At 38.9% G+C, this 72089-nt stretch overlaps 2 protein-coding genes and 2 long non-coding RNA genes across 4 annotated transcripts; 2 read left to right on the top strand and 2 right to left on the bottom strand.

Moving 5' to 3' along the window:
• Window positions 1-33440: 33440 nt before the first annotated feature.
• LOC148845361 (uncharacterized) lies at window positions 33441-36293 on the bottom strand. The gene has a single exon (XM_088955391.1). It carries the CDS (start codon window positions 35793-35795, stop codon window positions 33885-33887), a length of 1911 nt encoding a protein of 636 aa, XP_088811517.1. The 5' UTR covers window positions 35796-36293; the 3' UTR covers window positions 33441-33884.
• Window positions 36294-39066: 2773 nt separating this feature from the next.
• LOC148845360 (uncharacterized) lies at window positions 39067-40377 on the top strand. The gene is made up of 3 exons (XR_016102218.1): window positions 39067-39747; window positions 39870-39909; window positions 40060-40377. It is a non-coding gene; the product is annotated as an uncharacterized LOC148845360 (long non-coding RNA).
• Window positions 40378-58172: 17795 nt separating this feature from the next.
• LOC148845359 (uncharacterized) lies at window positions 58173-60386 on the bottom strand. Its single transcript, XM_088953457.1, has one exon. It carries the CDS (start codon window positions 60223-60225, stop codon window positions 58315-58317), a length of 1911 nt encoding a protein of 636 aa, XP_088809583.1. The 5' UTR covers window positions 60226-60386; the 3' UTR covers window positions 58173-58314.
• Window positions 60387-68064: 7678 nt separating this feature from the next.
• Window positions 68065-69917, top strand: LOC148845358 (uncharacterized). Its single transcript, XR_016101680.1, has 4 exons — window positions 68065-68190; window positions 68371-68736; window positions 68806-69189; window positions 69263-69917. It is a non-coding gene; the product is annotated as an uncharacterized LOC148845358 (long non-coding RNA).
• The last annotated feature ends 2172 nt before the right edge of the window (window positions 69918-72089 follow it).

The raw sequence follows: 72089 nt of genomic DNA, 5'->3' as shown, positions 1-72089 counted from the left end.
TTGGAATATATAATGGTTGGAACGATTAATATGAAGGAAAATCCCCCAAACTCCTCTCCATATGCTTTTTTCCAAGAACCCCGACTCTCTACTGTCATCTTCTGCTCAGTTGGTGGTGGCTTCAAATTCATTTTCTGCTTTTTCTGATCACGCTTCTACTACTCCTCCCACAAATTTCAAGCATAATAATCATGCCCTTTCCATTTTCCATCTGGTAAGGAAACAAAATAATGGATTTGACTTGCTTTTGTCTTTTGGTAGATCTTCAAATAATTTACCACAACAAGCAACCAAAATCGCAAATCCGTCAGTAAAAATTTTCACATTATTGTCCCTGGAGAAGGAATAGAGAAGGAAGAGTTTCAGCAAATATGTTTTCTACTTAAAGTGGTGAAGCAAATTTATGATGAGGCTTAAAATCATTTGGGATAACTGGAGGATCGGATATAGAGAATAGTTTTTGCAATTTAATCATAAGAAGAGTACCTTAAGCAAATGAGTTAACCAACTCTAGAGTTTCAAAGACAAATGAGTACTCACCGGTGGTCGCCGGTGATGGCCGGTGGCGCGTACCTTCCATGTCTATTTTTGTATTAAAAAAGGAATAAGAACAATGGAAATGAAGCAAAGATGAGAAGGATGGAGTTCATTACTTGTTGAATGTCGCCAGACAATGTAACCGCTGGAACGAATGTCGGCACCAGAGAAGAAATGTGGAGTCTAAACTCATTCTGTGGGAGCAAGGATGGATATGGAAGGAACAGAGGTTGAAGTCGAAGGAGGGTCAAACGGGAATAAGACTTTGCCATTTTGGGTGAGTTTCGAAGTTAATGGGACAGGACGAGCTCAAATCCATCATGTTAGCTCTACATGCGCTAAGGGAGTGGCATCTCTATTGTGATGACGATTTGATAGAAAACATCTTTTCCTTTTCATTTTATCACCCCTCTTCAGCACTTAGTCTTTCTTTGCCTACTCCCCTTTTTTCTCTAACCTTTTTGTTCTCCCGTCATCTTCTCCTTTCGGTTTCCTCATGCTCTCCATGGATAATCTTGATAATCTTCAAGCTTCAACTATTGGGAAATGATGTCATTATGGTTTGGAGGAGAAGCTCTCAGGCGCGTTTGAAGAGTCTCCAAAGAAACCTTCTGTGAGACAGTAGCAGACCGGACTGAGAGAGAAAAAGTGCTTTTTGAAATTGTGTGTTTAAACGCTTGATTCATGCTCCTTAAATAAATTATGAAGAGTCATGGAGCAGAGGAAGGTGTTGACAGTTAATGACTATTAATTTTGAATGATGCCTCTTGATCACACCTAATCGAATCGTAACCGCTGAGCACATTAACGGTCAACCTCGCACCAAAAGCCAAAGCTGCCCTTCACGCCTCATTGCACCGCACACACGTGCACATTGCACGGTAGCATGACTCCATACTGTCCTCTTTTATATGTAAAGAGTGTAAACCAACTCCTATTAAAAAACCCAAATCAATTCTTGTAATTTTCTAATGTGGGACAAGTTAAAACTGGTTTTAGTAAGAGAAAAGTTATTTTTCAAAACATGCGTGCAGGTGTATTTTTTCATGTAATTGAGAAATCATACCCCACTGGTTTTAATCTCTAATGAGATTAAAATCCAACATCAAGAGGCTTTCTAGAATCTCCTCCATGAAGGATAGAACGCTAGGGTAGGATTAGTTAATATCCAGAGATATATCCCCTAAAACCTTTGTATATGGCAATATTCGAGCTTGTTTGTTTGCTATGAAGTCTAACATCTAAAAGTGCAATAATTGAATTAAGAATTATATTGGTATTGATGAACGTTTCTCTCCTCTGAACTATGCATGCAGAGAATGTTCTAAATTTTGAATTCTGAAAAAGAGTTTTTAATATTTGTCTTTTTGGGGGTATCATTGGAAAACAAAAGGTTGTATGATTGTACTTTAAGAGATAAAAAATAAGAGGAAAAAAAACAACCATAGAGATAAGGGCTAAAAGGAAACAAACAAGCCCAAACATTTATTGCACGCCTCTTCCATCGTAATATGGATTAGTTTAAGGAGATGGAAAATGGTTTATATCATTTATTGTAGACTCAATGATGATTAGCTTCTTGTTTTTTGATTATAGCGGGGTACTTTCGATTACAATCCAGTTTAAACAAGATTTCACATGTATCAGAGATCATGAACCCTAGTTAATGAATGGTTAGTACTTAGTAGGTGATATTAGGAGTTTGGGAGCCCAACCACCCACAATATCTTTGGAACCTTGAAGAAATAGAAGTCTAGATTCAAATCCATGATTTAATTACCTTTTGAGATACTATCAATATCAATAGATCGATGTAGGAAGGTCCATTCAAATATGAAGACCTACCATGGGTCTATTACAATTGTGGCAAGGTTGGTTATCTATTTTGTTGTTGTTTCGTTCCCCTTCCACCTATTGGGGCCAAAGGTAAGGCGTTTGATAATTTCTTCCATGATCGATCATACCATGAATTGAACCACTTGAGACCTTGGCTTCAAGTAGAACTTCCTATGTGTCATTATAGAACTTGAATTTCATGATTTCACTTCCCACTTAAACATCAACGTTGTCAACTGCCAATTGCATCACCCTCTCCATCTGCTCCTAATTTTGTGGGCATTACTCATGCAGTTTTCACTTTCCACGACTAATAGTACTATAAGTTTTGATCTCTTGTGGGTGGCATTGGCATGATGTTGGTGTCTCCAAAAACTTGTCATTTAGCAAAGCATACACAGTTCACTTAGAATATTCTCTTCCTCAACGAATAGCTCAATTCTTCCAGGGACAGTCGTGGTAAATGACTATGAATTGATCTTCCTTCAACTTTGAAAATTGAAGATGACAGGCTTGCCCTCCCTACCTACAATCAACCTTCTATTACTTTGGAATTGTCGGTTATTAATTGTGAAGTTCATTTAGACTTTATTATGACTCAACCAACATTTTGGCCCTAGTTAGTAGCATTCTAGTATTGAAGAAATGTCTAAGGATTCAATTGCATAGTTGGATAACACCAACCCATGAAGATTCTAAGCTAGAATTGCCCGGGGGCTTCCCACCCCAAGGCATTTCTAGGATTAAGAGATCTGATTTCCAAATATAATCCTAATTTCATTTTTTATGTGAAACAAAGATCCCAATTGAAAAATGGACCATTTGGCTTCTAAATTAAAACATACTAATACTTATCTCATTCCTCCTGAAGGTTGAGCAGGAGGATTAGCCATTTTTTGGAAACAAGGGACTCAAGTCTCTCTCTCTCTCTTTGTGGACCCATGTAAGTTTTTTTGAAGATTCTTTCCTATTCTATTTAATGTTTCATGGCTTTTAGCTAGGTTTTATGTATGCCCCCTTAGTTAGATCACAATGTAACTTCTTTTGGGCCAACCTAAAAGCTTGGCTTTTGAAAATAGATTTACCTTTCATCATATTGGGAGATTTTAGTGAATTTGTTTGTATTGACACATAAGATCATGGGCCCTCCCATTCTAGACTAAGGCCTTGTTTGCTTTTCGGTAAGTTATTTATACAGGCGAATGTAGTTACCTGTCTAAGTTTTTCCTGGGAAACACTTACCTGGGTAAGTGCATTTACCCATGTTCTTTTATTTCTCATGTAAATAAGGCAATGACAATTTTAGCCATAAAAATCTATTATTAAAAAGGGTATTTTTGTCCCATTCAAGTGTTACAAACTTTCCCCCTAGGTGGAAAAGTTATTTACCCACCTAGGAGATGGGTATCACTTACTCTGATACGTGATACCCAAGAAAATAAACATTCCTTAGTCCCTACATAAATTTGAAAAAGGAATGCCCCCTAAGAATTATTGGATACTCATGTTAGTATAAAAAGATGGTGTTGGAGCTGAATCTTATTAAAATTGGAGTTAGGAGAGGCATAGTTTTACTTAGTTAAATAAAAGGCAAGCATTTAGATGCATTAATCAAACTTTAGATAGATCTTTAGTTTCGCCATATTGGATTACTATATTTCCAAAAGCTTGTTTGCAAATGTTTCCTCGTTGGGGGTCTGAACATCACCTCTTGGCTCTAGATCTAAACCTCACTTCTAAGAATTATCCTAAACCCTTCCAATTCTTTGAGGTGTAGTTACAATATGTAGCATATTTTCTCACACTTAAACAAAATTAAAAGCTCTCTTTATTAGATGGAACAAATAGAATTTTGGGGACATTAAAGATCGTATAAAATCCTTGGAGGATCAAATTTATTTAGTGGAACAACATCATTCTTATGATCGATCTCTCTCTATTACACTCCCTCTATAACCATTATGAGGTTCTAGCTCAATTTGAAAGTTTTTGGAAAAATAAGTTGAAACAATTGTGGCTTTCCCAAAGAGACAATAGATAAAAGAAAAGTTCAATTGATTGGATTAAGAATAATCAAGGAAAATTGGTGTTAGAACACAAAAAGCATACCTATGTATTTGTTGTGTCCTATTTTGAACATCTTTTCTTTGCCAATGATACTCGATCCATATGTTACCACTGTTAGTAGTTTATTCAATTTTGTCATCACTCTCGAGGATAAGTACTCCATGTTAATTGTTGTTTCTTCTAAGAAAGAAGTTAAACATGCCCTATATAGTATTGGCAATTTAAAATCTCTAGGACCAGATGGCATGCCCACTTTAGTTTATCAAGAGTTTTGGGATCTAATGGGTATAGAAATCGTACAGTTTGCTTAGAGGTTTTTTTTTTTTTTTTTTTTTTTTTTTATAAATTCTCAAAAAAGTAGACCATGCCAAAGTTTAGGATTTTAGACCAATTAGCCTCTACAATGTACTTTATAAATTCTTGTTAGAAAGTGTATTGCTTCCACACAATTTGCTTTTGTGCCATAGTATCATCATCACTCGAAAATGTGCCATTTTTTGAAATCAAGGAAGAAAGGGACATGGTACTTAGCTATGAAGTTATATATGGCAAAAGCCTATAATCACTTTGATTGGAACTACTTATTGGCAATCCTTGCTGCATTAAGGTTCTCATTAAAGGGAGCATTTTCATTGTTTCCTTCTTAATTCTCATAAATGGCACTCCAGAAGGTCATTTCCAAGTTCCAACCCTCTCGGGGACTTCAACAAGTAGATTAATCTGAAAGGCCATTTCTAGGATGTTTCTAAAAGCTGAGAATGAAGGCCTCATCCAATAAGGTATTAAAATATCCAGGAATGTTCCTTCAATTTCTCATTTATTCTTTGCTGATGATATCATTATTTTTATGAGAGCTCATATGGATGAAATTGATAATCTTAACATCCTTCTCTAGAATTTTCAAGATGTTTCTGATCAAATGATAAATTTTGAGAAATTTGGTCTCTTTTTAGTGAAAATATCCATCCTAGATGTCAAAAGATGATAAAAAGACAAATTCACATGGGCTTAGTTCCTTCAAATGCTAAATATTTAAGTCCCTTCACATTGGAATTGTAGTAAGCATGCTTCATTGGAATTTCTCCTAGGCAACCTTAAAAGAAAATCTAAGTCATTGCAAGTCCTTAGCCTTATCTCAAGCTAGAAAACAAGTGCTTATCCAAGCTAACCCCAATTCATTGCATGAATGTCATGCAATTCCCCTTTAAGACTACTATTCAAATTGACAAAATCATGAGAGATTTTTTTTTTTTTTTTTTTTTTTATGGAATACTTCCAATAATAGTCACAAAAAATCGTTGGTGTGCTTGGATAGACTTTGTTGACCCAATATGAACCAAGGTTTTAAATTTTGATTGGCATTGGAACTGTTTGCCACTGATTTTTGGGTTGATGGTTCAATCATCCGGTTTGAACGGATGACATGTTCCAATGAAAAAAAATTAAAAAAATAATTAAAATAAAAATGACCAAAATCGTTAAATAGGTTAAATGGGTCAACAGTTCGATCACTTGGATCGACGAATTACTGACCAATTCAATGGTTTTTGGCCAAGGATTGGGTTTGAGGTATAACATAACCAATTGCTTAAACAGTTCTTGGTTTGAATGGTCCGACCGTCCAAGTCAATGATGATTCAAAAACATTGATATGAACAAGGGATTAAATAAGTGACTAGAATTGTTAATAAGGCCCTATTACAAAAGCTAGCTTACCGATTTTTTACCAGATAACATAAGCTTTGGGCCTGAATTTGGAGATCTAAATAGCTGAAGCACCATGAATTCTTTTCTAATTATAGAATCAAAACTTTAGCCTCTCCATTTTGGAAGACATTTGTCCCAATTCTTTATGATTTCCAACAGGAAACGGGTTATTTGGTAACTCCATTCCCTAAGGAGGTTATTATAGTTCCTTGGATTTTGCACCCAAGATTCTTTTATTATGCTTCCCACATCCTTCCCTCGATCCTTTACCAATTAGAGGTTTTCAAAGTTGTTGAATCAGGATGATCAGTGGAACTTTCTTTTTGTTTTCCTATTTGTTTCCACTAACATAGTTCACTTAATTGAGCATACACCAATTATTCCAAATGAATCTTCTATCCAGTGGATATGGCTTTACAACAAATCTAGGCAATTTTCCTCCAAACAGGCGGGTCTCCACAACCAAAACTCCTCAATTTATTCTCCAAATAATCTATAGAAAACTTGTTTCAAATATATTTGGAAATTTCCCATTCCACCCAGGTACATACTTCTTTGGAGAGTCATTAATAGCTTTATTCCTGTTGCTGCCTAGGATGGGATAAGGGCAACAAGGTAAATTTGCTTTCGAGCCGAGAGCTGGCTGATGAGTTCAAGGTCCACTGTGGCCGAGGCTTGGTAGGTCGGACCTGTGGAGAGAGAGAATGTCAGAGACCCCGGGTGCTAACTCGAGGAGGAGGCTCCAACGATTAAGTTAGAATAGGGGTGATGAGAGGTGGATGAGGCCTGAGGTTGTGATGTTCAGACAAGGCCACAAGGGAGGCAAATAAGTTCTTAATAGTCAAGTGTCTAGATGTTTACCTTGGGAGGTCACTCCCTATTTATACTTGAGGCCGCTTGGAGGTAGATGAACGCAGACAGCCAGAATGCTGTCCGGCCTTGAGGGCATGAACATCCGAGGCTGCTGCGTGCTGCCATGCTATCAGCCCTGCGTCGTGCGCCGACCTCTGCTTTGCGTTCGCTCTCATTGAGTCCGCTTTGCGCACCGCCTCTCACCACGCACATGCACGCCATTGGCACGGGCTATAAGTGCCCACATCAATCCCCATTAAAGATAAATTGAATCTAGATTGGTTTGATACTCCTTCATGTGCTTTGTAAACGGGAAGTCGAGTCTTATGAACATGTTTTTTGTTATCATCCTTTTACTATTGTTGTGCTATTTGCTTGTTGGAATTTAAATTTGGTTAATACTTTTAAGAATTCATGGTACCAATGTTCATCCCAATTAATTTCGTCTTTGTCCAGTAGCACTAATATTAACGAGGTATTAGGTTGGATTGCCATTGCTTTGCTCGAAATGATAAAATTGTTTAGGCTCAGTTTGGAAGGAGTACAAATGCAAATATATACAAAATAATACAAAATTTAAGGTTTTACATTCTACATATTTGCATTTGTACTCCTTCCAAACTGAGCCTTAATAACCATATAATGTCAATTCAAGAAATTATTTCCATCACCAAATCTCTCTTTTCTTCTATTTTTATCCCTCTCCCTCAGTTTCTTCTAGAACCTTAGCGCAACCTCAACAAACCTCTAAAAGGGCTCTCATTCAAATTCCTTGTAATGTTTGTATTATATTATTATTTGATGGGGGCACTTGTAACAATTCACAATATACTTATGAAGGTAATTGGCTCTCCAATACCTTTTCTATTTTAAGGGCTTTTGCTGGAATGTTTCAAACCTCACTTTTACCCAAGGAAGTGAAGATTATGGCAATGTATAAAGGTGTTTTTTTACTGCAAGTCAGAGATGGCATGGAAAAAGTCTTAGACCTCGTTCATTTTTTAGGAAGTAAGAGTGGTAATTTCATAGGTTCCACAGGAAAGAAAAAAAAATCCACGTTCATTTTCTAGTACTAATGGGTCTCGTAAAAAAAAGATTCCTGATTCGTTCATTTAATACTCCCCTTAGACTTGGGTAAATTATTCATCCATACGTGTTGAAAATGGTTAATATGTGATGGAACAATATTGCCCATTTAATAATCACATTTTTGGATAAATGGTCATTATACACCTTTACCTACCTAGGGAATAAAAGAGCACGAATAAGTATGATAAGTATTTCCCAAATAATACTTGCACAGATAAGTCATCTACCAGAATGTGAACAATGCCTTAAAAGCTCTTCAAGGATTCCTTACCGTGGCAATCACTCCATCTCCTTTTTGAGACTCGTGTGCTTCTTGAGCTAGTTCAGTCAGTTCACTTTTGTTATATAAATAGAACTACTAATTACTAATGGTATAGCCCACTGATTGGCTCAAGCACATGTAAAGGAATTTTTAGATATTTCTTCAAGCTAATATAGTTATTTTAACCACCAAAAAAAGTCTAATCCCTTTTTATTATTGTTAAATATGTATATTATATAGGAAAAAATAACTCAATTTGTTACCTTTAATGATGTTTTACATTTAGTAAGATGGCTAAGCCTTAGATTTGGTTAATTAGATAACAAAAATGGTTGAAATAATTAACTTATTTAATAGACTAGACGGAACTACGGAAGCTTAGAACAATTAAACGAGACCTAAAATAACTTCTTTTTCTAAAATAATTATTTTTACTATTTTGCTTTCAAATGATGTCAATATATTTATCAATCTAGCTCATCCTACCACTGTTAGATTTTAATCAATAATGCCTTGTTACATTCTGCAATATTAAATTCATAGTTCAAAAGTAACAACCGCACCAACATCCTAAACTAGTGTTGTGAGATTAAACCTAACGTAAAATTGTCTTGGTCCGTTGGTTATAGGTCAAATGTTTCAACCGTCCAATTCAATTACTTCATCCATTTAAATGAATAGGTGAAAATTAAAAAAAAAATAGTAAATTAAAATAAACTAAAAAATGACTATCCGAGACAACTCCAATTATCAGCATTTTCAATAACGACCATTTTGACCGTTCTTGGCCCAAAAGGTCTGATCATCTGCTTCCACCAATGGTAGCAAGCCAAAATCATCCCAATGTTCACTTAGAGGGTATTCTATAGTGTGGATGAGAAATTGAGTAATGTGTTCTCGTCCACACAAGTGTGAGTCCACACCACCCCAAAGAACAGTTATTCTGCATTGTGGACAAAATGGGTGGACTAAACAGCTGAACTACACCACGCTCCAAAGGCATTCTACCAAGTATGGTGTAGTTCAATCCATACTATGTTTTGATACTATATCTTATATACAACATGTGAGATGATCTACACTTTTGATCATGAATAAAAATATTTTGTGCTTTTAAGCAATATAAATAATTCCAACAAATTACAATTTAACCATGGCCAATACAAAATAATATCAATTATCTATAGTATAAATAATTAATAAAAAATTAGTGGAGGAACTCATAAAAATTAATAATAATTATAAAAAAACTAAAAGCCTTGTTTTTAAAGCTAATTAATAAAAATTAAAATAATAGAAAATTATATAATTTTAATACAAATTATAATAATAAGATAACTCATATTAATTATTTATAGGATAAATAACTAATCAATTTAAAGTAATAGAAAATTATATAAAATTAATTAACTGTAACTAAAAATGATTAAAAACTATCTTCCACTTTTAATCAATTATTAATACTTGATTAGAACATGGTAAAAAATTAATCAAAGCCTATAGGACTAACATTGATAAAGTAAGATACATGCGAATTCATAAGTCTAATATCGATAATTTAACAGTTTTTCCTAAACATCTTAACTTTGATTCCCTATCAATAATTCATATTGAGTATGTAAAAAATGCAACTAAAAATAGAATTACAACTATGATTTCAACATAAATATTAAAGCTACTAAAGCAAAACATATCAAAAGAGTAATGCAAAATATATTGTAGCAACAAGTCCACAACATGTTGGTAAGGCCATGCCCGATTTATGTAAATGAATGTACCTTTAGGTTGTATGATTATCCACATGTTCTCCTCATCCTAAAGGTTCATTCTCTTGTGCATCTTTCTTTTCCTTTTTGTGTTCCACCCCTAATCCTCAGCCTTGTCTTGTGAAAGAAATTTGGTCTAAACCTATTCCTCCCAAGGTTGGGACTTTTTGCTGGGAAGTCTTTCATGGAAAAATTAACACCATGAATGTATTGCAAAAAATAAGGCCTCATGTGTTTGTTTCCACACTGGTGTACCCTTTACAAAACAAACGGAGAAAGTTGTTACCACCTAGATGAAAGAACTGGAAGCAATGAATTGGAAATACACTGAGTCAATAAAAAGATTTAGAGGTTAATTAAGTAGAGATATGACAATTATCATCCAATGGGAAATCTGCAAATGGTCTGGCTGATTATTTTGCAAAACAAGGGGTGCATTAATCTGATTTATTTGTAGTTCAATTGTAATTCTGACTATAATGGGGGTTGCACCTTGCGCCTCTATTTGAGTGATCCAATTGTAACATTGCTTTTTAAGTTTTAAGTTTTAATAAAATTTTCTTACTTAACAAAAAGATGATGATCCACATGTTGATGACAAGATGTCTGATCTATGCATGGCACTAGCTATGCATCATGCTTGGTAAATTCATCTACCCAAAAAGTTGAATTGGTGTGGCTCTCCCATTTTGGGCAACAAAAAACCATTGACCATAATTGGCATTGGTTTTTGGCATAACTAGTTCCATTAACCATCTATCACATGAGCACATATAGGTGAACGTATATCACCAGCCATTCCTGTAAACCTACCAGGTTTACTGTTATTTTGTCTATCCTTTTCAGTAGGTCATGGGTAAGAAGAATTCTAATTGTTTAACTTAGTTTTAAAACTTCTCTCCTATTTATCCACATCTACAAAATATCTATATTTAATAACTTTCATAGGTAACTTTAAGGGCAATACTCCAGCCCAGCAAGCTAATTAATTCTCTATTCCCTTCTTTTCCTATCAACCACACATCATATCTATTTTAATTCTTTTATTCCTTCAACCACAAAAATACCTATCAAATTGTTTAATACTAAGCAACTTGAATTTCTATTTTGCTTTGTAAACTTCAAGGTATAAATGCATTTAATGCAAATTTATGTTTTATCATTACTTTGAGGTGAATTTATTGTATCTTTATATTACAATTTCTGGACTTATTATGCTATGTCAATATTGTTTTGCCTTTTTTGTTGTCTTTGTTCTCTTTCTCTTTTTGCAGGTGAAAAGTTTTTTGAGGTCCATGCAGAAACAGATCTGTAAAATATAGGAGATGCTCCCATTGCCCAAGATATTGGGACTCAGAATAACCTAACATTCTCTTCCTAGAACATATTCCAGAAAACTGAAGTAAAGTAAAACATAAAGCTACTTAGCAAACAAAGGTAAGTACATAAATAAACAAAACTCAAAACAGAATTGAATAGGAAATTGCATTTTTCTCATTTTCAGCCTCATGCATATGATTCCTGTGAAACATCTTAACATATAATAATTTATCAAAATTACAAGAGCCAATATGGCCCATCCAGTTGTTCTAGACCCTTGGCAGCTAAGGTTAATCCAGTCCATCTACATGATAAATCATATTGGAATTGAGAATTCTGCTACTTTATGTTGGAACTTGGAAGGGCTAACCCAAGAATTGAGAATCCTCTTTTCAATCTTTGGCCTATGAGGTTGCTTGTGTTTCTTTGTTCCATGAAAGAAAAGTAATAGATGAAGGGATTGTGGTAGATAGAGCATCTTCCATCCTCACCATAAAAAACTTAGGTGAATCTAACTAGGGAATAAAATTTAGCAGAGTTACATACAATGAATGAAATATCATCCAATCATCTCTTTGGAGTCAACCAAAGATCAAAGTGAACTTTTGTTTTCTTGGTAAACACACAGTAGAGTATCAGAACAGTGAGAGAAGAGAGAAGAGAGAAAAGTTTTGGAGTAAAAAAACTGCTGTTGGCGGTGCCAACCTTTTTGTTATTTATATTAGGGCGACTCACTTTAAAATAAAAGAAGGTAAAATTATATATGTGCCCCTGCAACACTGCAACACTAAACTAAAGAAAAGACTAACATATTTAACACTCCCCCTCAAGTTGGAACATAGATATCAATCATGACCAATCTATGTTCCAACTTGTCACATAAGTCATCATGTCACGAGTGATGTAAGCCTTTTGTAAATATGTTTGCAAGTTGCTCCTTAGAACTAACATATAGGGTGCACACTTCCCTATTAACAATTTTCTCTTTGATAAAGTGTTTGTCAACTTTAATATGTTTAGTTCTATCGAACTTGGTTGACTGCAATGTTGATGGTAGTCTTGTTATCACAATACAAGGACATGGGACATTGCTTCAGCCACCCCATGGAACATTGCTTTATACTCAGCTTCGGCACTAGACTTAGCCACCACACTTTGTTTCTTGCTTCTCCATGTGACTAGGTTTCCTCCCACAAAAGAACAATACCCACGAATGGACTTTTTGTCATCAACTGATCCAGCCCAATCAACAACTGTATATACTTCAATCTTTAAATGCCCATTCTTTTGGAATAGCAAACCGGCTCCTAGAAACTTCTTTAGATATCTAAGGATTCTCTCGGTTACCTCTGAGTGTGTGGTCTTAGGAGCATGCATGAACTGACTAAGAACCCCCATGGCATAAACAATGTTTGCCCGGGTCATAGATAAATACAAGAGCCTTCCCACAAGTCTCTAGAATTGCTTTACATCCTTGATAATTTTACCACAAAAGTCCCATATTCTGTGATTTAGATTAATGGGTGAGTTAGTTGGCTTAACCCCTAGTTTCCTGAATCCTATAATAGATTTAGGATGTATTTCCTTTGAGAAATGAAGATCCCCTTTTGTGAGCGAGTGATGAGAATAAAAATTATCATATTTTTATCCCTTAATATTCAATCTTTTACACTTATTTAGTACATAATTGGACTCATTATTCTTGTATTTTGATTTAGGGCACGAAAGAATGCGCTAGGTAAAAAACAAGGCTAATCGGGTAATTTTGCACAATTTCAGCGCCTTGCGGTAATCTGGGCATAACTCTCCCATCCGGACTCTGATTGAGATGATTCACGATGCATTGGAAAGATAAGGAAAAACTCTACAACTTTCATGTTTTGAGTTTTGATATATTAGGACTACGTCAAGGTAAAAATCGGGCTCAAAGTATAAACAAATTCTTAGAGAAGCCCAGTTCACAGAGAAGCCTTGCAGCGACCCAATTCGTTGAGGAAGCCAATACGAATGCAAGAACAAGAAACATCAAAGAGTCCTATCAGATTCAATTTTCTATTGCATTTATAGAAGGATAAAATAGATTAAGATTACCAGTTAAGAGATAGGAGTAGATTAGATCTAATCTAGATTATTAGAAAACTGAACTCCCAATGGAGAAAGAACTCCTTAGAGGAGCAGGAGACAACTCCCTCCTAAGTCTATATAAAGGGGGCATACTAGCTCCTCGAAGAGAGCTTCAGCCTTCGAAGAGAGCAATCAACAACCAAGGAGGAAGAAGCAGAGTTCGCCCCCTCTCATCTGGAAGTTGCGATTTCATCATGAAGTGTCTGTAAGGTTTTAATTTCTGGTTGAAGGGTTAGAGAAGCTTTGATTCTATAAACATTGTGAGATCTAATTGATTTTTATTTCAGTTCATTATTTATGGGTATTCATATGTTTTTTGCGATTAACTGTTAAGATTATTTTTATTGATTAAGTAAGAAGGTGCCCTTGCTCATTCAATGTTGTTAATAGATTAAATCCTAAGAGTCTGTTTAGGACTGTCTATTAATAAGAAAAGCAATCAAAGAGCTTGTTTTGGTTGTCGAATAATATGAGTAGGGGCTAACTGTTAGAGCTTGTTAATTGCTATAACCAATTTATTCGTAAACATATGAATTTATCTTTGCTTCGAGGATCAATGATAAGAATCAAAGTTGAACTTATCCCTTCAACCGGAAGCTATCACCCATCGATTCGATCCTTGCTTTCTATTATTTTCTGTTATTTTCTTTATTTCATCTTATTTTCTTATCTTCACAACCTCCTACTTTGTTCATTTGGAAATAAATCCACCCAATCCCTGTGGAGACGACCTTACTCATCACTATCTACAAATTATTTAATTGGAGCAAGACTTTTTATCTTTGGTTGGATTCGACACCCACCAACGGGCCATTTCAATTCCAAGGAAATACCGTAAGAGACCTAAATCCTTCACCTCAAATTGAGTGGCTAAGAGGTCCTTCAACCTATAAATTTCAACTTCCTAGTCACCTGTGATCACTATTTCATCAACATACACTATTAAGGCTACAATATTTCCTTCTCCCCTTTTCACAAATAATGTATGCTCGGTTTGACACTGTTTGTAGCCAAACTGTTGCGTAGCTAGATGAAATTTACTGAACCAAGCTCTTGGTGATTGTTTTAGACCATACAAGAACTTCTTTAACCTACACACTTTTTGCTCTTTGCCTTGGGCACTAAAGCTGGGGGATTGTACCATGTACACCTCTTCCTCAAAATCTCCATTCAGGAATGAATGCATTTTTAATGTCTAGTTAATGAAGATCGCAATCAAGATTTGCAGCAAGAGAGAAAATAACTCTAATGAAGTTCATCTTAGCTAGTGTAGCAAAAGTCTCTGCATAATCTACTCCATACACCTGGGTAAACCCTTTTGCCACCAACATATCCTTGTACCTTTCTACTGTGCCATCAACCTTGTGCTTTACTGTAAACACCCACTTATACCCTACCGATTCCTTACCCTCAAGAAGATCCACTATCTCCCATGTACCATTTTTATGTAAGGCATTTATCTCTTCTTTCATTGCATCTATCCATTCGGATACTAAGAGAGCTTCTACCACATTTTTAGGGATAGGGACACTATCAATGGAAAAAAGGAAAACATGAAAAGAGGGTGATATGTTCTCATAGGAAACAAAACGTAAAATATGATGCTTGGTGGTATAAGACCTAATTCCCTTCCTTTTGGCAATAGGGATTTATAGGTCATTGGCAAATGAAGTATCAATAGTAGGAGGATTAGAAACATCAACATGAATAAGAGTCCCTAGTTGGATAGGATTTGTCCTCGATGAATTTGATGATGTTGATGGTACAACTTAAAGTTGCTCTACAGTTCTTGAACTTAGCTGGCTCTTGCGATGACGAATAAAAACACAGAACGGAGGAAGGTCGGGCAAAGTTGGAAGAACCTGAACTCATTTCTCCTCCACCTTACTCTCCCCATGAGGAGAAATAGGGAAAATGGGTCAGTCTCAAAGAAAGACACATCCATAGACACATAGTATTTTCTAGAAATGGGGTCAAAACAACAACCCTTTTGAGAAGAATGATAACCCAAGAATACACAGGAAATGGTACGGGGATCAAGTTTACCACGAGTAGGAGATAGTTTTGAACAAATCAACAAAATCCAAACACACGAATAGAAATGGAAAAGAGGGGAGCCTTGTGAAATAGGAGCTAATGAGGGGCCTTGTACCCTAGCAAGTGAGATGGCATACAGTTGATAAGATAGGCAACACACAACACAACATCCAACCAAAAATGTTTAGGGGCATTCATGTGTATGAGTAACCTACAAGCAACTTCAAAGAGATGACAACTTTTTCTTTCGGCAACACCATTCTGTTGGGGGGTTCTAGCACAAGAGCTACGATGGATGGATCCATGCAAACCAAAAAATTCCATGAGATCACTATGGAAGTACTCTTTGGCATTGTCCGATTAGAAAATTTGGATTTTTATTTGAAATTGAGTGAATATCAAGCGTTAAAAATCTTTAATAATTTTTTGTACTTCATTTCTGGACCGCATAAGATACACCCATGTATATTGGAAGTAGTCATCAATAAGCATAATGAAATACTTATAGCCAGTCTCAAATGTTAAAGTGATAGGACCCCAAACATAAGAATAAACAATATGGAAAGGAAAATCAAATTTATTATTCCTTGAAGTAAAATGATTTCTACAATGTTTGCTAAACTGACAAGTTTAACATGTGAGTTCAGACACTAACACTAACTTAAACAAATTTGGAAATAAAATTTCAACGACTCAAAAGATAAATGATCTAAATGACTATGCCATAAATAGATTTGACTCTTACTAGATAGACTCTTAGACTCAATAGCCGCAAGACAAGTTTTATTCTCCAGCATGTAAAGACCATCCACCATACACCCTCTACCAATCATCTTCCTCGAGACCAAATCTTGTATCACACAAGAAGAAGGGAAAAAGGTTACTGAGTAGTTTAACGAATTTGTTATACTACAAATAGATAACAGATTTATATGTAGTTTTGAAATATGTAGAACATCAGAAAGGGTGAGTCCAAGAGGAAGGAAGATGGTTTCTTGACCAGCAATGGTTGAGAAAGAACCATCAACAAGTCTCACATTGTCCCTACCAGATAACATATGATAAAATTGAAAACAATTTGACTTACTTGTCATATGGTTCGAGGCTCTAGAATCTATTATCCAAGGGGAGTCTGAGAGATGAGAAGACACATGGAAAGTTGTGGCAGAATTACCATTACCTGATGTAGACGCAAAGGAAGTTAGGGGGGAGAAGCTGTGGTAGATAATTAAGGCTCCTAAGAGGCCAAGTTTGTTGCACTAACCTTCTTTTGACCTTGTTGTCTCAACTTCTTATTCTGGTTTGATTTTTTACTCAGCTCCTGGGCCCACTTTGGTTTCCCATGAAGTTCCCAACATGTATCCCAAGTGTGTTTAGACTTCTGACAATGAGTGCACCATAGTTTATCATTGTCATTAACTTTCTTCTGGAAGTCACTCTTCTTAAAAGAATTACTACCTCCTGTAACAACACTCCCTTGGGCTACTAATGCAATATGCTATCCTTCAGAATTATTCATCACATTTCGTCTGCTCTCTTCTGACTGTACTAGGGCGTAGGCTTTCTTGCACTGATGGAAGATCTTTACTTTCCAATATTTGAACCCTGATGGATTCATATATAGAATTCAGCCCTAAGAGAAAGGCAAAAACTCATTGTTGGGAAACCATAGACTTATAGGAGTTAACATTTGCATCACATTTCCAATCTATGTTCTGATAATGATCTAATTTTTTCCAAATAGAGGTCAAATATGAGTAGTAGATAGATAGACTTCTCTCCCCATGCTTACAAGTTGAGGAGGCAGCCTGCAGCTGATATATTTTGGCATAATGCTGTTGTTCTAAATATGTAGATTTGGCCTGCTCCCATATCTCATGAGTTGTTTCTGCCCACATGAAGGTCTTTCTCACTTGTAGTAGCATGGATAATAGCAGCCATGACATCACCATATTGTTTTCCTAGTCCCACCTATCATGTTCTACACCTCTAGACTATGGCTCTTTAACTCTACCATTGATGTACCCCAATTTCCCCCTTGCAGTTATGTAAAGTTTGATCCCCCTTAACCATTCTAGGTAATTTCGACCATCAAAGGGAATCAAAGCCATGGGAAAACTCATGTCAAAACTCATGTGCTCGGTCCTAAGCTTCTTCTACTAGGTCCAATTCCACGCGTAGATCTTCATTATTCTATCCCTCATCAAAGAGCTCTGTCTGAAGGGTTGGGGAACCTATCTCCACGGGGATCATGGCTTCGGCCCCGTAGGTCAGAGTGAAAGAGGTCTAGTGGTAGTTCACGGGATCGTCCTGTAAGCCTAGAGAATTCTCGACAACTCCTTAATCCACCTTCCCTTGGCCTGATCTAGGCATGTTTTCAAGTCGTGTAGTAGGATGTGGTTGGTTACTTCAGTCTGCCCGTTGCTCTGAGGTTGGTGTACTGCGATAGTCCGGTGATCAATCCTTAGGTCGGCACAGAGGGCCTCGAACTTCTTGTTGGTGAACTATATTCCATTGTCTATGATGAACACGTGCGGGATACAGAAGCAGCAGATGATTCCCTGCCAAAGGAAGTTTCAGGCATTGTGGGCGGTGATGTGTGCCAGGGCTTTGGCTTCTACCCACTTTGTGAAGTAGTCCACTACTATGAGAAGGAACTTCTTCTGGGCAACTGTGGTGGAGAAGGGACTGAGGATGTCCATCCCCCATTGGGAAAACGACCATGGGATGGCAATTGGTCTCAAAGGGGCTGCAGGCTAGTGATGTAGATTAGAGTGACGTTGGCAACTATCGCACTTCCAGACTAACTGGGCGGCATCTTGCTTCATCGTTGGCTAGAAATACCCCCGTTGAAGCACCTTATGGGTTAGTGTGTGCGCGCCAGGGTGATCTCCGCAAATGCCCTCATGTATTTTCGTAAGGACATAGTTTGCCTCGGCTGGGGGGAGGCACTTCAAGTAGGGAAGCGTGTGAGAACAGCCGTAGAGTTGATCCTGTATCAGGCAATACCTAGCTGCTCTGTGTTGGAGTCTTTTGCTTCTGCTCGATCCTCCGAGGAGGTGCCCTCTCGAAGATACTCGATTATGGGGTCCATCCAAGATGAGCCATGTTGCACTGGAAGGATGAGGATGGCTAATAGTGCGATGTTTAGTTGGGTCATGTCTAGCCAGACAGTTAAGTCATGGTTGGTTTGCGGCGAGCTGGCGAGCTTTGAAAGGGCATCGGCTTGAACATTCTCGGCTCGAGGGATCTACTGGATTTCGAAGTGCTCGAGCTGCTAAATGAGCTCTTGCATCTTCTGTAGGTAGCTCGCCATAGAGGGAGTCTAAGCCTCAAACTGGCCGTGGATTTGGTTGACCATGAGCTGAGAGTCGCTGAAGGCCTTGATTCGTCGTGCCTCGAGGTCTAAAGCAAGGCGGAGCCTAGCAATCAGGGCCTCATACTCAGCCTCATTGTTGGATGCTTTGAACTCGAACTTGAGGGCGTGTTTCAACACTACGTTGTCCGGGTCGAGGAGGATAAGGTCGGCGTCACTGCCCTGCTGGTTTGACGAGCCATCAACATGGAGGGTCCATGCTGGGGGTAGAGGGGCCGATTCCTCCATGGTAAATGTACATTCTACAATGAAATCTGCCAAGGCATGGGCTTTGATTGCCTTCCTGGGTGTGTACTTGATGTCGAATTCACTCAGCTCCATGCTCCACTTAACTAGGTGGCCTGACACTTCCGATCTCTGTAGCACCTACTTGAGGGGCTACCTAGTGAGTACTCGAACACTGTGGGCCTGGAAGTAGGGTCTGAGTTTTCTGGCTGTAGTGACGAGGGCCAGAGCCAACTTTTTTAGATTGGAGTACCGGGTCTCTACGTCGTTGAGGACCTTGCTGGTGTAGTAGATCGGTCTCTGTACCTGGTCTTCTTCTTTGACCAATGCTGAGCTGATGACCTCATCCCCGGTCGAAAGGTAGAGCAATAGCTCGTCTCCTGGGCTTGGCTTAGTAGGAGGGGCGGCGAGCTCAGGTAATGCTTAAGTTCCTGGAAAGACTGCTCACACTTTTCTGTCCCATGGAAGTCCTTTGGCCGTTTGAGTGTTTTGAGAAAGGGGAGGCACCGGTCCGCGGACTTGGACATAAACCTGCCAAGGGTGGCTATTCTCCCGGTAAGGCATTGCAATTCTTTGTGGGTATGGGGGGATGGCATGTCAAGAATGGCTTTTATCTTCTCCGGATTTGCTTTGGTTCCTCTCTGTGTTACCATAAACCCCAGAAAATTTCCAGAGCCAATCCCGAAGGCGCACTTGTTTGGGTTTAACCTCATCTTGTACTTTCTAAGTTTGTTGAAGACTTCGCGGAGGTTGGCCAGGTGGTGTTCGGCCTTTTTTCTCTTCATGGGCATATCGTTGACATATGCCTCCACGTTCCTACTGAGCTGTTCTTTGAATACCTCGTTCACCAGCCACTAATAGGTGGCGCCAACATTTTTGAGGCCAAAGGGCATTACCTTGTAGCAATACAAGTTGCGATCAGTGATAAAGACCGTTCGTTCTTGGTCATCCGGGTCTATTCGGATCTGGTTGTAGCTAGAGAAGGCGTCCATGAAGCTTAGGAGCTCATGTCCTACTGTTGCGTCGATGAGCTGGTCGATTCGTTGCAGGGGAAAGTTGTCTTTGGGACAGGCCTTATTTAGGTCGGTGAAGTCAAAGCAGATTCTCCACTTTCTGTTGGTCTTCTTCACAATCACTATGTTGACCAGCCAATCGGGGTATTTGAGTTTCCTAATGAAGCCGGTGTCGAGCAACTTCTATACTTCCTTAGCGATCACTTGCCACCGCTCTATGAAAAATTTCTCTTCTTCTGCTTCATAGGTTGGTAATGGGGGTTGACGTTCAGCCGATGTGTGATAACTTCAGAATCGATTCCAGGCATGTCCTCTGCCGACCAAGCAAATACATCGGCATTATTCCTCAGTAGTCGAACAAGTTCCTCTCGGAGGTAGTCGCCTAGCAGGGAGCCAACTTGGACTGTCTTTTCGGGATCTTCCTCAAATAGGGGGACCTTGACGAGGTCTTCCACGGGTCAGTCGTGTTGTGCCTTTAATTCGTCATGTAGGTCATATGCTTCTGCCATCAATGTCTCGGTCACTGAACATGGTCATCGACAGGATAACTGATAGCAATGTCGCACTATTTTTTGGTCCCTGCGCGACACCCCTACGCCATACTTAGTTGGAAATTTCATGGCGAGGTGGTATGTTGAGACTACGACCTATAGGGCATTGAGGGTCGGCCTACCAAGGATCACGTTGTAAGAGGAGGGGCAACGCACCACGATGAAGTCCACCATGGCCGTCGCAGTCACATCGTCATTTCCAATCAAGAGGGGAAGAGTTATCCGCCTAGTGGGCTGGAGGCGCTTTCCTAAAAATCCCATCAAGGGAGTGCTGACTGGTGCAAGCCATTCTCTGGTGATGCCAAGCTTTTCGAATGCATCTTCAAACAATATGTTGGCAGAACTCCTTGTGTCGATTAGGATCCGTTGTAGCTCAAAGTTGGCCACTTTGGTTGTGATGACCAAGGTGTCGTCGTGCGGTGTCTGGACCCCTCGGAGGTTGTCGTCAGTGAAGGTGATAGATGTGTCGCGCCTCCTCCCGTGACCTCAGTTGTCGATCTCGCGTAGTCGAGCATATCTCTTCCGTCCGTAGCTGTTTCCCCTCCGAAGGAGATTCCTCTCGATATCACATGGATGACGCCGGCTGGGGGGCCTCGGGGCGGAGATTGCTAAGCTTCATCTGCTCTTCTTTCCTCTTGGGTTGACTTCTCCTTTCTGTCTAAGAAGCCCCTGAGATAACCACACCTAATTAGATCTTCGATATGGTTGCGTAGGTCAAAAAAGTTCTCTGTATCGTGGCTGTGGTCCTTGTGGAACTCACAATATTTGTCTCGGTTCCTCTTGTTACTTTGCGTCTTCATCTTCTTGGCTACCTGACATAGTCACGATTATAGATTTGCATCAGAACTTCAGACCGTGGAACATTAAGTGGCATGAAATTTCGATAGGCCGGCGGAGGGGTGCGAGGTCTATGGTCGGTCCGACGATCTTGTATCTTATGGTCTTTGTCCAACCTCTCAGATTTCCGCTCGTCGTTCTCTCTTCTTTTTCTGTCAAATTTCTCATCCTCGTCTCTGAGCTGTGCCTGGGCCTCTTCAGCATTGATATACTTCTACGTGTGGCTCATTAGCGCGACCAACGTTTGAGGAGGATTCTTGGAGATGGAGAAGTTGAATGGGGAAGGGCGGAGTCCGTGTTGTATGGCCATCACCGCAACTGATTGATTTAAGTCCCTGACTTAGAGTGCTTCTTTGTTGAACCTCGCCAGGTAATCTTTAAGGGACTCCACATTTCTTTGTCGAACCTCCATAAGGTTGGACGAGATTTTCCAATGCTTCTGACTAGCTGTGAACTGTGCCAGGAACTGGGTCTCCGGTTGTGCCCATGATGCTATAGACTTTGGCGACAGGGAGGAATACCATGTCAAGGCTGGGCCTTGCAGTGTGGTTACAAGGGCTTTGCACATCAGTCCCTCCGACGCACCATGTAGCACCATTTGGGCTTTGAGTGCCATGACATGGTCGAAAGGGTTAGAGTTCCCGTCATACTTGTCGAATTGGGGGGCTCGCCATCCGACAGGGGGTATCTTGTCCACTATGGATGAAGGGTGGCTCCTTGGTGATATGCATGGTGGCCTGCACAGGTTGGTCTACGATGGGAATTGCGCTCTTATGGGTGGAAGTGCGCTCTAACTCTTCCAGACATTGCTGGAGCTCTTTAATTTTGGCATCTCTGTTGTCTGGGGCTATAGTGTGTATGGCCTCTCTTTTGGGTCGTGTTGGATGATCCTTGATCGAGCTTGACTCGGTGACCGAGACTACAAAGGGCGGCATCCTTTTGTCGAGCCTTTCTTCGAAGGGGATGCACATTGATTGGTATGTCTGGCTATGGTAATCTTGTTCACAGGAACGGGCAGTGGCGGCAGGCCTTCGGGTCGTGTACTGCCTCATACGCTTGGACCGCTCTCCCCTTACGTCTGACCGGTGCTTTTGGGGGTCCTTGGTCCGAGGATCATCCTCCGTGCGCGTCGGGGCGTGAGGGGGGACAGCCCAGTTGGGTGGCGCGGCAGACCCTAGTGTTTGCATGAATTCGAAGATCTTATTAACCTTTTCCTGCATGGCTCGGAATTGTGCTGGATCTACTACGGCCGAAGGTTGCTGGACTTCTTAGTTCTCCCGAGACGGGGGATGACCAGCTGATTGTTCAGACTAGTTTTTAGGCATCTTAATTGTTTTCTTAATTGTGCAACAAGGAATGAGACTTCTGGGAAAGGCTTTTTGTGTTGTTCCCACAGACGGCACTAATCTGATGCTACTTAATCCAAGGTTATGCACGAACCGAGGATGGTAATCATATTGTCCTTGCTGGCAGGCCGGGGCTGAGCTTCAAGGACGAGGCCACACTTTAAGATCTGCGATCAAGGAAGAAATCAGAGGCCCGAGGAATTACCCCCAGGTATGTACTCCGACGCTTAAGTCAGTAGGAAGTGGTGGATGGCCATGCCGAGCTATAGGGATGCTGGTCTGGGCTAATTAGTAGTGTGGGCGTTAGAAGTCAAAAGTCCCTTATCTCGAGCATGGAGTACCTTTTTATAGCTAGAGGGTCCGTATCCTGATTGAAGTAGGTTTCCAAGGAAATTGGGGCAGAGTTACCCGCCAAGGTTACAGGGAGTAGATGGATCATCAATCAACAATTGGAAGAATTCCTGAAGTCCCTCTGAAGTGAATCAAGAAGGTCTTCAAGAACTTCAAGAAGGAGATCAAGAAAGCTTCAAGAAGGAGGTGGCGACAAGAAGAAGAGGAGATCTCATCCTTTATTATGAACTGATTTGTTTTTAGCTAGGGTTGTGGAAAGCCGAACCATGATAATGAATATATTTTTATTATTATGATTTATCCAAGATTGTGATTTCCATATAGTCTATGAATTATTTGCTTAATGCGATTAGGAGTGGCCATCTCTTAGTTGATTCTGTGTATATGAATGAATCGGGAGAGGAATTTATATACTCGACCACATAGTTCATGGTGTGAATTGAGTGGTATATAGGGATATATACACATGATTCATATGAATATATGAGTTTTTCTTGCACTTCATGCATTTCTATTATTGAGAACTCTAGTCGAGGGATCAAGGGGTTACTTGATAGAAATAGGTTTAATATATCTTGGGAAAGAATATTAAATAAAATTGGGAAAAACTTTAGCTTATGGGAATAACAATTAATCTTGGTTAATTGTATCCATCAATATTCATTAGATTGGTTGGGCGGACCTAAAGCCCTAGCGATTTCATCCTTTGCATATTCGGTTTGTTGATTGTCCTTGCTTTTATCTTCTTTTTCTAGTTTTTATTTTCATTAGTTCTTACTCTTAAATCTGAATTTCGATTGTCCAAATAATTAGGGAAGACTGTAGTTCTAATACTCATTTTGTCAAATCCCCGTGGGAATGATATTTTTATACTACTTAATAATTAGTGCACTTGCTAGGATTATATTTATATCTATCAACGGGCCGAGTTGTGACAGATGGCTAGGGGCCTCATGGCCAGCTTAGCCATGTCCCCAACACCTTACTATCATGATTTGTTGTAAATTTATTAATATTAGTAATAATTAATGTAAATGTCCATTCTCATAAAAATATGTAGGGCCAAAGTTGTAAAGTAACCATATTCAACATTCAACATTTAGGTTTTAGCTAATAGGGATGGCAATGGAGTGGGTTCAAGGTAGGACACCCCTTCCCTGTCTCCACCTCATAGCCAAAATCTCCTACCCCACTTCCATCTTCTTCTTGGTGGTAGAGTGGGTTCAGGGCAAGAAACCTTCCCTCGTTGAGGAGAGGGAATCCTTGAATTTTCCCCACCCTTAGAAAACTAACTAAAAATACATCAAAATATGAGGGGTGTTTTAAAAATAGGGTTATATGAATTTGGGGTATTTTAGTTTGGAATTTAGGGGGAATTCAAGAGAAATGAATATTAACACTAGGAATATTTTAATAATTTACCACCTAGTTCGGGGCGGGTTTAGGGAATGCAAACCCTGTCCCCACCCGATCCCTAGTTAAGATTAGGGAAAACCTGACCTATATAGAGTGGGGCCCGATTTTATAGGGAAAATTGCCATCCCAATCCAGTTTAACATTCTATGTATTTAGTATTTAAGCATGTGCATTGCACGTGGGAAAAGATTTTCATATTAATTACTTGAATTTTAGATATAGCATAGTTAAGATAAAAATTGAAAATTAACAAAAGTAACAATATGATTAAAAATAAACTGATATGCTTATAGTATATGTGCACATGCATTGCATGTGGAAATTTTAAATTATAATAACAACCATTATTATTAAATTTTGTATTCCATTTTTGTCATAAATGAAAATATTTTTTATTTTAACATTTATTTTTATTTACTATGGTGAATATATAACATTATAAATGTTCCACATGCGACAAAATTATGTACATTTCATTGTTTATGTTCTATCTTTTTTAAATATTTATTACTCAATTATGACATCAATTTCTTTGAAAAGTTGGATCATTGATCCACAATATAGATAAGAAAATAGATTTGCTTTCATATCAGTTTCAAATTATATATCATTTACATTATGTAAATAATTTTTACTTATCACAGTTAATTTTTGTTTAACATAATTAATATATAACATTTTTATATATTCTTTTGATTACTTGTACTTTTTTATTTTTTAAAGATTTATTATTTAATTATTATATCATTGAATAAACCATTTGACCATCCATTTGACCCAAACCACTAACCCACAATCCAAAAGAAAAATAGTTTGATTTCTACATTGACACTAAATTTTGTATTACATTCCCATCATTGATAAAAGTATTTCTTATGTATAATACTTATTTTTGTTCAATATAAAGAATGTATAATATTAAAGATGTACCCAATATTTATTTTTATGAATATATAACATTAGATATGTGCCAAATTTTTTCTATTTTTTATTTTTGTGTTTTTAATATTTTTTATTTTTAAAATTTTATTATTTGACTATGACGTCATTTCATTTCTAGGTTGATTTTAAATTTAGCATTCCATTTTCATCATTAATAAAATTACTTCTTACATTTTCATACGTATTTTTATTTAGTATAATGAATATAAAATATTAAAGATATATCCAATTCTTTTTATTTTTTGTATTATATATTATTTGTTTTAACTTTTATTATTCAATTATGACATTGTTTATTAACCCATTTGACACAAAATGGTTGAATTGCTTACCCACCAATGAGAGGGAAGAAATTAGTTTTGTTTTCAAAATTTTCAAAATATTTATTTTTATACTATTAAAATTTATTTTGTGGATTTAATGAGAGAATATACTTTAATATAAGATTTAATGAGAGATAATAGGAAAATAGTTTTATTTCTAATTGGTTTAAAATTTTTCATTTTATCAAATTTTGAATTTTATTATTTAATTGTGGCAACATGGATATTTGACCCAAAATAGTTTAATTTCTTACCACCACTTAGATGAAAACACTATTTTTTTCAAGTAGATTTTAAAAGTATGTTTTTATGTCATTGAAATTATTAATTTATTTTGTATGGATTTAATTAGTAGAAATTAATGATGAGAAGAAACCAAAATTCCTTAAATATATGATTCAATGAAGGTGAATGCAAGTTAATACCTCAAGTGTTGGATTAAATGAGAGGAAATTGAATGTATTGAATATCTTATAACTGTCTCTTTTCAACTCATTTAGTATCAATAATTGATTACCCTTTTGCCTTCATTTTTTATTAATAAATTTAAATATGGAAGGGTAAATTTTATCCTCAAAAAATTCAAAAAAATATTCTTGAGACTATTCTTGTTTTTAAAAATACTATAGATATAAGGCAAAAAAAATTCAAAGTATTTTTTTAACGTTATTTTTTTTTTGCTTTTTAGATATCAGACATCAGACCAACAAAATGATACCTATTCTTCTTTTCTTTTGCTTTGACTTTCGAGGGAGTGTTTCAAAAGCCATTGGCCACCCATTCTTGTTTTTCAAACCATCAAAATGATAACAAATTTGGCAATATGGATATTACTAAAGAGACTTGTTTGATGCCACGGGCTGGTGTTAAAAGATCTCTATTTTCTTAGGGGGTGATTGAGTTTAAATAGCTCAATATTTTATTTCTTTACTTTTTAAATTTAAAAAGAAATTCGCATTCTAAGGGGTTAAGAAGCAACTTGAGGAGGAAGAATAAGCTTAAATTCTTGAACAAGTGGCTTCTGATCATAGGCCAAAGTTCTTTAGGAATCATATCCTTCTGCCAATGCGAGCTTATATACATTGCCAATCTCAAGTTCAGATAAAAAGAAGAGGGTTACGTTTGGTCGGTAGTTAGCATTTAGTGCCCACTAGGGAGGACTTTCATGCACCGGCTTTTGGTGTTGCAAGGTAGGCCCCATAAGAAAAGCCATGAAGCCATGTTTGGTAAAAAACCTGGAAATCCAAAATTATGCTTATATGAACTAAGAAAGTGATTTTCCAGCGGAGCTATTTTTGGTTGCTTCTCCAAAGTGATTCAGTCAATGCAACTCAAGCAATGCTAAAACCCTCCCAAACTGGCCCTTAAAACTTTTTCCAAACTCTCGTGGTCATGATAGATGATCCCATATAGTTGGGATAAGGCTTCATGACGATGATGAAACATGATGACAGATCATCACATGAAAACATATTTTCCAAACTAGAAACTCAAGAATATATTTTTATTTCATCTTTTTAACAAAAGGCACAATGGATAGGGCTGGCAATCTTGACCCTAACCCATTCGATCCACTCAACCCATCCATACCCACCCAATTTATTGACGGATCAATATGGGTCAAGTAACCCATTAGGGTCAGTGGAAAAAGGGTCAGGATGGGTCGGGTCAAGGGTACCCATTAGGGTCAGGATGGGTTGGGTCGCACAGGTCAAGGATTGGGTCAAAGTCAATTCTATCTTTACTCGCCAAATCTCAAAAAGACAATAGTTGAAGTGACTCAAACTCAAGCCTCCTAACACATTCACATCTCATTACAATTCCAAACCACCATGCCATATTTCATTCTAAGTTTAAAAGTGAAATAAAATAGATTTTATTAAGTTTTGTGTTCATATGCAATTTTACACAAAAGCAATTTTATAAAGTAATTTTGTGAAAATGATTTTTACGAAAGCACTTTTATAAAAGTACTTTTACACGAAAGCACTTTTACACAAAAGTACTTTTACGAAAATACTTTTATAAAAGCATAAAAGTACTTTTACATGAAAGCACTTTTATCAAAGTACTTTTAAGAAAACACTTTTATGAAAGCATAAAAGCACTTTTACACGAAAGCACTTTTATAAAAGTAATTTTATGAAAGCATAAAAGCATTTTTATAAAAGTGCTTTTGTAAAAGCACTTTTACGGAAGTACTTCTATAGAAGTATTTTTATAAAAGTACTTTTGCAAAAGCACTTCTATAAAAGCTATGCATTTTTTTTGCATTTCCTGCAATCTTTCTACTATTTTATGCATTTTCTATATTTTTTAGTATTTTTTGCATTTTTCATAATTTTTTGGTTTTTTGTATTTTTTTATTTTTCTACAATTCTTTTGGTATTTTCTAGTGTTTTTCATGTATTTTTTGCAACTTTTTGGTATTTTTTTTTGCATATTTTCTAACTTTTTCTACAAAAGTTTTGAATTTTTTGCAATTTTTTACTGTTTTATACATTTATCTACAATTTTTGCATTTTCAACTATACGGGTTAAATTGACTTGTTTTTTGTCACGTGGTAGTCTTGAGAGAGATTATTCTCTAAAAAATTATTATTTCGGGTATATGGGTCGTCCCAATCCATTTTTGTATTTGTAGGCGAGGGTAGGTGGGTTAGTATGGGTGAGAGAGGTTAAGGTCAATATGGATGGGTCAAGTGGGTCAATATGGGTGGGTTACTTATGACCCTTTAACAAGGATTGATGATGGGTCATGGTGGGTTGGTGGGTCAATATGGGTGGATTGGTATTCAACCCTTACCTAACCCAACCCGACCCACCCATTTGCCACCCCTAATGCATTTAAGAACATGTGTGTTTTTGTTTTGAAAGCCAATTTGATTTTAGAATAGATTTTTTGATTTATTTTTTAGATATTTTAACAATTCACATAGGAGAAAATCCTCTAAATCTTTGTGATAATAATTGATGTAACCGTTTCTGGTCACGTACCAATTTTTTAGTTTTTGGCTAAGTACCTCGTCATTTGACCTGCTCCTAGGAGAGGATGGTGGAGCTCCCTGGTAGTGAACTGCCTGGGGGAGAGCTATGCCAAGCTGCCCGAGTTATGCCGAGTTGGGGAGAGCTATGCCGAGCTCCCTGATGGTGAATTGCCCGGGGGAGAGCTATGCTGAGCTCCCTGATGGTGAACTGCCCGGGGGAGAGCTATGCTGAGCTCCCTGGTGGTGAGCTGCCTTGGTGGACTCGTCATTTGACCTGCTCCTATGCGGCTTGTAACTTAGAGGATGGTGGAGCTCCCTTGTGTAGCGCGACCCGATTGCCCTCTGCATGAGGTGATCTCCTCTCCTCTGTAGGCGGCGGGAGCTAAGGGACATGTGAGAACTCCATCTTTTCCTCCTCTTTGTAGGCAGCGGGAGCTTGAGGAACCAGCGAGAACTCCATCTTTCCTCCTCTTTGTAGGCGGCAGGAGCTTGAGGAACCTGCGAGAACTGAACCAGGGGGCACAGGGGTATTTACCTGGCGGGGACTCTCCGATGCCTAAGTTAGCACTCTGATTGTAGAGGGCTTGAAGATGATATTAGAGGAATGAGAGAGCTAGAGAGTAGGGATTACCTCAATTTTTTCATCCTCTCCCCTTTGGCTTTGGGGGTCGGAGTCCTTATATAGCAGTGCCCAATCACATCAGGCGTAACCGCCACTGCCCTAGCCATTACTGCCAGGACTGAGGTGGCAGGTGCAGGCTTGCCACTGTAGGGTACGAACTCGTCAGGCGTGCCATGCTTTTCAGAGACGGTAGACACGACGCCGCCTGGCAAGAGATGTGGGCGCTGCCACCAGATCTGTCAGGTATGGTTGTCAGGCAGGAGATCTTCCTGCGGTATGCCGAACTGCTCTTCTGTATCGAGCTACCCTGCAAGTGGCGAGCTGCCTTTGGCGACGAACTCCCTGGTGGCTACTTGGTGACGAGCTCCCTAGTAGTGAGCCACCCTGATGAGCATAGTGTGCTGTCTTGGTGGCGAGCTCCTTGGAGAGCTGCCTAGCTCCTTGGTGGCAGGCTCCTTGGCGAGCTTCTTGGAGAGTTGTCGAGCTCCTTGGTGGTGAGCTCCTTGGTGAGTTGCCGATGGAGAGCTGCCTAGCTCCTTGGTGAGCTCCTTGGAGAGCTACTGAGCTCCTTGGAGAGCTGCCGTGAGGTGCTAGGGGTCATAATTCCATTGGAGGGCCAAATCTGCCCTCATTACTAATGAAGTGATATACCCAAATGATCCAAATTCATGAAGGTAAATTTAGGCTGCGTTTGGAAATGGTGCAAATAGAGTGTAAATCCTAGTTCAAGGTAAATTTGCACTTTGGTTCACTTTTGCTTATGTTTGGCAACATTATATTTTTGCATTGACAAATGACAGACCAATGCATATTTACATTGATAATAAGATGTAAAAGTACATCAATAAAAAAGAAGTAAATTTGTATTCAAGTGGGCTTTTGATAAAAAATCATGTTTGCATTCATTACAGCTAAAAGTCTATTTGGTAAGAAGATAAATTTGTAAATGAAAAGCTAACTCAACTTTGCAATTTATATGGACCATTTTACAAGCTACATATTTGCAGAAAAAATATTTTATTTTGCACAAAAAATATTTTGTTTTATGGGTAGAGAAAAATATTTTCACAATAAATATAAATACAATTAAGGTTTTAAAAGGCTAAAGGTAGAGGTGAGGCAGTTGGATGTGAAAAGGGTGAGGCAAAACCTCAAGGCGCTTTAAGGCGTAAGCCTTGAAAAAAAAAGGAAAAAGAACTATGTATTTACATTTACTAAAAAAACAAATGGAGGAAAGATAAACTGCTTTTTTTGAGATTTACATTCCCGTCTGAATTTGACCTGATTCGGTGACCAAGCTAACAAATATTAAAAAAAAAAATCATTTATCCAAAGTGCCAAACTTATTAGTTTCTTTCCATTTTATACTTTCTCTAATCCTTTTTTTCCTTGTGTTGTTTTTTCTCATTTTGGTCTAAAAGCATCGAAGTTGGTTTATATTATTTGTAGTTCCATTATTGATCAAAAGATGTTTTGCAATTCCATTGGTTTGTTTTAGACTTTTAATTTTAACTACATAGTACATAAGAGGTTATTTGGATGTAGAGGTGTCAATTGGACTGGATTTGGTCCAACCAGATCCAGTCCAATGTGAATCCACTTACAAGTGGACTGGACCCAATCCGGTCCAAATCCAATACAAATCAAATCCAATCCAATTCATTAAAATGTAAATGAATTGGATTGGATCCAATCTAATAGGGGTGGCCATGAGTTGAGCTTCTTACGAGATATTCGAGCTTAGCTCGTAAAAAGCTCGACTCGACTCGGTTTAAACTGAGCTTTGAGTCGAGCTCGAGCTTGATATATAGGCTTGTTTACTAATCGAGCCGAGCTCGATCTTGATATATAGGCCTGTTTGCTAATCGAGCCAAGCTTGAGCCTAGTAAAGCTCGGCTCGTGAGGCTCACGAGGCTAGTATAATAAATAAGTATTTTTTTTATTATATACATACATATACATATAAATATAAGTATATGTAATAAGTAATTTTTATTATATAATAATATTTTTATTTTTTATGAATAATGTTAAATAATTTTTATAATCCTTATTTTTTATATGTAAAATAAAAAATATATTTTTATACGTATACATTTTATTTTTTAGAAAAAAAAAATTGGCTTGATGTTGAGTTTGAACTTGCAAGCTTTGAACCGAGCTCGTGCTCAAGCTCAAATCTCTAGCTCGAATTGAGCTCAAGCTCGAGCCTTACACAGTTTCAGTGAGCCAAGCTTGAATAACCGAGTATTTGGCTCGGCTCGGCTCGAATCCACCCCTACAATCCAAACCCAATGGAATATAAAAAATTATACAAAAAACAAAACATATAAAAACTACAAAAATATATTAAAATGAAGAAATATTAAAATTACAAAAATATACCCTTTTGGCATTGAAAAAGCACTTTTGTAAAAGTGCTTTCATAAAAGTACTTTCGTCAAAGTTATTTTGTAAAAGTACTTCCGTAGAAGTGTGCTTATAAAAATACTTTCATAAAAGTTTTTTTGGTAAAAGTGCTTTTGTAAAATTACTTTTCATAAAATTACTTTCGTAAAAGCACTCTCATAAAGTGATTTTATACTGGCTTCAGTTTTGGTTGCTTTCAAATTGGACAAGGGTTTGGCCTCATGATTGGATTATTGGAAATTTGATTTAGATCCAATTCAGACCAATACGAATATAGACCAATTTATTTTAGATTTGGCCATTCCAATAATTATAACGCTTCGTTCAAATCCGTTTTGATAAGGTTTGGATCGAATTGGATCCAATCCAAAACCGATCGATTGACACCCCTATTTGGATGAAGTAACTTAAGGGTTGTTTGATAACAATTGAAGATGCTGAACTAGAAAGATTTTATTGCTTTATCTTTTAGGCAGTTTGGTTTGAAGGAAAAGGTAGGGAAATGTATGAAAACCTATACAAAGTTTGTAAAGGTTTCCTTGCCTTTCCCTTCTTTTCCCTACTTTTTCCTTTAAACCAAACATAGTCTTAGTGAATAAGCTTTTAAGGAGGTTGTAGGCCCCTTGAAGTTGGGTAGATTACTATACCATTGAAAGTTTTACCATTTAAATATTTTAACTAAAAGACAAGGAAATTTTCCCAATTAGTACCCTGTACTTTGGGCCTAGTACCACTTTGGTCCCCCGAACTTTAAAATGTGACAATTATGTATCCAAACTTTCAAAATATGCTAATTTAGTACCTACCGTTAAGTAGTTGTTAACCAACCATTAAGTGGTATTTGCAAAGACACAAAAGCCCTTCGAGTGTCATCTAATTTTTTTTATTAATCATCCAAACATTGACACAAAATGAACAGTCCCAAATCATTTCCTCTTCGATTTAAGAAAGTTGGCGTCACATGTCAGTGGGTGTGTTGACTCCAACTTTCTTGAATAAACGAGGCAAGGATTTGGGACTATTCATTTTTTGTCAACATTTGAATAGTTGATAAAGAAAATTAGATGACACTCGAAGGGCATTTGTGTCTTTTTTAAGTCTCACTTAACGGCTGGTTAACGATAGATACTAAATTGGCACATTTTGAAAGTTTGAGTACTGAATTGTTGCATTTTAAAGTTCGGGGATGAAAGTATCATTAGGCACAAAATATAAGGAACTAATCGAGAATTTTAAAGTTCGCAATAAGTCTTTCAGATTCAGCAACTTCAGTCATTATCAAATGGTCCCTTTGACTTATTTTGGAGCTTTTGCCTCATTTTCATGATTAACAAAACTTCGATTAATTACTACTTAAAAATTACATGTATTAATTTAAATTTAATACCAACTTCCATTAACAATGTTCCCTAAAAATGTCCTTATTTAAGCCTCAAGCCTTGCACATCACAAAGCTAGAGGCTTAAAGGCATAAGCCTCTACCAATACAAGGGCTAAGCCTTGGCAAGGGAGAAAAGGGCTTTTAGGCTAGGCCTTTTTGGTTAGCCATTGACCTGAGCGGTTGAATCGTACATATGGGAATTGATCATATTACCGGTCCTATTTTTTACCTAACCCGCTTTTACACAAAAAAACTGTTGATTCAGTTAAAGAACAGCTGACCCAAGCAATTTAACCATTAAACCTTTTGACTCAGGCAGCAGTTCACAGGTGTTGTCAACCTGTTATCAAGGTAATAGAACTGTCAGCATCTTCTTTTCTTTGATGTTTTATATTCTTTTGGTCTTCCAGGTAGAGTAGGGCTAACAAGCATTACAACATGGGCTTGAATATGGAGAAGTCATTAGGTCCTGTGACTCCTGTCCAGCCCACTCTCCCAAGACCCCTTTTCAATTATCATATTGCAAAAATGCACGAAGCATTTGAAGGGATTTATGATCCAGCCCATCTTTTGCAATCAAATCCATAATTATTGATGTAGTCATTGAATCTGGTAAGAATCCTCTCTTAGCCATTTCATTAAGAAGTTGGAATGACTTATCTATCTCATGTTTTTGGAGAAATCCACGTACTATGACATTGAAAGTGCAAGCATTTGGAGAACACCCCATCTCTTCCATTTTCATCAACAAATTTTCAGCTTCATTCAGCAAGCCCACTTGGCATAATCCATCTATGAGAGTGTTGTAAGTAACAGAATTAGGCATCAATCCTCTCTGACACATTTCACTGTGGAGCTGCACTGCCTTCTCTATTCTCCTGCTTTTGCAATAGCCGTTAATTAACACGGTATAGGTAAATATATTAGGCTCAAGACCTCTACCCAACATGGAAGCTAAGATTTCTTCTGCTTTATTCATTTTACCGTATAAACAGTATCCATCTATCAATGCAGTGTATGTTATAATGTCAGGCTCCACCCCTGCTTGAATCATTACTTCTAATAGCTCTTGTGCTTTTGTAGCCATTCCTTTCTTGCAAAGAGCATCCAACAACGAATTGTAGGTCACAATATTGGGTGAGAGTCCTCGTTCCACCATTTCATTTAACGACTTCATGGCTTCTTCCCACATCTCTGAAAGACACATGCCATGAATCAAAGCATTGTAAGTGATACTATTAGGCTTCTCTCCCTTTTGCAGCATTACTTCAAACACAGCACGTGCTTCACTAATCCTCCCATCTTTGGCCAAAGCATCCACCAAAATGTTGTAGGTCACGATGTCTGGAGAGATTCCACAGTCCATCATGTCCTTAAGAATGCTTAAAGCTTCTTTCCACCGGTCAAGATTGCAAAGTCCATAAATTAAAGAGCTGTAGGTGACAACATCAGGTGAGATGCATTTTTCTTTCATTTCATTTAACAACCTCGTGGCTTCTTCCCACAGGCCTGAATGGCATAGGCCATGAATCAAAGCATTGTAAGTGATAAGATTAGGCTTCTCTCCCTTTTGCAGCATTACTTCAAATACAGCACGTGCTTCACTAATCAAACCTTCTCTGGCCAAAGCATCCACCAAAATGTTGTATGTCACAACGTTTGGTGAGACTCCACGGTCCACCATGTCGTTAAAAAAGTTTGAAGCTTCTTTCCACCGGCCAAGATTGCAGAGTCCATAAATTAAAGAGCTGTAGGTGATAACATTAGGTGATATGTATTTTTCTTTCATTTCTGAGAAGAGGTTCAGGGCGTCGTTTACCAGTCCCTCTTTGCACAAACCATCAATGATTGTGCTATATATGGGTAAGTCAGGTTTACACTGACCCTTTTTCTCCATCTCTCTGAGGATTCCAAGAGCCCTGCAGGTGTTTCGAGTCTTGCAAAGCCCATTAATGATGATTCCATAAGTGACCTCGTTGTATTGGTAACCTTTGTCTACAATCTTGTAGAACAACTCCATCGCCTGGGCGATCTCATGTCCAGCACAGAGTCCCCTAATCATGGTATTAAAAGTCACAACATCTGGTTCATAGCCTCGTTTCAGGATGATTCCAAGTACAGAGAAGCCCAAATCGGCACGATTCGAGTGGCAGAAGAAATTCATTACCATGTTCAGAGTATAGAGAGTGGGACGGATTGGTAAAGAACCCATCTTTCTATACAGAGAAATAGCTGTTGTATAAAGCTTCGCTTTCCCAAGAGAAGCCAAAAGTTTATCAAAAGCCCACACCGGCGGGAAGGGTCGCAGGCGAATCATCTGATCGAATAAAAGCAACGCGTCTTCAACAGAAAGAGAAGCTGGCCTGCGTCCATTTTTGAGGAAGTTGTGCAGCAATTGAGATATTCCACTTCCACCCATTAAATGGGTAGTGAGGATGAGAAGGGGAATGACGAAGACAAGAGATTTCGATTAAGCAGTGGAAGCAGAAGCGTATGGAGGAAGGGGGGTCATTGGTTGCACACTTCAAAATCCTCTTCCTCTTGTAGCCTGTAGGAGCTCAACTGAACAGCTGTGGCAGTGTGGAGCTACATCACGTGGCAATTGCCGTTTGCCGTTTGCTAACAAACAAGTAGCGAATATTGTGAGGCGTCCATTATTATTATTAATAAAAATAACATTAACTATCTTTTACGGGAGATGTTATCATTTGCACGGTGGATATGCATGTGAGGCGCCATTTGTGAAGAGCAGATCCGTCTCTACTCAGACGGAGTGACGGACAAATAATACACGTCGTAGTGACGGACTAATAATACACGTGGGTATCACACGTGTTACTTGTTAAGACCGAAGGATAAATTTTGACGTGGGATTGTTATTTTGATCTGTTTTCCTTTTCTCACTAAGCATGACTCCCGTACTCACTACGGGACCACTTATATGAATTATTTTCTACATCAGTATTGTATTTTGGCTCCAGTGATAATTCGGTCTCCAAACTTTAAAGTGCAATAGTTTAATATCTGAATTTTCAAAATGTGACAATCCAGCATATGAACTTTCAAAATGTGAGAATCTAGTACCTGTTGTTAACAAGTCTGGTAATCATATAACAAATGTGGTAAAAAGTCAAAAATGTCATCTAATTCTTTTTATCAACCATCCAAACATTAATAATAAAACGAAGAGTCCCAAATTCTAGATTCTTCTAAACAATCACAAACTTTTTTAAATAGAAGATGCTAAGATTTGGGACTGTTCAGTATTTTTTGCCAATGTTTGGAAGGTTCATAAAGAGAGTTAGATGTCATTCGAAGTGCATTTTGAACTTTTCAAATATCACTTAACAGCTGATTAACGAACTGGTTAACAACAGGTACTAGATTGCCACATTTTGAAAGTTCGGGGACCAAATTGTCCCTCGAGCCAAAGTATGGGTATTGATATGGAAATTTAGGTTAGGTTTTTCATTTGTTGTTTTGATAGATTTTTATTTGATTTAAGAGGCTTACCATATTTTATCTAATATGTAACTCTGTTATGGGGCAATCACAAATATGTATCCTTTTGGTTTTTAATTTTTTTTATAGTAATATTATTTTATTTGAGTTATTTAGAAGATTTTATTTGAGTTTCACTATTTATTTAATAATTATATTTATATTTAAAATTCAAATAAAACTAACTATTGAAATTGTAGACCGTAGATTTAAAGTGATTGTAGGAAAAAATGGTTGTGGATAACCACTTCTACATTTCCTGCATTTTTTTAGGAATGGATGTGAATGAGAATTTCCCAATCCTCATATATTTCTAAAGAACTATTATTAAATGTATGCTACCTATCTTAGAGTGCCACATGTTCTATTTAAAAAATTTAAATATAGTTAAAAGCAAAATATGAAGAATGAGTTTTCTCTTTGAAAATGTGAACAACCAACTTTTGACATGCTTTCTCCAAAAAGTTGAGGTATATATACCTTTTCGAATTCGCACCATGGGAAGTGTGCGCCCTCGAACAGGAGGTGCACACGTCGGTCACTTTGATTTCTCTAACATGCCAATAACGGCAAATTCACGTTAAGTTTGAATTGTTTGGTTGAACCGGCACTAAAAGACAAAATCTCAAAGGCCCCTATTTTGGAATGATTTGGGAGATCATTCGAACTCCCCTCCCATTTCTCTTGTATGAGGCTCTTTTTATTATTTGTTGTCTGATTTTTTTCATCTTCATCCCATCAAAAGCTGGAGTTATCGGATTCCGGCTTTTATCGGGACAGAGTTTGTGTAGCAAGAGCACGCGCCACAGATTTTTGTCTCATGCGTGTGATTGAAACGTGTGACAAGGATTAAACGCCGTTTTGTTACGGTTCAAAACAGGCTTAGCCTTGCCTACGCTTGGCATGCTTACGTTAGGGACATGCCTGTCATTTTCACCTGTAAGATTTTTGGGAGAACTGATGTCATCTTCAGGCAGACCACCAAAAGCTTAACGTACTCTTTGAGGAGGGGTGGTCGACCTCCTTGGGTGCCTAACCTTGGCACTCCTAGACCTTCATCCCCTTGCGGGGCAACCCTGGTTAACGGCTAGCATGGCTACTAGGGTTCCTCATGGGTGCACACTTGCTCATGGGGACAGTGTTGGACTGGCACTGCGCTACTGATACTCAAGGGGGGCTTGGCATGCGGGCCTGGCTCAAGCATGTCCCTTCACCTCGCCAGCCCCTTACCCAAGCTGATTGAGCTATCCCATTGCCCCTACCGCACGGGTGTGTTTCAGCCCAAGCGGTTGCCTATCTTCATGGCACACAGGTGCCTGTCATTATCAACATACAGGAGACCCTTCACATCGGTGCCAAGTCACCTCATCGGCGCATAGTCGCCTTCCATTATGGTTGTCCCCCTTTAGCACGTAAGTGGCACCTCCCATGGACCGGTCTGAGCCAGGAGAGTGCCCCGGCCATTGGACTTGAGGTCATGATCCAGTGCTACTGACTTTGGTGGAGTCATCCCATCGGGCAACTCCTAGCCTCTAAGCGCATAAAGGCTTGTCCTGGCCTGCCTTGGCCAGGACGCCGCACGGGTTTCTTCCGCTGTAGAACTACCCCGTGACAGTTAGCTAGGGGTGACTAAAAAAATCGATTAAAATCGAACCAAAAAATCGATTAATCAAATCGGTTGATTCAGTATTTTTAAATAACCGATAGTTTCGCTTAATCATTCAAAAAAACCGACAGTTAATCGAACCGATAAATATATACAATAATATATATTTATATAAATAATATAATGTTATATATATTATATAATATTTTTTAGTTTTTTTTAAATCGAATAAAAGATTTTCATTTATTCAGCGCCTCGCCTAACGTACCAATTTATTAGCTGCAGTCTATGAGTCTAAGAAACTTTTAGCCTTAAGGATCAAATTCAGAAAAAAAAAAATTGAAAATTGAACCTTTCAAGTTTCAATTGAAAGTTCGGCAATCTGCCTCCGCCATAGTGCTAGACTGCCTATCTTCTCTTTTTCTCTCAAATTTTTCTTCTCTCACTCTCTTAGTTCTCTTCCACTCCAGAGGCCACGCGGCCTGCGCCAACCACCAGCAGGGCAGCACGACAACGACGATCGCCACCTCACTGGCAAGCAAGCACCAATGGTCCAAGTGTCCAACCAATCCAGCAAGCAAGCACCAACTCTCCCACTCTCTCAGTTCTCTCTTCTCTCTCTCACCTCTCTTCTCTGTGTCTCCGCCAGGCGCCAGTGGTACCACCTCTCAGGCCATCATTCAGGCAATACTTGTCAGCAACCACCAGCACTGAAAATAAGCAACGGCACCAGCAATCCGACACCAGTTTTAGTTTTCTTTTTTCTTTTTAATTTTAAGTGTATAAAAAAACAAAACCCGAAAAATCAAACTGCGGTTAATCGATCCATCAGTTAACCAATGAACCGGTTAACCGATTGCATCGGTTCGATTTGGGTTTGCATATTTAAAAAACCGATCAAATCAATTCGATTTGAAAAAATACCCCACGGTTCGATTAATCGAACCGTGAGCACCCCTACCGTTAGCTTTTACTTGTTCCATTTTCTTTCTCACCAGACACACCGAACTGAATCAGACATATTCACTCTCACTCTCTCCCTCTCTAACCGGCGGCGACCAACAGCCACTACCGGTAACTGGAGAAGAGTGGGAAGTGTCACACCACTCTACCATAACCGGCCATGGAGAAATTCTTGAGTCTCAACTCAGTGGTGGTGGAAGAGGAGCCACGCTCAGTATGATCACTTCCAGTACTCTTGTATCAATGCCATTAACTTTGATCTCCCTCACGTCATACAAGACGCACCCTCCTATCCTCATAAGTAATTAACCTACCTCCTATCTATCAACTTCTGCTATCTACTTGCTAGTGTCGCACCCAGTTTAATTAATTAGGACTGGACTGCTGGATCGTTAATTAGCTCTCTGATATTGCTATTTACAGGTGTGGAGCATTACATGGGAGGATACCTCATCTATATGCAGTTAATTTTTTATCTTTATAATTATTTTCCGTTCATTCTTTTATATATGTAGTCAATTTATAGCCTTGTATACCTTGTCTATCTGAACACAATTAAAATCTCTCCTGCTTTTTCTCTCATTTATTTGTGTGTTTAAATATTCTTCTGCAGTGGATATGTCATGATTGGAGCGATGATGCACACTGCTTGAAAATTTTGAGAAGACGAGGGGAAGGCGATCATCGTAGAATTAATCAATTCTTCCGGTACCCCCAGACACTAATCTCGCCGCTAACGGTGTCTTCCAACTTGACAATATTATGTTGGCACATAATCCTGGAGGAAAAGAAGAGAAAACCGAGAAAAAGTTTGAGGGCTTGGCCAAAGCTGCTAGATTCGCTAGCTGCTTTCAAGTTATGCGCTCTGCTTTTAACAGTTCCATGATGTTGCGTAAAAATTAATCATAGAAACCTTTAATTTTGATATCAATCTAGTCTCGGATCTCAATCGCTTTGTTTCATTCCATTGTTGGTATTTTTCATACCAATTCTACTTCCCTTTCATTAGTATAGATATTTCATGTTAACGAACTGGAAAGAGAACCCCACTTGGGTCTCCATCTTAACATGGATCAAAAGGTATTTCATGTTAACTTCATCATTAGCATAGATGAATATAACTTTTCTTGACACGTAAAGCAAGAGAACCCCACTTGGGTCTCCATCTTTCTTACTCTGAATTTTGCTTCTCCTAAACGGTATTTGTATCCCCTTATAAAGCAGGATTTCTTCAAAAATCATTACTCTACCTGGGTCCTGGGTTTTTCTCCGGTTGCCGGTGATGGCTATTGGTCGTCGCCGGTTGGAGTGAGAGAGAGTGAGAGTAAACAGACCTGATTCGGTTCAGTGTGTCCAACGATAGGAGCAGAAAGTGGAATGGAGCGAATAGAAGCTATCGGGAGTTTAATCCATTTCGCACATTTTAAGGACGCACACGAGAGAAAGAACGCGTGGCACGTCCTCATGATGCGCGAACGGTGTGCACATGGACTCTGCCTTGATAGAAGCCAAACCCGAGTTATCGGTGGTACCCTGGATGAAAGCAATACATCAGAGGTCCAAAAACAAAGCAGATACTCTCTCTATTTTTCCATCTAGCTTCTTCGTATTTTGCTTGTGCTTTGTAATTTTCATGCTAGAATGTAATGTATTGATTTACAACAGTTCTCTATAAAACCAATTCTAATGCATTCATACTTCAATGCGGTGTTCTTATTCAAGGCCTTAGGTGGTAGTCATTCCACCAAGACACGGTGCTTCCTCTTATTTCAAATGGGCTAGCTAGACTCAGTTATTTCATTCCTTTTTGACAGAATCTAGTGTCTCAGAGCTTTCAAAGATTGATCAAATGGTATTGAAGATCTACACTAACCACCAACCTTCCCTAGATTTAAAGCTGCTTAGTCAGATTTTTGAAGCAATACTAGCCACCAACCTTGCTTTCCATCAAACCAGTCCTACCTAACAACCCAATGAATAGCCACTACAATCAAAGTTCACAAGAGATCCAGGGGTGAGAAAGCAGGATTCTTCATTCAGGAATCCTAGTTCCAGGCTTGGAGAACTTTAGAACTACAGAGAGAAGAAATTACTACCATATAACAAAGAAAATTGTGAAGGGTCAGGAATTCTTAGTTCAAGACCAATTAGAGATTGAAAAAATGATGGCACCTGGCCTACAAGTCAAGTTGATCAGTTGATTTTGGACTAGACTGATGGATGGTCTCTATGCGTCATGCAGCATAGCATTTTAGCACTTTCAGGAGATGCATCTTTGCAGAAATTCTGCCTCTTCTCTCCCATGTGTTTGCACATGCATACATGTTTACTGAGTCCTTTCTTTATGTGTCATCTGGATTGGCAGGAGGCAAAATCATGCACATCAGGCTGAGCTACTTGTCACAAGTGAATACACCAGTTTTCTATATGTATAAGGTGGCACCATGTGTATGGATTCTACGGAACACCAGTGATAAGTAGTAGCCCAGTTTGGTTTGCATGATTGTCTCCAGCTCATTCGGTTTTCCAGTTCCAGAGGATCAACATAAGCCAGAATGTTGTGCTGTAGACCTAACCTATGTTAAAAGGTCCTCTGCTTAAGCTTCTTCACTTATCCAAAATATTCCTTTTTACACACATTGGTAGCAATATTAGCTATTTGACTATTTCTTTGTCACGTTTTCACCAACTCCCTACCATTTTTCTGTGATTAATATGTCAAGAAGATAGGATGCTCGTATGAGAAGTTTAAATGAAATGAATATACATGAGAGAAATGCATCGTAAAATTGGAAAAAAATGGAATATAGAGGAACTCTGAAATTCTGAATTTCCAGGTACTTGGTCTATTAAGTGTCAAAACTCAAAAAAAGAAGATACAGGAACATGCATGAGATGATTTAAAGCATAGGGGAAGGAAAAACTGAAAACAAGAAATTCTGAATTTGGAGAAACTAATTATCCAGAAAGACATTCATTAAACATTAGAACAATTGAATTTTTATTGCTTCTTTTATCCCTTTAACCATAACAACTAGTCAGGACTCAGTTCTTAAGAAGGGTCAAATTAAGTATTCATTTTCCAATATGTACATGCTACATCTCCCTCTTAGACTTTTCAATGGGACTGCAGCTATACTCTTCATTTAGGTAGTGCTGACTTTTTGAAATCCAACTTGCTTTATGCCTAACTGCTACCAATTAAAGAATATTTTAGAAGAGATAGTAGCTCGAATGTCAGTAAGAAGAAAAGAATTGATAAATTACTAAGAAGGTGTATATGCCTCAATTTTTGGTATTTGATAAAATGTAACTTCTTTGCTTGTTTGACTCATGGATATGTCAGGCCAATAAATAGATGAAGACTCTCTCTCTCTCTCTCTCTCTCTCTCTCTCTCATGAATTCCCAGCTTGCTGTTTCTCGTCCCTGGAATCTTTTCTTTGACTTGAATCTAACGCTGATTACTGTCCACTTATGACATCAATTTGCTTGCCAGGAATTCATGCTTGAGCATCAACAAGCATCTCTTGAACTCTCTTTATTCATAATTTGCTAGTATGGAAGATGATTTCGCTAAACAATGAGTCAAAAAACAGAATTATATTTAGGAATCATTTCTGGGGAGAAGGATACAATTGCAACTTAAAAACAATAAAGACAGAGATTCAAGGGATATGTAGCTTGACTAACACATGGAATTGCGTTTGAATGGTTGAATTATACCATAAATTCTTCTGCAATTAATAAAAAGGTTCAATTACCAATAAAAAATGATATATGCATCCAGGGGATGAACAATTGCATTGAGCATACTTTTATTTTATTTTGATCTGTTATTATCAGCACTATATTGTTTTATATTATAAATTCTTTCTGATTCTCTGTTCATGGTAATTGTCCATTTTTGCATATCCAATAAAACAAGTTTCACATTATTATTGGTCAATAAAACAAGTGATATATCCATAATTTCTCCTGTTTTTTTATATTTTATTTTATTGTATATAAAGGCTTCAAGGATATTGCAATTGGATAGGAACAATCTGGAGTATCTTCTGCACCATTTTTGTGGAGTTACTACAAACAAAGAGACTTCTCTATCTATTCTATGTGGGGCCTGTGGGCATAAAAAAAAACATCTATTCTGTGTAGTTTTATTTATGAGAATGGTTTGGAGTCATCACTTTTGATTTCATGACTGTGCTATTATTTACAACCAATGTTGCCAGACATGGACCAGATCAGATGGTTGGACTGTTTGGAATGCGACCTAGTAATATTTCCAGTATTTTAGAATTCCGGTTTTCATTTTTTCAGAAGCCCTGTAATTGGACTGGATGGATTTATGAGAACTGGTTGAATTTTCAAAACACTGGTGGTTTCTATGGAACCATTTGAGTTTGATGATTCATATAGTTATGAAATAAGTATTATTTTATTATTTTAGGTTATATGTTTAGAATTTTTAAATCAATCTAGAATGAAAAGAGAAACACTTTAAACTGTCATGTCTATTGAAGCATAAAGTAGGTATGTGAATCACTGGAACCCCTTTTGCTGCCTACCATGAGCAACAATGATAATGAATTGCTGGCCAGGTTACTCATTTTTTTTATCAATGGTGGTGAAAATTTTATTTATTAGGAAAAGTTAATGTATATAGGAGTAGAGGGATTGTCAGCCTCGACTTAATTATCATTGTGAGATTCAGTATCAAGCACAAGTCCCCCTGTGCTGTATAATTTTCCAAATACATTGAATTCCTTGTTACCCTTGTTTCACCCACTCATTTGCAAGACTATTAGCAGACCTAGATGTTTATTGTGTGACTACTCTCAATTTCTTTATTATTGATAACTCTGTATTTTGATATCTTAACCGACACCATTTTAGGGTTACCTAGGCCTTAGAATAGTCAAAATATGTCCTTTTCTCACTTAAATCTAATATTGTGACCTTTGAGGGTCCTTATGCAAATCTTGGGGAAGTTTCAGGGCTGAAATGAAGTTTTTGGGAAGCTGGTGTGAATTCCAGCTAAGAGAGTGGGTGTTTCTGTGAAAAATTAAGCACAGGAGGGTGCCTCCTATCTGCTAAACCTAAAAAGGTGCTCCTCCTATTGTATTAGCATACTCCTCTATCTTTAACAAACCCTAGGGCGCCTCCCTATTCATTCTTTTCACCTCTAACAAACCCTAACTGCCCATAACTTTTAAATCTTCACCTTCCATTCTTTCCTAATATCTAATCTCAACCATCCAAGCCTTAACAACCTCTCATATCCTTAGATCTTTACCTTTTAATCTCCACCCTTCATTCTAGGGTGCCATCTCTTTAGCATTCTAACCCTATGTGATGTCCATTTGAATAATTTTTTTGATTTAAGAAGGTTATTGATTCACTTGTAGGCCCATTGTTCATTTAAATAGGGGAAAAAAACATTTGAATTAAAATAGATAATGTCCATTTGAATAGGGAAAAATTCAAATTTCTTTTATTAGGTCGGGCTTCGGGCTCGGGCTCAGGCTTCGGGCTTTTTATCAGGGCCAGGCTCGGGCCCAAGTTGTAGGCCCATTGGTCGGGCCGGGCTCGGGCTCGGGCCTAACATTTTTCTGTTAATAAAGAGTAAAAGCCCGGCTTGAGCCCGGCCCGGCCCGACCCATGAACAGGTCTAGACCCAAGGTGTCCTGAGAAGGGGTTGGTCAATTCACCCAGTTCACAAGGCTAAGGTTTCTTGAGGAGTTTAAGGGTTGTAGAAGGGAAGTATGCCCAGATCTTGTCAACAGGGGTTCCTGCAAGCAGTCCCGCCAATCTACAACTACTGCCACTGGATTTGATCAACCATCCCTTTTGTGTTCTTTATTTTATTTTATGTTATTTTTATTATGGTAATCTTTTAGTTTTAATATCTATTTGTTTATGTGTTTTGTAGATATGAATTCGTCCGGTTCAAGGCTAAGGTGTCTCGAGGGGTTTGAGGGCTGAACGGAGGGAGAAAGCGTGTATTTTGTCTTCTCAGACAGCTACCACCACTGGATCCGAATTTTGGATCATTTTTATTTATTTTTATTATTGCTTTTAATGTTCTTTAATTTTTGAATTTTAATTATTGTCTTGTTCATTTCAAAACATTTAATTTCAATATTAATAAATTTTATGTTCTTATTTTCTACAAATCCCATATCATTTTCCTTTTATTGGTATGGAACGAAAATAATGATTTTTTTTTATTCTTGCTTCCCTATGGTTCAACCCCTTCCTCACCACGTCCTCTTTGTTTATTATATTGTTGTACTTCATATCTTTAGACCTTTTCAAACCTGTCAAAACAGCCTTTAGCTCTATACTATTGAATCCCGAGTAGTGATGGGTTCCAAATATATAATCATGATGTCTGCCATGTGAGTTTTAATCACTTTAGTGCCTGATACCTAGGTTGCCCGCCAAAATTCAGCTTGATATATGATGCTTGTGGTGGGCACCATTAAACATGTATTATTGACCTGCTTAGGGCAGAATCATCTACTTCCTTCCAGTTTCTTATATAATATTGTTAGTTGTAAAAGAATCAGCAGCTCCATAGCCCTAATAGGCCTTCAATATTAGGGCTCCCCTATCCTCATAAAGGATCCATTCTCGTATGGTTCTTAGAATTTGTTGCTAATACAGACCCTTTTTTCCTACACCCATGTCCTTCTCAACTCACCTCCTCAACTCCTACACCATTACCAATCACAACTCCTACACCTTAAGTTCAGGGAACTTAAGGGATTGTTATCAGTTGTATAGTGATTCTTTTCTACCTTTGTAAATTGGTTGGAGGGACTTCATATTTTTGGCTTTTCAGGTGGGGTGTATGAAAATTATCCCTCTTACTTGGCTGTCGTTTATAGTTAAATTGTATTATAGCTTTTACTTGATCAACGATGGAAAGGAGGATGGATTATTTGTTTCTATATGCTATTTTTAGTTTGTTCAAATAATATTTCTACTTAATGTAGAATTAATTTATTCTGGTCTTTTCCATGTTTTAATGTCCAATGATAGTTTTCCTTGTGACATGACATTGAAAGTTGCAAAAGCATCATGTAAATCAAAATGTTTATCTTGTATATTTTCAGGCAAAAGAGGCATGCATTGGGGATGTATGCTTGGCTGCTGATGTTGCTTTTCATGATAGAAGGATACCTATACCTATAAGTTCTCATGTCTTAATATATCTTTAATCCCCTATGTTTTTCTTTTTTCTTTTATTTGTTTTGCCAAGAATTATTGTCCTTAAGCCACTTACAATTATCAAAATACCCCCGTAAGTATTTTTTCTACCATTTTATGTCAAAGTGGGTTCTGCATTGGAAAAGCTTTGAAATAATAATTCTAATTTTGCAACAGGGCGTGAACATTTGTTTACATTTTTCAGTTCACCTGTTTTATTTATTTATCTTTGAATTATTGTTTTCCTCATCATCTCAGGGAATAGCGGATTAAGGTTATAGGACAAAAGGGAATAGTCATCTCGGGCAAAAGGCACACAAAACAAAGCAGGTCCCACTTTGTCCATAGTTCTAAGGTATCAAACAAGCATATGCAACTCTTGGAAGCCTCACCAAACATGGTAGGACCCATGAAAGACACCATAAAACAAAGTTGGACATGTCTCTTTCATGAGTCCCATTTGTACATATAGAGCAAAGAAATCAAAGAGTTGTATGAACTATTTGTTTGATATCGTTTCCTTTCTTTCAAGAGTTTACATGCATACACTAGTTGTTTGCTGGCATTTACACTCAATTAATAAAGAGAAAAAAAAAAAGTTTTAGTTAGCCCAATAGGTCATTTAAACATCCATAAAGAAATGTAGAAATTTGTTAGAGAGACGTGGAACGGAAGAAGCTTGTGAGGTAAAACAATTTGAGACTATTGATCAAAATGTTCAAGACAAACACACTTGGCCTAAAGTGTTTTCTAAGTGAAATAACTAGAGAAATGGCATTTCCTTGTGAACAAACCAACAAAAGGAAATTAGATGTATTACATTACTTATTATTATAATAATTGATCTTGGTTTGAAGGAGAGTCTCCAACCTTCACTCTATCCCAACAGGTCATGACTTTCATTCTCTTTCTTTTGGTTAAGAGTACTGATTTTTTTATTTGTAACAAACCAAAAGGAGAAGCTTTTTCTTTAAAGGCAAGAGAAGGGGTTTTCTTCGCGCTAAATTCAAGAGAAAAAGAAAGATAGTTAGGGTTGGCATTATCTGTAGACCATGAGAGATTGGAGATTGAAGAAGACTCCTAAGTGATTTATTGGATGGTTGAGGGATGGAACTGCTAGTTTAGTTATGATGTTGTATGTGAAGTTAGGGTCCTAGCCTTTATCATATTTGAAGACTGAAAATGATTTTCTCCCTGCCTCCATTTAGTTTTGATTGTAGGTCTTATTGGGAGTAGTTGACAAACATAGTATGGATAAGAGTTTGGATTTTTCGATGAAGGTATCTGTGTAAATAGATTTTGTAGTCAATTATTATCTTTAATATGACATACTTGGAAATATTTAATTGTCTTAATTTATTTGATTATATAGATCAAGTATGGCCTACTTGGAAGGATCAGTGCAATTCCTTGATTTTGCATTTGCTAATGCAAATCACGAGGGAGAGATTTTGTGTCCATGTGTTAACTGCAATAAATTCATGTCGAGAACCCGAGAAGAAGTTTATGATCATATTGTATGTGATGGATTTAAAAAGGATTATACCAATTGGGTGTTCCATGGTGAAGCTACAACTTCTATACCTACTAGTTTAAATATTACAGATGATGAATTAGATCAATATGATGATATTCATGCTATGCTACATGATACATTTGGTTATTCAAGCTTAGATGATGAGTTAAATGATGTGGCACAAACATTTAGACAAGGGCCTAATGTTGAGGCTCAAAAATTTTTTAAATTGGAGATGATGATAAAGAATTATTTTCCGGGATGGAGCAACAAATCATTTACTATGTTACTAGAACTATTGAAGAAAGCATTTCCTGTGGGTGAAACACAAGCAAAATCATTTTTTGAAACCAAAAAGATAATCAAGGAATTAGGTCTCCATTACAAAAAGATTGATGCTTGTCCTAATGATTGCAGGTCAAGGAACCACCGAAGAACCTTGTCTTGGCAAAGGGTGAACCTTGACTCGAAGGATTGTGCTGCAAAGTCATCCAACTCGTGCTAATACTTTGGGAGGCTTTGAATTAAGCAATTGCCTCCTCTCGTGCCCGGGCCTCCCTCTCGTTAGCCTCCATCCACAGCCTCTCCCACACTTCCTTCAGCTCATTGACGTGCCCTTTCAGCCTGTGCACCATCTCAGACTGGTCATCAATGTTGTGCTTCAACCCGGAACTTTAGCCTCCAGCACGGTCGTTCGCGCACCTGCCGCATCGATCTCGACCAACCGAGCCTTCAGGTTTAGGACCTCAGTATGGCTTGCCTCGTAGAGATGTTGCACTAATTGAAGACAATCGACCACTACAATCGTAGAGCAAGCATTTTGTAAAAAAGAAACCAAGTGTCAGCACCACAACTCTCTAGGGTGCTGCTCATGGACTCTACTGCCCCCCACCTAACGGCTTTCATCAAGATGCCATGGAGAAGCTGCTCGGGTACACCCTCCGTTCTGAGTCCATCCTCAGAATGGACATTCCATTGAGGCATGTGGATGGGCGGACTGCCACCCTATGGCATGTTCCCCCATAGGGAAGGGGAGTGAATGGCCTAGGTTCCCTCCTCCAGGTCGACCTGATGTCAGGGAGTCCTCTCAGTAGACCTTAGTGGCATCACCTCAAATCAGGGTTGAGCCCCTTGAATAGCTCAACAACGCTTGTCTTGCCTATTCCTCATCCATCGGAGAATTTCCTCGTGATTTTCCATCCCAACACCTACACCAAAACAAACATTAAATCAATACAAGTCAAGATCTCAAAAAATCAAGAACAACAAATAGACCGGCCTCTTCGCTCATCAGCCTAGTGTGGATCAACATTGAGAAGGACATATAGTACATCACATCGACATCCTCGACCATCCCTATTGTCACCCTCTCTCCCTCAGTTTGGCGGCTCAACTTAGGCTACTTTACTTTCGTCCTTGACTTCTGGAGCATGGTCAACAAAGGTGAGCCTCCTAGATAGTGCACAAAGAAGAACTTCTCCTTTTAGTGCTTCACCAAGGACGAAGTCCCAACCAACACCTTGATATGCTGTTGGGTTGAGAAGTAGTAATATCCTGGCTAGTGGTGCTTTAGTTGGAGGAAATAAGAGACTGTTCTTAAGGTAATCTCTATGTCATGGATAAAGCAGTAGAACAAGAGACTGATTAAGAACCTAAAGGAGTTTGGCATCAACTGCACTGGTAGTACCCGGTACTACATGAACACCTCAACCAACTAACCCCTTGTTCAATGGGAACCTCAACCTAGACTCCAGACTCTTCTCATATTGACAGAGCTTGCCCGATCAAGCATATGTGGACCTTTCACCAGTTATCGGACACCTGAGCTCATATTCCGTAGGGATGCAATATAGAGTTTGGATTTTAGTCATATCCACGGGAGTCAGACAGCATGGAGTGGTTCCAAATCAATGACCAACCCTTTGAAGTCCTTGGCCTCGGCCCCCCAGCCGTAGGCCTTGTGAACATCAAGCATAGAAGCCTCAGTAAGATACCTTGGCTCGTACTCGGAGTAGGAAGTAGTGGAAGTAGAAGAAAAAGAAGAATGGAAAGACGAAGAAGACATATTACCTAAATTCGAAGATAAAGGCCGCAAAGCTGAATTAAACATCGAACACTGAAGACTACTTCTTGTCGAGCTCTACAAGTGCCTTCCTTCACAAATGACAAAGGGGAAATGCTCTTCTCCCCCTATTTATATGACCCCCAGTGATCTACATCAAGGCGAGATCAACGGCGGGGATCAAACGCCACTCTAACAGCTCAGGAATAGCAAATCGACGCCATTGACTTCTGCACACGCATAATCTCAAGAAGGCGAAATGTTCCTTCTATTAGCATGACGTGAGCGTTGAACAGGCCGATCCACTCAGAAACCGGTTCAACCCCAAGGTCCACTACTCACATGGCAGGCTTAACCAAACTTCAACTTCAAGTTCCTCAGCCAAGAACCAAAGAACTCTTTCATGCCACACCACAGCCGAGCGCTACACTCCTCGACTTCAGAACAGGGGGAGTGGTGTTTTGGTTATGATTTAGTTGGCCCCGAATGCCATTTGTCGCCTCCATGGCTGCCTAATCACCTTGTCCACATCAGCATCGTATCACCTCCGCAACCTACCTTATCTTCTTGATAACATTAGCACCATGTCATGTGGATGAGCGCTCCATGGCCTACCTCATCACCTCGGCCACATCGATGCCATGTCATGTGGATAAGTGCAACCAAGACAAGTGAGTAAATGGGGACAACTCTGTTGGGGATTAAGTCTTATCCTGAAGACCTCAACGGTTAACCTCATCCCAATAACCCCAAAAGCCTCATCCGATGAGAACACAAATCCTTGCATATAAAAAGGTACCTCCTGCTCAAGGTATGGGATCCAACTTTTTTCATACCATAACTCTGCTTCAACCAACACCGTTCTCTAACTACTCAGCCCAACCACCCATCTTCCTCAACTAAATTGAGCGTCGGAGTATCTACTCGGGGATAACTCTTTGGGCCTCTAACCGCTTTCTTGCTTGCAAATCTTAGAGTGCGGCTTCGTCCTTTTACCTCAGCTCTACCCAATTGGCAGGATTATCTGACTGCGACCTTGGTTCAAGAACTTCCTCAAATCGAGCAGCATTACTTGGGTTGCCCCCGAGGGGCATTCCTAAATAGGAAAAAGGAAGGTTTTCCACTTTACAGTCCAAAATAGATTTGAAGTTCTCTAGGAGGCTCTCTTCAACTGAGTTTATAGGTACAATACTAGTTTTGTTAAAATTGACCCTCAACCCAGTAACTGATTCAAAAACATCAATCACCCTCTACACATTAGAGATGCTTTCCAAGGAAGCATCTAAGAATATGATGATGTCATCAGCAAATTGCAAATGAGAAATCTGAACCAAATCTCTCCCCACTTCAAAGCCATTGATCAAGCTTAGTAGTTTGGCTTTGTTTAAAAGAAAATTGAAGATATCCATCACCAAGGTAAAAAGGTGAGGAGAAAGTGGACAACCTTCTCTAAATAGCCTTTAGGCTCTCCATTTAGGAGCACTAAAAAACCAAGATGAGGGAATGCATCATTTGATTCATTTGATCCATCTATTGCCAAAGCCTCTCAATCTCAAACAAATACACTCCTAGTCAACTTTGTCATAGGCCTTTTCAAGGTCTAGATTTACTAGTACCCCTAGCTTCCCAAGAGCCTTATTGTCTTCTACATACTCATTTGCAATTAAAATATTATCCACAATTTGTCTTCCTTTAACAAAGGCAAACTGATTTGGAGAAATCAGATCTTCTAGAACTTCTTTCAGTCTTCATGCTAGAACTTTTGCAAAAATTTTGTAGACACACCCTACCAGTGCCCTATCTCCATATATGATGAAAATTGCCTCTTTGATTTCCATCTCTTCAAAGCATCTTTCCAGCCAGGCTTTCTTATCTACCAACTAGGTTGATCCTTTCCATTGACTCAATCTGAATTTGCACTAGCTTTCCTTAGAGTATAGGCTCTTAAAGAAGGAGAGGCTTCAGTGATTTCTTCAGAAATTTCCACTTCTCTTTGGTTCACTCTTATTTTTGAAATGAAGTTTTTCCTTTGTCTCCCCAAAGTATAAACATGGAAAAATCCCGAATTGTTATCTCCTTCTTTCAACCATCTCACTCTTGTTCTCTGCCTCTAATAAATTTCCTCCTTTCTGACTATCTTTTCCCAATATTTCCTCAGCTCAATCCTTCTTCTGTTTGAATCATCTAAAGTCCCTTTTTTCTCTTTTACATCTAATTCATTCAATTCCATGAGCATCCTCCTTTCTCATCCTCAAAGGCTCTAAACTGTTCTTTTCCCCAAGATTTCAACTTCCTCTTCAATAATTTTAATTTTTGTAAAAGCCTGAATCCAACCCATCCCTCTACTTCAAACTCCTCCCACCAACTAGCTACCAGCTTCTTAAAATCCTTGTGAGAGGTCCACCATTTTTCTAGTCTAAAAGGAGGCTTTCCTATTGTGACTAGATCTTTGTTCAGCTTAATGGACTAGTGGTCTGAAATGCAACGGTGGCAAAGGTCTTGAGTTAGGTTGGGAAATCTTTCCACCCAATCATGGGATAAAAGAAACATGTCTAGTCTACAACTATGACTTCTTGCGTATTTGACCAGGTATATTGACCATTTTTGAGAGAGATGTCACAAAGGTTATGTCTGGAGATGAAGCTAGAAAACTTTCTCATACTTCTTGTTAGAATTCTATCATTGAAGTGTTCTTGGTTGAATCATATTACATTGAAGTTTCCTGCTACACACCAATGAATGCCTTCACCCCATGCAAAGAGTCTAATTCCTCCCATAATCCAATTGAATCTGTCTTTTGTATTAGTGAATAAGACTGAGACCGAGAAATCTCCCTTGTCAATTTCTAGCCCAAAGAACTCTTCCTTCCTAGCTATAACAATGCCTCCTAATGAACCTATTGCAGGAACGATTGCCCATTTCCTTCCCCTTATCCCCCAAATGGCTTTATAAATTTCTTGTCTACTACCTCTTTCTTTGATTCCTACAAAATAATTATGTCTGGATTTTCTCTTTTAAGAGTTTCCTTCACTAGAGTCATTTTGAATTGGCCTCCCAAACCTCTAACATTCCGGATGTTGCTTTTTTTTCATGTTTTTGTTTACTATTTGATGGTCAGCCAAGTGCCAAGGCAGCTCTCCACAAGGCAAAACAAAACAAAATTTAATTAAGTAATGTACTCGTATAAAATAATAGAATAATCAATAGTGTTAGTAGTGTTTGAGGTTCAATTCCAATAAAGGGGAAAGGGCTATCAACTTTGTAGGTTGAAAAAAAGGCTAGAAGAACTACTTTGAGAAATTGAAGTCCTAGGGCTTTTGGCATCATTCATTCCAATTTCCCAATGGTATGAGAAAGGAAAGGAAATGACGGTTATGTTTGGTTTAAAGGAAAGGTAGGGAAAGAAAGGGAAAGACAGGAAAACCTATACAAGGTTTGTAAAGGTTTCCCTACCTTTCCTTTACTTTCCCTGCATTTTATTCAAACTAAACATAGCCTAAGGGAGTGCTTGAGTTTAAATAGCTCAATATTTTATTTCTTTACTTTTTAAATTTAAAAGGAATTCACATTCTAAGGGAGTTAAGAAGCAATTTGATGAGGAAAAATAAGCTAAAATTCTTGGAAAAGCAACTTCTGATCATAGGCCAGAATTCTTCGGGAATCATATCCTTCCATCAATGCAAGCTTATATGCATTGCCAATCTCAAGTTTGGATAAAAGAAGGGGTTACGTTTGGTTGGTAGTTAGCATTCTGATGTAACCGTTTTTTGTCACGTACCATTTTTTGTGATGTATAAATTTTTTTGGCTAAGTACCTCGTTATTTGACCCGGTGGTGATGTGCCTTGGTGATGAGCTACTTGGTGGCGAACTCCCTGGGGGAGAACTGCCTGGTGGCGAGCTCCCTGGTGGAGAGCTACTTGGTGGCGAACTGCTTGGTGGCGAACTGCCCGGTGGCGAGCTCCCTGGTGGAGAGCTACTTGGTGGCGAACTGCCTGGTGGCGAGCTACCTAGTGGCGAACTGCCTGGTGGCGACCTACCTGGTGGCGACCTGCCTGGTGGCGAACTGCCTGGTGGCGAACTCCCTGGTGGTGAACTGCCTAGTGGCGAGCTCCCTGGTGCAGCGCAACCCGACTACCCTCTGCGTGAGGTGATTTCCTCTCCTTTATAGGCGGCGGGAGCTGAGGGACCTGCGAGAACTGAATCAGAGGACCCGGGGGTAATTTCCCGACGGGGACTCTCCGATGCCTAAGTTAGCATTTTGATTCCAGAGAACTTGGAGAGAAATGAGAGAGCTAGAGAGCAGGGGTTACCATCCTTTTTCTTTTTCTCCTCTGGCTTTGGGGGTCGGAGTCCTTATATAGTGGTGTCCTCGCGGTTTAGGTGGGTGAAAAGCCTTCAAACGGTAAGACTCATCATATCCCGTCAGAACCGGGGTACGGTGGTGAACTCCTCGAGGTTGTCAGGCTGGCGCTTGTGTCAGGCGGCCAGGTCGGCGCTTGGGCCAGGTTGTCAGGTCGGCCTGTGTTAGTCGGCGGGTCAGTGTCTGGGCCAGGTTGTCAGGTCGGCGCCTGTGTCAGTCGGCGAGTCGGTGTCTGGGCCAAGTTTTCAAGCAGGAGATCTTCTTGCGATACGCCAAACTACTCTTCTGTACCGAGCTACCCTACAAGTGGCGAGCTGCCCGGGAGAGCTATGCCGAGCTCCTTGGGCTATGCTGAGCTACTTGTGGTGAGCTTTGCCGAGCTGCCTGGCTCCTTGGTGGCGAGCTCCTTAGAGAGTTGCCTAGCTCCTTGGCGAGCTCTTTGGTGAGCTACCGAGCTCCTTGGCGAGCTCCTTGGTGAGCTACCGAGCTCACGGGGTATGCCGTTAATGGTTCTCGGTGGGCGTCTTATAGTTTGCCAGGTCAGCCAGGTCGGATCATGTACCAGGCTGATCCAGCCAGGTCGCGCAGGCCGCGCCAAGTCGCGCACCAGGTCGCACGTAGGCCGCACGCAGGCCGCGCCAGGCAAGCCAGACCGGTGCCCGGATGGGACACCAACTTGGTAAGTTGTTGCCTGGGTGTTTGCCTAGTTGTCACGATGTGCCACGTGTCACAATTTCACTGGAGGGACAAATCTGCCCTCATCACATTCAGTGCCCATTGGGGAGAACTTTCATGCACCAGCTTTTGGTGTTGCAAGGTAGGCCCTACAAGAAAAGCCATGAAGCCATGTTTGGTAAAAAAGCCAAGAAATTACATGTTTTCTTCACAATAACAGTTACCAACCAATCATCTCCAAGACTCATCTGATTACACAAGTTACATGTTATCTTCACAACACATTAAATTTCATCATAAACCAATCACTTCACCAGAAAGTTAACCTTTGAACCTTCTCTTGATAGAAAAATTACATATGATCACTCACTCACTCAGGTGGCGTTTAATAAATCTGAAATTTCAGATCTGAATAATTAAATGGTTTTTTTTTTGTTTGAAATCTGAAAAGAAGCATGTGTGCTTTTTTACTTTTTAAAGGCTCTGAATTCATAAGTTTGTTTGTGTTGGATCAACCCTTTACCATCTGAAATTTATTGATTTTATTATTCTATCCCTAGAACATACTATTTAGAAATATTGAGTTCAATTTGCATTATGTCATAAATAATAATTTTCAACATCAAAATAACATTGAAACAATACAAATAAAAAATAATGAATTAAAAATTAATAAATGAAATTATTAAAATTTATAAATAATTAATGACTATAAAAATATTAAAATAATTAATAATTTACACAAATAAAAATTAAAATAATTTTTAAAAATTAATGAAATAATTAAAACTTATTAGTTAATAAAAATAAAAAATAATTAATGTTTAATAAAAATATTAAAATAATTAATAATTAATAATTAATAAAAATAATTTATAATTAATAATAATCTTATTATTACTACTCATCAAACCATCGCTACAAGTTGCAGCGGCGGTGGCAATGGCGAGAAGATAGGGGAGAGAGAGAGAGAGAGAGAGAAAGAGAGTGAGTGAGTGAGTGAGTGAGAGCGAGAGTGAGAGAGAGAGAGAGAGAGACAAGGAACTGCCATTGCCGCAACTTGTAGCGACAGTAGCAGAAAGATAGGGAGGGAGAGAAGGAACCACTGTCGTTGCAACTTGCAACGGCGATGATGCGAAGACATGAGAGAGAGAGAGAGAGAGGGAGAGAGAGAGAGAGAGAGAGAGAGAGAGAGAGAGAGAGAGTGCAGTGGCGGTGGTGGCAGTGGAACTTCGTTAGGTCGCAAGGAGGGCTCAATTCGAGTTACATGAAGGATTAAGCAGCCTCTAAATTACGTCTGAGTGCATTAAGCAACCTCTCCACCTCTTAGAAATTAAGATATGAAATCCAGTTTCAGATCTATAATAAGAGGGCATATTAATTGAAAATGACATCTGAAAAGCAAAGTTTTCAAATTCAGACATCTAAAAAGTGCAATCAAAAGCCACCTCGCGCTGTGTGTGTTTTTCTCCAACTAGAGTAGGGCTAACAAGAACTACAACATGGGCTTAAATATGGAAAAAAATCATTTCATGCAATAAAATGCCAAAGGTTAGGTTCCTATCCAGCCCACTCTCCCAAGACCCCAAATAGCCCAATGATCCAACCAGGTCGCACTGCAAATGCTTAAAGAAACTAGCATGCAAAAATAACAAATGATGTGGGTGTCAACCAACTAGCAAGTGATGTAGTTGGTAGGGCCTTCAGCTGACTGCTTTGTTGACTAATTGACAACTAGTCATGCTTTGTTAACATTGGTCAGACAACATAACGGAGCTAGACGTAAAAATAAAACGTTAAAAATGTTTAACAATTATCGAAATAACACAATTTAAATCGGTTTCATTTAGTAGGTTCAATGATTAAACAAGAGAAAACTGGGTTTCTTTTGGAAGACAAATAAATAAGGTTCAGGATTGGCATGCCTTTAAAAGCACTTTATAAGCTTTTAACAAGCAGTTGGAAGCTGGCCAAACCCATGAGTCTTGTAAAAAGGTGAATTGCAAAAAGCTTCCTATTTCAGAATTGTTTTTTGAAAATTCCAATTTCAGAATTGAAACCAACAGAATAAGTCCCAACAAAATAGCATAGAAAAAATCAACAAAACCTATATATAAATATATATATATATAATAAAAGTGAAAAGTTTATTAAGAAGAGAAAAAATAAATATAGCAAAAAATGTGATGAGAAATCACCAGATATACAGTCCGAGAAAATAAGAGATGCAAAAAATACAACAAAAAATTCAGACACAAGAATTAATTCCTTGATCCCAGATCAAATAGAGACCAAAAACCATTTTCAAATGCTTCTTATGAAATCCCTCCAAATTCCGGTAAGATGAGAATCCAGTCCATAATTTGTTTACATCATATCATAGAATTTGCCCTCCCCTCGTGCTTTGTCTTAAAAAATTCTTCTGTTTCTCTCCTTCCAAACTTCCCTACAAGTGGAAAAAGGTACACAGCTCCAAGCAAGGTATTTCCTTTTAATGTAGGCCAATGAGCAAAAATGTTTCCCGGGGATCTTGGATCCCAAATGTCAATGTCTAAGAGACCAAAAAAGAATTCCCATATATACTTCGAATAACTACAACCAAAGCAAAGATATAGCAAATTCCCTTTAGCAGCCTACACAGACATCTTCTAGCCACCTGAGGTCCTCTGTTTTGGGTATGGTCTTCTAGACAACTTTTCAATTATCATATTGCAAAAATGCACGAGAATTTGCCCTCCCCTCGTGCTTTGTCTTAAAAAATTCTTCTGTTTCTCTCCTTCCAAACTTCCCTACAAGTGGAAAAAGGTACACAGCTCCAAGCAAGGTATTTCCTTTTAATGTAGGCCAATGAGCAAAAATGTTTCCCGGGGATCTTGGATCCCAAATGTCAATGTCTAAGAGACCAAAAAAGAATTCCCATATATACTTCGAATAACTACAACCAAAGCAAAGATATAGCAAATTCCCTTTAGCAGCCTACACAGACATCTTCTAGCCACCTGAGGTCCTCTGTTTTGGGTATGGTCTTCTAGACAACTTTTCAATTATCATATTGCAAAAATGCACGAAACATTTGAAGGGATTTATGATCCAAACCATCTTTTGCAATCAAATCCATAATTATAGATGTAGTCATTGAATCTGGTAAGAATCCTCTCTTAGCCATTTCATTAAGAAGTTGGAATGACTTATCTATCTCATGTTTTTGGAGAAATCCACGTACTATGACATTGAAAGTGCAATCATTTGGAGAACAACCCATCTCTCCCATTTTCATCAACAAATTTTCAGCTTCATTCAGCAATCCCAATTGGCACAATCCATCTATGAGAGTGTTGTAAGTAACAGAATCAGGCACCAATCCTCTCTTACACATTTCACTGTGGAGCTGCACTGCCTTCTCTATTCTCCTGCTTTTGCAATAGCCATTAATTAACACGGTATAGGTAAATATATTCGGTTCAAGACCCCTACTCAACATGGAAGCTAAGATTTCTTCTGCCTTGTTCATTTCACCGTGTAAACAGTATCCATCTATCAATGCAGTGTATGTTATAATGTCAGGCTCCACCCCTGCTTGAATCATTACTTCTAATATCTCATGTGCTTTTGTAGCCATTCCTTTCTTGCAAAGAGCATCCACCAACGAATTGTAGGTCACAATATTGGGTAAGAGTCCTCGTTCCACCATTTCATTTAACGACTTCATGGCTTCTTCCCACATCTCTGAAAGGCACAAGCTATGAATCAAAGCATTGTAAATGATACGATTAGGCTTCTCTCCCTTTTGCAGCATTACTTCAAACACAGCACGTGCTTCACTAAGCCTCCCTTCTTTGGCCAAGGCAACCACCAAAATGTTGTAGGTCACGATGTCTGGAGAGATTCCATAGTCCACCATGTCCTTAAAAATGCTTAAAGCTTCTTTCCACCGGCCAAGATTGCAATGTCCATAAATTAAAGAGCTGTAGGTCACAACATTTGGTGAGATGCATTTTTCTTTCATTTCATTTAACAACCTCGTGGCTTCTCCCCACAGGCCTGAAAGACACATGCCATGAATCAAAGCATTGTAAGTGATAAGATTAGGCTTCTCTCCCTTTTGCAGCATTACTTCAAATACAGCACGTGCTTCGCTAATCAAACCTTCTCTGGCCAAAGCACGCACCAAAATGTTGTAGGTCACGATGTCTGGAGAGATTTCACAGTCCACCATGTCCTTAAAAATGCTTGAAGCTTCTTTCCACCGGCCAAGATTGCAGAGTCCATATATTAAAGAGCTGTAGGTGACAACATCAGGTGAGATGCATTTTTCTTTCATTTCCGAGAAGAGGTTCAGGGCATCGTTTACGAGTCCCTCTTTGCACAAACCATCAATGATTGTGTTATATATGTGTAAGCTGGGTTTACACTGACCCCTTTTCTCCATCTCTCTGAGGATTCCAAGAGCCCTGCAGGTGTTTCGAGTCTTGCAAAGCCCATTAATGATGGTTCCATAAGTGACGTCGTTGTATGGGTAACCTTTGTCTACAATCTTGTAGAACAATTCCATCGCCTGGGCGATCTCATTTCCAGCACAAAGTCCCCTAATCATGGTACATAAAGTCACAACATCTGGTTCATAGCCTCGTTTCAGGATGATTCCAAGTACAGAGAAGCCCAAATCGGCTCGATTCGAGTGGCAGAAGCAATTCATTACCATGTTCAGAGTATAAAGAGTGGGAAGGATTGGTAAAGAACCCATCTTTCTATACAGAGAAATAGCTGTTGTATAAAACTTCGCTTTCCCAAGAGAAGCCAAAAGTTTATCAAAAGCCCGAACCGGTGGGAAGGGTCGCAAGCGAACCATCTCATCGAATAAAAGCAACGCGTCTTCAACAGAAAGAGAAGCTGGCCTGCGTCCATTTTTGAGGAAGTTGTGCAGCAATTGAGATGTTCCACTTCCACCCATTAAATGGGCAGTGAGGATGAGAAGGGGAATGGCGAAGACAAGAGATTTCGATTAAGCAGCGTATGGAGGAAGGGGCGCCATTGGCTGCACACTTCAAAATCCTCTTCCTCTTGTAGCCTGTAGGAGCTCAACTTAACAGCTGTGGCAGTGTGGAGCTACTTCACATGGCGATTGCCGTTTGCCGTCTGCTAACAAACAAGTAACTAACCATGAAAGACTCGGACGGAGTGACGGAGTAATATTAAACGTGAGTACTACACGTGTCACTTGTTAGGACCAAAAGGTTTAATATTACTCCGTGACGGAGTGGGGACGGAGCAGGGTGGGGACAGAGCAGGGACGGAGTAACTAACCAAGGATAGATTAATTCTCATCCCTGTTTATGTTCTTAAAAAATCGATAGTTTTGATTTAGTTTTGGTTAATCACTTAATAAAACCAGCTGTTAATCGAACCGATCGATATATATATATATATATGTTATATTATTATTGATGGAAGTAGATTCGGCCCGATCCCTTGGCTGTGCGATACGTTGAAGAAAACGGAGTGACCTGGTAGGAACGCCAGTTCGGCACGGCGACATAACACAGCCATATCCCAAGAAGAGGCCCGAGCTCCCCAAAAGGAACCCACACTTCCTGGGAGGTGAAACCCGAGCTTTCCCTAAGAATCCCGAGATTAACAGAGAAGCCCGCGAGGGGCAAAACCCAGACTAGCCCACCTCGGGTCAGTCTGGACCATATGCCAGCACCTCGAGACAGTAGGACATACTCCCATTCAAACTCCTTCACCTCGCGCACCACTCCGGCACCTCGGCTCCAAGTCGTGCAACTATGAAACCGTACCTGACAGGTCCGTACTCTGAGGCAGCACGCCTGATTGGTCTGGATCTGACAGATGGCAATCACGCCGTAGCGACCACCTGCTACCACCATCTCAGTTGTGGCAGAGACGGCCCTGACAGAGAGGACAGTGGTGGTTATGTCTGCCCCCCATAGAAGCGGTTATACCTGACTTAGCAAAAACTTGGGAGTGAGTGCACCAGGTGGTTATAAAAGACCTTCTTCCCCCAAGAAAGAGGTATGTGATATTTGTGCTTTATGGTCTTGAAATCTCTTATTTTCCCTTGCCTTCTCAAGAGTATTAACTTGAGCTTCGGAGTATTCCCACCGGGTTCCTCCCCAAAAACCTCCAATTTCTTCCTTGTTTCAGGCATCTTCAATTCCGTTAAAGGTAAGGTTACCGATAGCTAAGACCGACCGGATCGTGCATCATCAATTATTTTTTATTTTTTTTTGAAATCGAATATACTCTTTTGCCGATAGACTTTTCTTTCTCTTTGAAAATTTCAAGAGCTTTGAAAATCGAAAATGGAAAGTTTCAAAGAGACTTTGAAAGTTGCAAAGAGAAAGAAATTTTCGGCCTTGCCAGAGTGTTAGACTGGAGATTGTTAGTCTCTTAATCTTGAAAAACGAAAAAGTTTCAAGCTTTAGCCCTTTCTTCTCTTTTGTCTCGATGGTTTTCTTCCCACCAACAGTTTCTTTGAATCACAGTCTTAGTCTCTCACAATCTCATTCTATCAGACTCTCAGTTTCTTCCCCAACAGACCGATGGCCTCCAGTGCTCTGCCCTCTGATCAAATCACTGACGACTCTGATCAAATCATTGATGACTGGCATCTCAGTTTTTGCCTTCACTCTCTCAGACTGGTATCTGGCATCTTCTTTGATCTCTCAAATCTGAAATCTCAATCTCTCATCTCTCAGTCTTTCTCTCATTCGACACTCACTCGACACTCAAACTCACTGATCTCTATCAATCTCAATCACTCATCTCTCTATATCTCTCTCACGTCTCTCACTCTCAATTCACAATTCGTTCATTCTCTTTAGATCATCGACAGGGAAGGTTTTTCCCCTTTTTTTAATATTGAGGGCATAAAAAACCCAAAAAAGCAAACCACAATTAATCGGTTTCACCGATTCAGTTTTGATTTAGTTAAAATAAAAACCGTACAGTTCGGTTCACCGAACCGTGAGCACCCCTAGCACGTCGGTAACTTTGAGCTAACATAACATCCAAATAACGGCAAATTGACGTTAAGTTTGAATTATTCGGTTGAACCGGCACTAAAAGACAAAAGCTCAAAGGCTCGTCTTTTGGAATGATTTTTGTTGTAACATTCGCGGTGCAGCATGAGGACGCGCCAGGTGTTTTTTTGTTTCATGCATGCGATTGAAACGTGTGACAAGGGAGTTCGATTTCAGTCCAGGCACGCTATATACGCCAACGTTCGCGCAGCACAAGAACGCGCCACACGTCGTTTGATTCGTGCGTTGGTTTAATACGTGTAAAATGAATTAAACAGAGTCTTATCCTTTAATGCCGTTAACTTCTCATTAGTTCCATTCCACTACCTGCTCGAGACTCATTGGACTCTGCCGTCGCCAGTCACTCTCACTCTCTCCCTTTCCAACCGGCGATGATTAATAGCCATCACCGACGACACCCTCAGGTATTTTGGACTCTGTCCTGATAGAAGCCGGACTGTTATCACCGGCGACTGATAGAAGCCGAACTCCTGTCAAAGGTAATCATTCAGATTCGCCTACCCTTGCTGAACAAGCAAGAACGGAGGATTCAATGGGCAAAGGAGTCCGATGAGAGAAGAGATGGCCACGGGAAAAAAGAAGAAGTGGAGGTGTCATCGTCATTGTCTCGTGTTTTCTCACTCTGCCGCTTGGGGAGTCAGTTTCAACCTTCAATCTGGAGAATGCCGTCTACAGCCATGGACTGTTCATGGCGGCGTTGAACCAATGCGACCCATGACTAAGACCTATCTTCCAGCGCCCATTGAGACTCTCTGATGAAACCACTTCCATCCTCATCTGCATCTCCCATCCCCCAATTCCCCTTCTCTCCATGTCCGCGTTCTCGGCACCACTTCCCTCTCTCTCGATGATCCAGAAGGTCTGTTGGTACTCAACTATCTACCTACTACTTGTAGTGTTGTTGCCCTTGTTTCTCTTCCTCCAGTTTATTAACTTAGTGTGTGATTGTTAATTTCAGGCTCCGGTAGCGCGAATGCTGTGATTGTCGGACAATGATGAAAGGAATATAAGGGAGTTTCACAAGATCCACCATGAAACCAAGGAAAGGGATTTTGGCTGGAAATCACAGAAGTCTACGATGATAATAGAAACACAGAAACAAAGTTTCAGTCAAACCTGAAATCACAGAAATCTACAACAAAAAGTTAAGTAGCAATAGTAATTCACTACAGGGATGAAGTCATAAAAAGAATTTCACAGAGATCTAAATAACAAGGTAAAAAAAAAATCCACCAAGGCTGTGTTTGATGAGTGTAAAGGATGTTGGTCCCATTTACGTTGCACTTTTGCGTGACACCCCATGAGGGTAAAACGCACTTTGAATATTTAATATACAAACAAATTATTAGTGACGAGAAGCTGGGTGCCTCCAAAATTAACACCAACTGAAATGCTCGAAACTCAGTTTCCAACACTGACAAACATAACTCCATCTGGAATTTTGAAATAATGAAGAGTTAAAACTGCACTTTGAGTCAAGTATCGGCCAGGTCTACGCCTGTTGGTTGCACCTTGCACGTTTCAAGTGGCCGTGTGATCCCATCTGAAATTGTCACTGCTGCCAGAAATCCGGGGAAAGCTGGACTTTTGGATCAAACAGATAGAAACATAACGCCAGGAAATTAAGCTAGCATTTTATTACTAGCATCAAACCTCTCAGTCTGACCATCGGATTGCAGATTATCCATCCTCCAATAGAACTCCTCAACCCAACAAAGGCTGTTAAGAACAACGCCTCTTGGGGTCTGGCAGGCCAATTCTTGAAAACATGAAAATACTAGGCACACCTAGCTTTGCAAATATTTCAACAGGATATAGCATTTTAAATATTACCAACCCATAATAATAATGCCTAGGTAAGACTAAGCATGGTATGGGCCAGCCAATGAGCCTCAAATTAATACACCTTTTGCTCTGTCCCCATCCATCCTACAATCCCCTATAATGTATCTTCCTTGGTGACTTCCCAGCCATGCACCAATATATGGATTTGATTCAACCTGTAAATTACAACTGAACCGTATTTTTCCTCATTTCATACATGAACTTATTAAATTGCAAATAAACCACATGCTTTAGCCTAATTAGAGCTGAACCTTTCAAGTATTTTTCCTCAATTCATAGATGCTTTGACCTGTTAAATTACAACTGACTCACCCTCAATTCATGCTTTAGCCTGACATTAGAGCTGAACCACCATAACTCTAGCTGGTAAATCACTCAGCTATGCCCAGCATATTAAAGAAGTCACTTGCAAGCGCACCTCCTTATACCCTTAGAGCTGAACCAGCCATTTCTCTATTAATATATGAATTAGTACAAGACCGGAAGCAACACTCTATCCTACTCTGTAAATTATTCAGATTAGAAACAAACTTCCAATCCTATCGTAGCTTAGTAAAACAAACAAGAAAATCATACAAAATTTAAAAATGAAAACCCATGCATAAACACCAATTTCAGAAAAGAGGGTAAATCTGGCATTATACCTATAACAAGGTGAGGCAGACCGGTAATACGGTTGGAAGTGGGATGGGAGCAGTAAACCAAGGTCGATATCTTTACTAGCAATCTGTAAGAGAAGAAATAATGCAAATAAAAAAAAAAACAGAGTTTGTATAGAAGGAAATATCATCCACTCATCTCTTTGGACTAAAGCAAAGATCAAAGTGAGCTTTCTAGCTAGGGAATAGAATTTGATCAATCAAATTATCAAACTAAACTTTCTAGTATCTAAAATGAGAGATAGTGAAGACAAAACCAAATTTATGAATCCTTAGAAACTGGTTGGTAACCTGGTTTTAAGCTTCTACCTCTATCATTTTGTAGATAATGGAAAAATGTGGAAAGATTAATGCCAATCCCAAGTCTAGGATAAAAACCCACCAAGCTTTGCTGTGGTGATTTTGAGTATCACTCAAATTCAATAACCATATAATATTGATAGTCATAAATATGACAGAAAATTCAGAATAAAATCTGGTTTGTTGAATTTTAAACAGTTTATATATTAACAAAGGAATAATGACAAAACAATTATTGATTAACATTGTCGAGGATTACGAGGACAGGGAGCTATGGAAAGGGACTACTACACCATTGTCGAGGATTACGAGGACAACGACCCACTCGCAGCCAAAAAGGTAGCATTATCTTCTTTTATAAATTATGTTGTATATATATTCAGTCTGCTAAAAAAAATGAAAAGGTAGCATTATCGCAACTTGTACCGATAATAAATGTCTTTTAAAAAATTCATCACTAATTTATGATCTTCTTCTGTTTTATTAGTGATGGCTGGCAAGATTATCAGAGAATGTAATGCTATCCTAATGCGAATACATATTTTCTTCTTTGCCAAAAAGCCATTATATTCATTTAAGTAATGTTTCATCCAACATTATTTGATCGCACCATCATCACAAAATCCATGTTGCTGCAATAATGTCACCAAACAATAATTTAGCCATTGAGAATGACACAAAAGTATGACATTTAACCGCAATCTTATCGGACACAAAACCCCAAAATAAGAGATAAATAATAACATGGACAATGATAGGAGTTAAAGGAGGATATTTTGGAATACTGTGATGCAATCAGAGCACTATGATGGATTCCGTTGATACAGTAGAAGAACCATTAGAAGAGATCAACTTAGCGGTTGATGAAACAAAAAAAGACCACTATACATATCCGCCAAACTTGCAGTCAAGGACAAAGAAAAACTTATCGCACTCCTAAAAGGTAAAAAAATATCCTTATCGCAAAACTTAAGGCGCTGAAAAATAGTCTAACCTGTGTACCCTTACAGAGTTTCAAGATGTGTTTGTCTGGCCATACGACTAGATGTTGGGACTAAATCTAGACCTCATCAGACACTCTCTGTGCATAGATCCCAAGTTCCGACTAGTCAAGTAGTCGTAGAAGATTTTCAAGTCAAAAATAACCCTAAAAATCAAAGAGGAAGTAGAGCGACTCCTGAAAGTAGGTTTCATCAAACCTATAGTACACCCCCAGTGGCTAGCCAATATAGTCCCATTAAATTAATACCATGTACCTGTAGTTTGGTTCTAATGTCACATTGATCCCTGAACATTAAAATGTGTGAATTTAGTACAAAACCATTAACTGCGTTAAGTAGCATATGAAATGACATAAATGTCCTTCAAGTGTCATCTAATTTTCTTTATCAATTATTAGAACTAGTTTTTCTCCTTTCTCCTACCACTCCAACAGCTACCGATAAACCTAACTCTGTCAACAATATCCACCGTCCCCACATGCTCAAGAAACGCACCTAACGTTTTCCTAGACCTCTACAACGATGGACAAGTCCCCACTCAAAACCACAGTCTTGTTAAAAGAATATTCTACATCAATGGGTTGATTGGTGTCTTACATCTTGATGGTACGTTTAGTGATGAAGATGAACAAATGTGACGGGAGCTTGGATGGTAATGTTAGTGCTGGTGGGTCTTACTTAGGGCTAGATACATGAAACACTTCAGTGAAGATTGTTGTTGGTATTGATCTGGTCATGGGGGTGACGGCGATATTGATGCTTGGGTGTTGGGTCAGTTTTCATGTGTTGGTATAAGAGAGCACAAGATTGGGAGAAGTGCAACAACTTCTTATCATGGCTCCTCCCTACAATCTGCTTTACCCTGGCTCCTCCCAACACATTTTTGTAGTACTTTAAAGGAAATTAAGTTCGACCGAATTAGAACTGTCTGAACCTAATTTTCTCTTTTTGAGAAAGAAATTTAGAATTTAAGGTTAACAACCAACGGGAATGCCTCACAAAAGTTAGAAATGAAAAAGAAATTCGAAAACAACTTCAAGTTCAAAGTTCAAACCCACTTGAAATTTCTCAATAGAGATAGAGTACAGGTAGAAGGGATCTTGTAGCTCCCTCTAATACTAACTAGTCTTCACTGAGATGAGCCTAATGGAAACCTTCTACAGGAGATAGGAGAAACTGAAAGAGATGCCTCTGCTAATGTCTACTTAAATGGAAATAGAGGTTACGAAAAAAAACAATACACATGAACAGTGTCTTATTTCTTTGGAAGAAGATAATGAATAGTATTTCAAAGAGTAATTTTATCATTTTTAAAGTGTTTAATTTGCACATATCATCATGTGATACACATAACCAATGGTCCATTAACAGTAGGTACTAGATTGGTACAATTTGAAAGTTCGGGCATTGGATTAACACGTTTTAAAGTTTGAGGACTGAAGTGACACTAGACCTAATGTACACGATACTAATCTAGAACTTTCCCACAAAAAATTAATATAATGGCACTTGTTGCTGGTTGATTTCTGTCCTCGGTTGATTCTACGTTGCCAGGACATCAGTTGCACAAAGGAAATCACCGAGGGGTTTGCTTATTAGGTCAGGTTCAGATGAGAGAATGTGACGGGAGTTCAAACAAGGCTTCAAAATCCTTCAAAAGAGGGTTTTTTCCTTAATTTTTGTCTTCTAGTGTCCAATTTAACCAGATAATCACCATTAACAGCACTCACACGTTAACTTGAAGTTAAATCAAATAAGACAACGAGTTTCCCGTGAACCAAGGGGTTCACAAGATGTGAGTTCAATTTGCATCCTGTGAACCCATGAACCCACCAAAAAGAAAAGAACACGTCGACAGCTTCAAAAGTTATTGACATTTTTAACGAACTTTCAACTATTAACCAAAGGAGTTCAATTGAACCGGGACACAAAAGGAACACTCTCCCTCTCATTTCCTCCTCTTCTTTGAGCCCTAACCCAGAAAAGCATCCCACAGCCGATCTCACTGCACACTAGCATCGTGAACATGATAGCAAAAAATCTGGCAGTAAGTATGCTTGTCTTCTCCCTCTTCTCGGAATCTTCTTCTTGCATGCGTCTATGGGATTCATTAGCACTTCCTCTCTCTCGATCCCCACAGGCTGCAACTCTTCTTTTCTTTCCGCTTTTTCTTATGTTTTTATCACTTAATGTTCATTTGAAAGAGAACTCTCTTTCAAATTTGCAGTTTGAAAAGGTTGTTGGCTTTGGCGAATGAAAATTATTGCATTTTCTACGCCTCATACTTGTTGGGTTGGTGTGGTAAGTTAAAAGGTTTCTCTTGTTACGAGTTAAAAGGTTTCTCTTGTTACGAGTTTCTTTCAGCTTTTGCACAAGCTTCCAAATAGGGTCCCGTCCTGGAAGAGGGGTTCTTTCGTGGTCCGAAACACTGAGGGATGGCCCTTCCCAACCCAATGGAGGATAGCCATTCAGGATCCCGGTGTCAGACTAGATCTGAAAACAAGAGAAAAGCTTCAATCTTGGGCGGAGCTCGGCCTCAACTTTGCGGATTACGTGGTTGAAGACAAGCTTGTGCAGGCTGGCCTAAGCCCTGGTAGGTTGTCTTTGTTTGAGTTTTTCCTTTATTTTTGATAATATTGTTGATGTTCTGCTTCTGTTGCAGCTCCCATGAAGCTCACTGCGGATCAACTTCTTGGCCGAATGAAGGGGAAGAAGTAGTGAGCTGCAAAAAGAGCTCATGTCAAATCACCGTAGGCTACCGAGCCTGAGTCCGAACAGCCCTCTACTACACAACCGCCAGTAATCGACCTGATCAAAGAGGAACCAGGGAGGGCTTCCCCACCTCGCACGCCCGAGGAGGCAACTTCGGAGCCCGCTCTTGTAGGCCGCCATGTCTTCAGGCAGCGAGGAAGCAGTTCGGAGTATCCTGACTCCGAAATGTAGCCTTTGGAAGAGCAAGGGTGCGGTGTATGCTGAGGAGGTCGCTAGCTAGGCCGAACTATCGGTCGCTCAGCTCGGGGCTCGAGCAACTACTCACTGCATGGTGGTAAGTTCTATCTTGACTTCTTCAATTTCGTGTTTTAAGACTTTCTGATGCTAACTATGGTTTTCTTTGGCAGATGAACTCTGCCGTTCACGCTCTGACGTACCAGTCTGAGCTACATTTGAAGCGGGCTCTTGCGGCTGAGTCCTCATCTCGTGAAGCTCATGCCGAGCTGAATCTGGCCCGTAGCGAGATCAACCAACTGGAGAATGATGCCCGGGCTCAGAAGGAACTCATTTCATTACTAATGTCCGAGAAGGCGACACTAATGTCCGAGAAGGCAGCGCTGGAGCGGGAGGTGGAAAACCTCGAAGCCCATGTCAAGGAACGAACCGAGGTACTCCTTCAGGCGGTGGAAAAGTCCAAAGCTAAGGCCATCGAAGAGTACAAGAGCTCAGAGGAATTCCAAGGAGAGTTGATGGAAGCTGGGATGAAAGATTACCACAAGGGCTTCAAGTTCAACAGGTGGCTGACTAGGCACGAATTCCCATAGCTCGATCTAAGCACTATCACCACCTCGAGGGTTACAAATTTTTGTTCATCGCTTCGGCTTTTTTTGTCTCTTGTGTGTTTGTCTTCTACTACGGCTTTTGAGACGTTAAAGTTAGAAATTGGGTCAAAGATTGCACCTTCATTTTTCTACTACCTGACTTTGTGTTTGGTTTTCTGGAGGGAGAAAATTTTATTCTTTATTAATCTTTACAATATAATAAGCTGAAAATTGCGTTCAACAATGGCTATTTCATGGCTATTCCCCTGCTTTCATTTTCTTTCCTTATAGCCCACATTCGCTTTGCAAATAGACAAAAGGGGGAAGTTGTAGGTCTTATATTAACACTTAGCATTCCATTGGACTCGGTCCATTGAAATAATCTTGTTGACTTGTCTTTCTTCACTCTGTTTTTAGATTATCAATACAAATTGTCTGAAATCTATGAGATAAGGTATGCCAAAGTTGTGTATTTAGTGAAGCGCTTTTTTTTTTTTTTTTTGCCAAAGGTGGGGAAACGAATTTGCTCCGTTGGAACTTCAATTGGTTGACCGGTACTGTCGATTTGGAGTTTAAGGAATAACTCCGACTTTGGAACCATTGAAAAGAAAAGAAAAAGGGAAATTCCATATTAGTACTTGTACTTTAGGCCTAGTGTCACTTTGGTTTCTGAGTTTAAAAAACGTCAATCCAGTACCTCAACTTTCAAAATGTGTTAATTTAACAACCATTAACCGCCGTTAAGTGGCATATGAAAGTATATAAATACCTTTTAAATATCATCTAATTTTTTTTATCAACCATTAAAACTATTTTTCCTCATTTCTCCTACCACTCTAACAATTACCGATAAATCTAATTTCGTCAACCATATCCACCATCACCACACGCTAAAAAAACGCACATAACATTTTCCTAGAGCTCTACAATGATGAACAAATCCTCGCTGAAAACCATGGTCTTGTTTACAAAATATTCTACACCAATGGGCTCATGGGTGTCTCACGTCTTGATGGTATGTTTGGTGATGAAGATGAGCAACTGCGATGGGAACTTGGATGGTTTGTCCGGTGCCGGCGGGTCTTACTTAGGGCTAGATGCATGAAGCACTTCAGTGAGTTGCTGGTATTGATCTGATCATGGGGGTGACAGCGATATTAATGCTTGGGTCAGTTTTCATGCATTGGTAGAAGATGGCACAAGATTGGGAGAAGTGCAACAGCTTCTCATCAGGGCTCCTCCCCACAATCTGCTTTACCCTTACCATGTCTAAACCTGGATAAAACCCAGACTTACAACCAACACATTTTTGTAGTACTTTAAGGCAACTAAGTTTGACTAAATTAGAACTGTCTGAACCTAACTCTCTCTTTTGAGAAAGAAATTTAGAATTTAAAGTTACAGCATGCGGTAATGCCCCCACAAAAGTTAGAAATGAAAAATGAACCTAATGGTACTAACTAGTCTTCGCTGAGATGAACCTCATGGAAACCTGGTACAGGAGATAGGAGAAACTGAAAGAGATGCCTCTGATAATGTCTACTTAAATGAAAATAGACGTTATGGAAAGAGACGGCACACATGAAAAATGTCTTATTTTTTTAGAAGATGGTGAACAATGTTTCAAAATATTTGATTACTTTCACCCGGGTCTTTCATTTGAAAATTATTGCATTTTCAAATGTTCTTCAGAACTTTTCCCTTTGGTTTGAAGGAAAACGTAGGAAAAAGAAAGAAAAGGAAAGGTAGAAAAACCTATACAAATTTTGTAAAGGTTTCCCAGCCTTTTCCCTTCCTTTCCCAACCTTTTCCTTCTACTATGGCTTTTGAAACGTTAAAAGTTAGAAATTGAATCAAAGATTGGACCTTCATTTTTCTACTATCTAGCCTTCTGTTCGGTTTTTTGGAGGGAGAAAAATTTATATTTTGTTAATCTTTACAATATAATAAGCTGAAAATTGCATTCAACAATGGCTATCTCATGGCTACTTCCCTGCTTTTATTTTCTTTCCTTCTGGCCCACGTTCGCTTTGCAAACAGAGAAAAGGGGGGAGTTGTAGGTCTTATATTAACAATTAGCATTGCATTGGACTCAGTCCATTGAAATAATCTCGTTGGCATGTCTTTCTTCACTCTGTTTTTGGATTATTAGTACAAATTGTCTAGAATCTGTGAGATAAGGTAAGTCAGAGTTGTGTATTTGGTGAAGCGTTTTTTGCTTGAATGATGCTAAGCATATTAGTTTGAGCCACCATGCCCACAAGACAAATGAAAGAGTGCAAGAATGCTCAGAGCAGCACCTTGTTATCAAACCCCAAATACAGGGATCCATGAATCCAGTGTTGGAGATTCCAAAAACTGCTCAGAGAAAGGTCCACCTGGTCAAGAACTTCCGCTTACTAGTGGTGAACAT

The sequence above is a fragment of the Nelumbo lutea genome, chromosome 7, assembly GCF_056320005.1.
Source record: "Nelumbo lutea isolate HS-2025 chromosome 7, American lotus-T2T, whole genome shotgun sequence".
NCBI classification, from domain to species: Eukaryota; Viridiplantae; Streptophyta; class Magnoliopsida; order Proteales; family Nelumbonaceae; genus Nelumbo; species Nelumbo lutea.
The sequence above is the reverse complement of the archived record's forward strand: the minus strand, read 5'-3'. Positions and strand labels throughout refer to the sequence as shown.

Bases quoted from the DNA above. Each gene is read 5' to 3' on its own strand.
- LOC148845361 (XM_088955391.1), bottom strand. From the start codon at position 35,795: ATGGGTGGAAGTGGAATATCTCAATTGCTGCACAACTTCCTCAAAAAT.
- LOC148845359 (XM_088953457.1), bottom strand. From the start codon at position 60,225: ATGGGTGGAAGTGGAACATCTCAATTGCTGCACAACTTCCTCAAAAAT.